We start from the raw sequence: 71,043 nt of genomic DNA, 5'->3' as shown, positions 1-71,043 counted from the left end.
GAGGTTCTCCAACTTATTTTTTGACCACTTATAAGTAGATTTACTTATTGCTACTAAAAAAACTTAGATTGATCTTTAATAAAATAAGTAAAAACAAGTTGTAAGTAACTTATAAGAAATCATAAAATAATTAGCAACCAAACCGTCTGTTAATAGAAACTTGAAAGTTTAAGACGGTTTTTCTTAGGGAAGGATTCTCTATATCCTTGATTGTAGAGAACTTCTACAATTAATTATGTGGATTAATAACATTCGCTCATTTAGTGGCCAGTGATTAAAAGAATTGTTACATAACTTATATAATAAATATCATTCATGAGGTCCATTGAGAAATTTATGATTAGTGAATTGTAAAGGTTCTCTACAATCAAGGATGTAGAGGATCTATCCCGTTTTCTCTAATTTATAAAATGTGTTTTTTCGATATTAGTCCCTCAAATCACTCCTATGTTGATATTAATCCCTCAAATCTTCATATTTTAATATTAGTCCCCCAAATTGCATAAGTATATTGATGTTAGTCCCTTTGTTACTATTTCCGTTTAAAAGCCTTAACCATGGTCAGGTTAAGACCAACCATAGTGTCGAAGCTCTGTTTGGAAACCATGGTGTTTTACTTGTTTCCATAGTGTTTTTGCTAAAAATAAAACTTGACACCATGTGTTTGAAAACCATGGTGTTTTTGAGCTAAATCATCCTCAAACCAAAAACACAATACTTATTCAAAACACCTAAAAGGTGTTTTAACTTTGGTGTTTTGGTTTTGAGTTTGAGAATGTGTTAATATAATATCTAATATAATATATTAAATATAATTAACATAGAGTTATTATCAAGATGCTTATTATACTTTGTTATACTATATTATAGTTAATCTAATATATTAGTAATATTTATTAAATAATATAAAAATATAATAAATAAAATATCTTATATAAAAATATAATAAAATATTAAATACTAGTATTTAATATGTTAACAATGTATTATATAATAATAAATAATAATAAAATATAAATAAATAAATAAATAATAAATAAAAAAGTTATTGATAATAAATAATAATATAATAATATAAACATAATATTAACATTATTAATAATATTATATTATATGAATAATAGTATAATATTATATTATATAAATAATAGTATAATATTATATTAATAATAAAATAACATTATTATAAAAATATTAATATAATATATAACAATAACAAATTGATATACGAAAATAATTAAATATATAATTATTTGAAAATAATATGTAATAATTATAATATAATATAACTCATTAAGTACGTATAATATTATAATACATTATACAATTTTGATAGTGCATTGTATTTAATACTTCTAATACTATAATAATGTAAACTGAATATTATAACATTTTATTTACAATAGATTTTATTATAATTAATATATAATATATTAATAATATGTTTAATACTAATATTGTAATGGGTCAAACTTGTGTTGATCAAAGGTGGTTTGAAAACGTTTTAAGGGAAAAACACAACACCATGGTGTTTTTTACAAAAACACAACAAAGAAAACACAATGGTATCCAAACGAAGAGTTTCTTGTGGTGACTTGGCAAAAAGGCAGATCAGTCAATGACTTCTGTCTCTATAATTAATTTATTGTTCTATGATGTTCTTGTCTTTGATTACTTGTAATTTCTATCATTTTGGGATTGTTGTATGCATGGTACTGAACTTTGATTTTGGTCATTACATTTAGGTTTGTTTTGTTCAATTTTGATGGAGAAGGATGTCGTGGGAATTGTGTTGAGGTACAATGGGTATTGGAGAAATATACCTAGGACTAGTAGAAAAAAATATGAGTGTGGAAATCAAAGAACACTAAAGGTAGATGCTAATAACACTTCACTAAATAATTTGGCTGAATTAATCTATGGATTTTTACCAGTTGTTAAGGGTAATATCATGAAGCTGTCCTATAAAATTATTGGAACTAATCCTAGAAGGTTTGCTAGAATCAAGACTGATGGGGTTTTTATGGGTGTGATAGAAAATCACTTAAACAAGAAGAAACTTGAAATGTTCTTAACAATTGAGAGCGTACCAAGCATTAGTTGGAGAATACCGGTGACTTATAAGAGAAGAAATCCACCTAGAGAGCATGTGCATAAATCAACCAAGACCGTTCATATAGATATGGATGCATTGTCTAGTGATGAAGGGGAGAATTATGGGGTTAGTGATGGCAGATTTGTGAACATGGCCACTATTGAGGATGATTTAGATAGGGATACTGTTGAAGATAATTTTGATTGGGGTATTAGTGATGATGAAGTGGATGGTGAAATTTTTAACTCTGACGCTGTTGATATTAAATGATCACATAGTCAATTATATCCGTGGTTGGATAAGGGTGAGGTTGATGAGAGACCGCTTCCTTCCCCGAATATCTGGTTTTGAGTTGGGTTGCTAAAAAACTTGCACATGTAGAAATATGCAAGAGGACAGAGACTGATTCCCCCGTGGTTCCTCCGACAATTAAGTCAGCTAGTGAGCTTGAGTGGGGAAAATAAATAACTGTGAGAATTCTTGAATGTGTGCAGTATGATTTGTAGAAGATGCTAATTTTATAGAAAAATCAGTCTCAGAGTCAGAAATCCTAATCTTACCCCCTTTATGAAGGAATAGTACCTCTTATTTATAGTAGTGCCGAAGGGGCGGAACCGTCATTCTGGCCGAGCACAGGATGGCGGTGAAGAAGCATGGATTGATGGCTGAGTCAGTTCCTGCTTTACAGCTATCGGCTGACGACTGGAGGAGAGATCATCTCGGCATTAAATGGGAAATGATCGAAGGCATGGTGGTGTTGACGTGGTCCGATGAGTCATGAAGACTATTGGGGATAGAGGCATGATGACGCCTGTCAAACATTAAATATGATGCTGACACGTTATCAGTGGGAGAGACTCGAGGTTGAAGTTGTCCTCTAGCTTCTCCGAGAAGTAACGTCTTTCGAGTCGACCTCGTGAGGCATCGAGTAGTTGGTCGAGTGGGCTCACTGTGAGTCATCTTCAACAAAAAGGGAGACAAGTACCACCTTTCGAGTCGACATGAGGAAATATCGACTCGGCGAGTCGGCTGAGTTGTCATCCTTGTTGGTCTTCGGCCACCAACTTGATTGGGGCATTGCATACGGATGTACACCTATCCGTTACTAGCAAAGGGTCTCACTTAGGTGATTGAAAACACTGTAATAAACGCTAAAGATAACACTCAAATAGAGGTTGATAACGTTGAAGATTGTGAAGATGATGCTGATGATTGTGTTTCACAAGATGAATATCATCCGCTTGCAAGTTCTGATGAAAAGAGGGATCGTGAAGATGAGTTAGGTAATTTTGGTCCTAAAGAGTGACCTATTTACAGCATGGATTTAGAGGATACTTAATTTTATGTAGGTGCAAAGTGTAATGACATGACACATTTAAAAATTTCCTTGCAACAACATAGTATTAAAAAGAATTTTAACTTTTAATATGTTAAAAATGACCATCTGAGATTGTCAGTTAAATGCAAAAGGGAGAGCTGTAAGTGGAAATTGAGAACAAAGAAATTGGATTATGGTAGAACTACAGAGGTTACAGTTCTTGGAGACCCAGATAATTGTGTTAGTGTTAATAAATTTGGTAATGAACAAGCTACTTGTCACTGGATTGCATACAAGATCTTAAAAGATGTAAAATCAAACTCTATTTTCACACCTGGTGATATTGCAAGGGGCATTTATGAGAAATATGGCTTAACTGTCAATTATAATAGAGCTTGGAGGAGAAGGAAAAGGACTGGAGAAATCCTATTTAGCAATGTAGAAACAAAATATGATTTGGTCTTAAAGTTAAAATGAACTCTTGAAGAGGAACCCTGGTAGTTATATAGATGTGCAACTTGAGTCTGATAATGCATTCAAGAGGATGTTTGTCTGTTTTAGTGCATGCATTGAAGGTTTCAGAGATGGTATTAGGCCATTTCGTAGGCCTTAATGGGTGTCACCTAAAATCAAAATACTTAGATACACTATTGACAGCCACTGCAATAGATAGGAATTATGGGTTGTTTTCTATGGCATCTGCTATTGTTGAGGATAAGAGTGGTGAGAGTTGGTATTAGTTTTTGCAAAATTTAATTGTCGCATTACATAGTTTACTTGAAAAGATAACCATTATGCGTGATCAAGAGAAGGAGCTTTTGAAGGTAGTTTCCATTCTATTACCAAATGCATAGCATAGAATATGTGTCAGACATCTATGGAAAATTTTCGAAAAGGATTTTTCAGGGGATTTTTTTTGAGAAGACATTGTGTGATGTAGCTAGGGCATACACTAGTGAATAATTTAGCATGCACATGAGGGCATTGGATGTAGTTTCACATGCAGCATATTCAAAATTGACTTAAAATCAAAACTTTATTTGGTCTAGATCAAAGTTCATTCATCCTGCTAGAAATCATTATGTAGTCAACAACTTATGTGAATCTTTCAATTCTTGGATACTAGATATTAGATTCCTTCTTGTTGTGGACCTTGTAGACAAGCTTAGATGCAAACTGATGGAGAAATCTACTAAAAGGAGAAAACAAGGGATGAGATGGAAGGGAAAGTTAGTACCTTATACATATAGGTTTTGCTGAGATTTGAGCAAGAAGTTAGGTGGACATACTGTGAGGCACACAAATGATGATGAAGCTAAGCTAGAGAATGAATATGAAAGAAAAGTAACCAACTTGGCAAGTCAAACATACAGCTGTAGGAAGTGGCAGATTACAGGGTTGCCATGTACACATGTGGCTAACTATATTGGATCCATCAGAAATACAGATTGGTCTCAATATTGTGACCATTACGTCATTGTTAATAGGTATACATTTTCATATTCTGCAATCTAAACTTTACTTTGCATATTGTCTTCATAGCATGATTGTTAAGTATCTTAACACTTGTTTGCTTCAAATGAATTACAGGTATAAGCTAGCTTATGCAGGGGTTATATGGGTTCTACCTGTTAGATTTTAGTGGCCCACGTTTTGTTTTAACCAACTTTGGTGGTCAAGTTATTTTTTCTCACGTTTTTAGTTAGTTTAAGAAACTGGTCATGTTTTATTTAATTATATAACTACTCACGTTTTTATGCCAAATTCCTATTGATCAATTAAGATAACTACTTACGTTGATGGAGTGTGAGTGATTATTCTATTTAAAGGCTTAGTCCTCTCTCTACCCAGTATGTGAAAAAATTTCTCTCCATCAAGAAAATTTCAGAAAAGCTCAAGAGGGTTAAGGGAGAGAAACTCAAGTCCTCAAGGTTGTTCATCTTGCAATCAATTTCTCTTTAAGCTTTAAATCATGGATCAATGTACGTTTTTTCTTAATTAGTTGTTCATAGTGAAAATCATTTGGTCTAAGATCTTGGTATAATGATAATCAAATCAAAATGGAAGTTTAGATTGATTTGCCTAAATATAAATTAAGGTTACATGTGGTATCAGAGCATTGATTAAAGAACTTATGATTTTCCATTATGATTCTTGTTTCTTGTCAAATAATTCCATTACTGTTAATTAAATGTTTAAAATTCGGTAATTATTTTTTTCGCTGATTATTGAGTATTATTTTGTTTGATAATTTCGTATTAAAGTAAATACATAAACAATTACTATAAATTCAGATATGTGAAATTTGAAACTAACTGTCCATTTATTATGTATACATATTTTGATTATACTAAATACTTTTGGTGTAATAGCCTAGTGGTAAGGCTTGAGGGTTTGGCCTAGAGGTTAGGTGATCAAACCCCTAGGGCTACACCATATATTAAAAGTCTAGTGATGTTTTTGCTAATTCGTTTTTATTTTGGCTGCATGTGTTGCTACCTATTTGTCTATTTTGCCTGCATGATATTTCTGTTTATGTCAATGCATTAATTATGCATGGATTGTTAATCTTCATGGACTGCTATTTGCGGGCTTGTTATAACGTTATTGTCTAGATCCTATTATACAATTTGAAATTTACAATTTTCATGGATGGTTTGTTAGTCACCAAAATGGCCATACCTTGAAGTTCCATGCTTATTAAATTGTAATAATATAATTTCAATTACTCATGATTAAGTGATGCTACTGATGAAATGACATAAACGTATATATATGTTGTCATGAGTAAATTGAGGTTTATTGATTATAAAATATTTAAGAATCGTCCAAAGGTTGATTGGTAAATTTTATAATCTATAAACATGATTGTGGTTAATTAATATATCTGATTAGATATGTTTAGAATATCCAAAGATAGCAAGCATGCCTAATTGGAGTATATATAATTTCTAATCATATGAAATAAAACTAAGCATTAACTATGTTCACTGTTGTACATTGATGGATCACCCAAAGGAGAACTTCGATGTACGTTTATTGTTTAATTTGAATGTTATCCAAATATGTATTATTAAGTTTAAGTTTATGACTCAAAGCATTAATATGTCAGTGTTCTATATATTTGCAGCACATATTTCTCTCCATTCGCAAGCCTCGTCTATTGTGAAGTTCAATGGGCTTAATTTTCATGAATGGGGTGAACAAGTTCAGTTTTACCTAGGTGTTTTGGATCTTGATTCAGCACTCCTGTATGACAAGCTCGCTGCTATTACTAAATCTAACAATGCTGATGAAAGATTTTTTTCATGATGCTTGGGAAATCAAATAGACTTAGCTTAATGTTCATGCAGATGACGATAGCAAACAACATTAAGTTCACAATTCCTAAGACTGATAAAGCATAGGAATTTTTGAAATTTGTGGAAGATCTCTCGCAATCTGTCTCTGCTGATAAGTCAATAGCAGGGATATTAATGGGTACGTTGACCACCATGAAGTTCGATGGTTCTCATACCATGCATGAGCATGTCACTGAAATGACAAATACAGGAATAAGATTGAGATCTATAGGAATAGAAGTGAGTGAAAGTTTCCTTGTGCAGTTTATCATAAACTCCTTGCCTTCTGAGTATGGTCCATTCCGAATAAACTACAATACTATAAAAGATAAGTGGAATGTGACTGAATTGCAAAATATGCTCATTCAAAAGGAAGTAAGGCTTAAGAAACAAGGAACTCACTCAATTAATCTCATGTGTCATCAAGGAGCTGGAAAGAAACCAGGAAAGTATAATGGAAAGGACAAGAAAAATGAGCACTGAAAGATAATGTGTCACCTATTCAAATCCACAAGAAGGAACGAAAGAACAATAAATATCATTTCTGCAAAAAGCCTGGACACTATCAGAAAGATTGCCTGAAACATAAGGCATGGTTCGAAAAGAAAGGTAAACCTCTTGTTTTTGTATGTTTCGAATCAAACCTAACAAAAGTTCCTTATAATACTTGATGGATTGACTCTGGTTCTACCACTCATGTTTCAAATACGATGCAGGGATTCCTTACGACCCAAACCATAAATCCAAATAAAAATTTCATCTTCATGGGAAATCGAGTCAAAGCTCCAGATGAGGCCATTGGGACCTAACCGCTTTTTTTTAGACACCGGACATCATTTAGATCTTTTTCAAACCCTTTTCCTACTGTTTCTCGCAACTTAATTTCTTTGTCTAAACTTAATGTCGCTGGATACTCTTTTAAATTTGGAAATGAATGTTTTAGTTTGTTTAAGCATAGTCATCTTATTGGTTTCGGTGTTCTCTCTGATGGTTTATACAAATTAAAGCTTGATAATCTTTTTGCTAAAACTCTGTTAACCTTGTATCATAATGTTGGAACTAAACGAAGTTTAGTAGATGAAAGTTTAGCTTATTTGTGGCATAAACATTTAGGACATATTTCCAAAGAAAGAATACAAAGATTGGTAAAGAATGAAATCCTTCCTAATTTGGATTTTATCGATCTTGGTATTTGTGTGGATTGTATTAAAAGAAAACATACAAATCATACAATTAATAAAGCCGTCACAAGAAGCACACAACTCCTTAAAATAATACACACTGATATATGTGGACCTTTTGATGCTCCATCTTTTAATAAAGAAAAATATTTTTTTCACCTTTATTAATGATTTTTCACGTTATGGATATGTCTATTTGTTGCATGAAAAATCTCAATCAGTAGATGCCCTAGAGGTATTTATTAATGAAGTTGAAAGACAATTAGACAAAAAATTGAAAATTATTAGATCTGATAGGGGTGGTGAATTTTATGAAAAATATAACGAAAGAGGACAATGCCCTGATCCATTTGCTAAATTTTTTGGAAAACGTGGCATATGCGTTCAATACACTGTGTCAAGTACACCGCAATAAAATGGTAATGCAGAAAGGCGTAACCGTACACTAATGGATATGGTTAGGAGTATGTTGAGTTATTCTTCTTTACCCTTATCATTGTGGATGTATACTTTAAAAGCCACAATGTATTTATTAAACAGGGTTCCCAATAAGGCAGTTCCAAAGACTCCTATCGAACTGTGGATGGGAAGGAAATCCAGTTTGAGACACCTTCATGTTTGGGGTTGTCCTGCGGAAATGCGAATTTATAATCCACATGAAAAGAAACTGGACTCAAGAACAACCAGTGGTTTCTTCATTAGTTATCCAAAAAATTCTAAAGGGTATAGATTTTATTATCCTAGTCATAATACGAAAATTGTTGAAACTGGAAATGTCAGGTTCATTGAGAATGATGATATTAGTGGGAGTATGGAACCACATAAAGTGGAAATCCAAGAAGTTAAAATGAATGTTCCTTTGCCTCTAACTTCTTCTCAAATTGTTGTTCCTACAGTAGTTGAACAGTTTAACAACTTTCAAGAACAACAAATAAATGATCAAACACTCCATGAAGACGTTGTTACCAATGAACCTACAATAGATATACCCCATGAAGAAGTAGCATTAAGAATGTCTCAAAGATAGAAAAAATCTGCTATTTATGATGATTATGTGGTTTATCTACAAGAGTCAGAACATGACTTTGGAATTGATGAAGATCCGGTTTCATTTTCACAGGCCATGAAAAATCACAATTCTGATAAATGGTTTGATATCATGGAAGATGAGTTGAAATCAATGGAGCATAATGAAGTTTGGGATCTTGTAGAATTGCCTAAAGGTTGTAAAAGAGTTGGGTGTAAATGGGTCTTTAAGACCAAACACGACTCAAATGGCAATATCGAACGATACAAGGCTAAACTCGTTGCCAAAGGTTTTACTCAGAAGGATGGTATTGACTATAAAGAAACATTTGCTAGAATTGTTATGGCTATGGTGGCTCATTATGACTTAGAGCTACATCAAATGGATGTGAAAACCGCTTTTCTAAATGGAAATTTAGATGAAGAAGTTTACATGGACCAACCCGAGGGTTTTTCAGTTGAAGGAAAGGAACATATGGTGTGTAAGCTTAAGAGGTCAATATACGGACTCAAACAAGCTTCCCAACAATGGTATCTTAAGTTTAATGATACTATCATATCTTTTGGATTTAAAGAAAACATCGTTGATCGATGTATATATCTAAAGATCAGTGGGAGCAAGTTTATATTTCTGGTTCTGTATGTTGATGATATTTTACTTGCTGCTAATGATCTTGGCTTGTTACACGAGACCAAGAAATTTCTCTCTAAGAACTTCGAAATGAAAGATATGGATGAAGCATCTTATGTGATTGGAATTGAAATATTCCGTGACAGATCACAAGAATTGTTAGGATTGTCTCAGAAATCATATATTAATAAAGTTCTAGAGAGATTCAAGATGGAAAAATGCTCTACATCTATTGTTCCAATTCAGAAAGGAGATAAATTTAGTCTCATGCAATGTCCAAAGAATGAATTGGAACACAAACAAATGGAACAAATTCCTTATACATTCATCGTTGGGAGCTTGATGTGCTCAGGTTTGTACAAGACCTGACATTAGTTTTGCTATCGGAATGCTGGATAGATATCAAAGTAATCTAGGATTAGATCATTGGAAAGCTACAAAGAAAGTATTGAGATACTTGCAAGGAACAAAGGATCATATGCTCACTTATAGGAGATCTGATCATCTTGAGGTGATTGGATATTCAGATTCAGATTTTGTTGGGTGTTTGGATACTAGAAAATTCACATTTGGCTATTTGTTCCTTTTAGCTAGAGGAGAGATCTCATGGAAAAGTACGAAGCAGTCTGTCATTGCTGCATCGACTATGGAGGCTGAGTTCGTGGCATGCTTTGAGGCCACTGTTCATGGATTATGACTGTGAAATTTTATTTTAGGACTTGGAATTATTAACAGTATTGTCAAGCCGTTGAAAATTTATTGTGATAATGCTGCAACAGTCTTCTTTTCTAAAAACGACAAGTATTCGAAAGATGTTAAACATATGGAATTCAAATACTTTGCCGTTAAAGAAGAAGTTCAGAAACAAAGAGTGTCAATTGAACATATTAGCACAAATCTCATGATTGTGGATCCGTTAACAAAAGGATCGCCACCAAAGACATTTACTGAACATGTCGAAAGAATGGGCATTATTGAAAATTATCATTGACTTTTATGTAAGGTTTATGTTCTTTATATGTTTGACACTTCGAGCTCATCTAAACAGTGTTTCTGATATATTAATGCATCTTGTTTATTATTGTCAGTATATACATGAATGATTATGTGAATATTAACATGATATGTCTCTGATAATGACATTATTGTTGGACCATTATGATAATTCTCATTGCAGATCATGTTTAGTTTAAAATTAATATTGTGATACATGGAAGGGACTATGTCGATTTAACTATGTACGACCGCTATGATCCTTATTAGTTTTATACTTAATGATGATTGATGGTTTGATCAATATGATGATGGAATTAGCTTACACTATACATATTATATTGTATTATTAAATCATGATGTTAAATTATGAAACATGTGCCAAGTGGGAGAATGTTAGATTTTAGTGGCCCACGTTTTGTTTTAACCAACTTTAGTAGTCAAGTTATTTTTTCTCACGTTTTTAGTTAGCTTAAGAAACTGGTCATGTTTTATTTAGTTATATAACTACTCACGTTTTTATGTCAAATTCCTATTGATCAATTAAGATAACTACTTACGTTGATGGAGTGTGAGTGATTATTCTATTTAAAGGTTTGGTCCTTTCTCTACCTAGTATGTGAAAAAATTTCTCTCCATCAAGAAAATTTCGGAAAAGCTCAAGAGGGTTAAGGGAGAGAAACTCAAGTCCTCAACGTTGTTCATCTTGCAATCAATTTCTCTTCAAGCTTTAAATCATGGATCAATGTACGTTTTTTTCTTAATTAATTGTTCATAGTGAAAATCATTTGTTCTAAGATCTTGGTATAATGATAATCAAATCAAAATGGAAGTTTAGATCGATTTGCCTAAATATAAATTAAGGTTACACTACCATCAAAAAATAATGGGAGCCATATGAGAAGGATTTCACAGTAACCCCCTTCCTCCCAACTACATACAAAGAGACCAAGGGGGAAGAAAAAGAGGATAAGAGGAAGAGATGAGGATGATATTGGTAGAAGTGGATCATCACAAGTTAGCAAGAGAGTGCACAAATATAGCAGATGCCATGGACTTGGCCATCACAAGATCTCTTGCAAACAACCTATCAATGTTACAAGTGAGAGTAGTCAAGACGCACCAAGGTAATTTTTTCCTGTATTTTTGTATACATTATTTAAGTGTATGCTAATGTTATACTTTTTTTGTAGCCATGGTGGACCAAATAACAGTAGAGGAAGGGGTAGGAACAATAGAGGAAGAGGTAGAAGGACAATTACATCAAGGCAACAAGATGCTAGAGCACAACAACAACACAGAGGACCAATTGCATCAAGGTATTGTATAATTATGTATTTGCATGTACACCAATGCATGAATACTTAAATGTATGATGTGTTGGTCGAAGCTAAATGCTATTAGAGGAATTCGAAGGGGTGGGAGGACAACTACTGCAGCACCATCCTCATCTCAGGCATCTGCGACATGGACTCCACTACCACGACTAACTTGGATGAATCCATAACTCTCACAAGTACAGCCTCCATCTCAAAATGCAACAATGTCACAATATACACACCAAGAGGCCAACTAAATAAGTCAACCATCTGAAACTGGAGCTGTTGGCCATATGAAATGGCTCTAATTTGTGTGGTTTAGTACCTACTTTTGTAATTTTCATGAATATGAGAGTATATGTGTCATTTTGCTGAACTTGTGGCTATGTTTCAAGGTGTACATAGTATTTTGTCTATTTTTCACATGCACACCTAGAAAAATTATAGTTACAGACCATGTTTTAGAGTCCAACGTGGTAATTTTGTGAACTTGTGCACTGTGTTTCAATGTGTACATGACATTTTGTCATATTTTGGACCATTTACACCAAGAAACACTTTCAACTGTGATGGATAATGTTCAAGACAATATTTCAGTTTGTTTGTGGGGTTGTTATATAATTTGGACACCTTGCACCTTGTTTCAATCCAATGAAAAATCTACTGTAAGTGTTGGTATCTTCATGAGATTGGTTTATGTTTTACATGGTGAAATGTGTATTTGTACAGGTTAATATGGTTTTATGCACAGGTTTCAAAAAATGTGTCTTGTGTAGTGGTTATTACTTGTAATTTTTAGCATCAGACTTATTTAAGGGAGCCTCAAAACTTATTTAAGCCAAGTGTTTGATCATTCCTCCTTGATCTATTTATTGTTTGTGAGTATTTGCATATACCAACCCTCTTTGTTCTTGTTTTTAGTACACATTTCTCTTTTTCCCGGTTTTATTAGCTCTCCAAAAAAAACCTTAATCCTAAAATTCCATCAATTGTTTGCTAATTTCCATTACTAAATTTGCAAAACTACAAGAAATTTCACTAAAGTTTAATTCAAATTTCGCTAAAGTTTAAATTCAAATTACATTAAATTACATCAAATTACATCAAATTGCTAAAATTTAGCAAAATAACACTTAATTTTTATTACATAATTCTTAAAAAAAAGTAATCCCAACACAACCAAAAGGATCCTCATTCAACATCAAAACTCCATCAAACTTCTTAGATAGCATGCTCAATTCCTTCCAAATTTTCACCATCAAGCTCCTACTGTCATCAACCCAAGCGAAATACCCACAACTCTTGTATGTTAAATTTCTATACTGTGGGCAAACATAGAATTGTAGACCTTTATTTTCTCCTTGCTTATAAGTGTAAGTCCACAATGCAACCCACAAAAACATCTCAAGTTAGCCCCATCAAGAGGAACTCCATTTAGTGTGTGAAGATGAACTTGAAAATTCCGTTGGAAGATGAATAGGGATTGAGATCTAGGCTAGAGAACGAGAGATGAGTAATGGAGGAGTGAAGTCGAAGAAAAATCTTATATAAGTTAAGAGGAAAAAAAGAGCTGTTATTGTTGGAAATTTATCAAAAAATAAGATTATAGTATGAAATAAATCCGAAATCAAAATAAATAAGAGATAAGAAAAATCAGGCCTGACGGGAGCAGTCGTGTATTCACTGTCCTAGAAGATTGAGAACCCGCCTATCGCCCTGGCGCAAATGGTTCTCTCCCCCCTAGCGGTAAAAGCCCCTGGAAACAGCCGACCTCCGTACTCGGGCGAGAGTACAGAGCTTCAACTCAGATGAAGAAGATTGCCCAAAAAAAATAATAACAAAATTTATAGAGGGGAAAAACAATTTTCTTTAAACCAGATGAGAGGAGAAAAACTTTATTTTCTTATGTTTTAGAATGTGAATAAGGGTGTATTTATAGGGTTGAGGGAGAGAGGATTCTTTCTAATTTTCCGATGTGGGACTAAAACACAAAGGCAAAATTATCTTTTCTTAATAAATATCCAACAGTCCCCCCCCCCAAAGGCAATATTGACTAAAAACTCAGAAATCAATAAATAAATCAAGAAATCATAAAAAAAATATAGGTTGGGCAACCTTACGTATCGTGAATTCGGAAGAGGTAGCTTTCGGCGCCTTTGAACCTTTCCTTAGTGAGTTCATCGCCACCTAAGAGACATAATGGACTAAGCCTTGAATTAGGCACATTGAATCAGGTATTGATAAAAACACACACAATATGTCTTCATCTATTGAGCAAAACGGGTTGAGCGTTAAAGGCCATGCTCACAATAAACCGACTCATGAGAGTTTCTAGGGGTCAGCCCAGCCCCCCCTAATCGCAGCCATCACGGTTCCTCTCACGTAGGTAAGTCCTCAAAGGGTACTACAGCTGTTTATTTAATACACCCCCATAATACACACGTTGGACTTATTAAGAGTAAAACTCAGCCTAGCCATCTGTATCATAAAAGCATCGTCATCATAGAGAAGGGGTAGTAGCGAAAGCTACATAGTGATATATGAATATATTTGGGTCGATGCTCCACACGAGTGTCACTAGTCCAGCTTGTTTCTACCACATTGAACCAACATTGGGACTACGTCTCCAAATAAGGGTTGGGTTGCCGCTGTCAGTGACCTCATCTATGGGCTTAACCCCATCTCCCTCGATAAATCCAGAACTAATCCCTTAGTCAAAGGGTCATCAAGATTCTTTTCACAGACTTTACAAAGTCTAGAATCATAACTTTGCCTAGCAGGCGTTGTATTTATTTATCAAGTTCTTATTTTGTAATTAGTCCATCATATTGTTTGAAATTGACATTAGGTCATGGTCTATGATCATAAAAGATTGAAATTGACATTAGGTCATGGTCTATGATCATAAAAGATCATAGTCTATGTCTGAAGATGTAAACACGTAGTATTTGTGCAGATTAGGATTTGAACTTAATATTTGAATATTTCAAACTAATGTGGAACTAAAATTCTGCAGTTATGCATATGCACATACATGAATGAAATTAATAATAGATACATGCAGAGCATTCAAGAGAATAATATATTTCATACTTCATAATTCATATGCATAAAATTTTTAAAAAATTCTTCTATTATAAGAGGTTACAAATTGGTTGCCTACAAAGGAGACCGTCCAAATTTAAATCGGTTGCCTACAAATGAGACCTTCCAAATTTAAATTGGTTGTCTACAAAAAAGACCTTCCAAATTTATGTTGTCATTTTCTAGTACCACCTCTTATACAAATAATAATAATAATATTTGTACATACGTGCTTTAAATTTTAAAAGTGCATTCTTGCATAAAACCTTATAATTAATCATGTAACAAATGCAAGTTATCTAAAAGGACATATGAACATTTATTGCAATATCCATCATAACGCAATAAAAAAGATGAACTTTACATTTGAAGATTTGAAATATAATCCACCATATAAAATAGAATTTTAAAAGATGCACCTCTTTGATTTGGTTCGCTCATGAATTGATCATTTATCATTAGGCAATATATGATGCAAGAAGCATAATTAAATAAATGCATATGAATTTTTTCTCATAATTCTGGTTCCTCTTATTCCTAACCAAAAACTCCTTAAGTGAAAAGATTAAAGTTTTACCCGGGTAGTTAGCCAGGTAAGAATAGTACTAGAGGTTGATCAAAGATCAATTAAATACATCGTTCCTTGCAGAGCGCGTTACGCAACCCCTAAATCTTGTCTTAGACACCAACTAATCCAAGAAAACTTGAATCGGTTCACTCAATGAGTTTTTGTTCCTTAACATTATATAGAAACTTTAAAATATTTCCTACAAGCATTTAATTTGCCAAGTAATTATACTGCAAACATATGTTGGATAAGGTCGAGGATGGGTTTACCTATTGATGTTCGAACCTCATGATTTTTATGTCTTGAGAGTAAAAACTCATCTGCTGCAGACAACTGCCACTTAAGTTGGGTTCGGGTCGGTTTGAAAATTTTTCAACCCGAACCGACCCGAACCGACCGAATATAGTGCAATACTACTCATTCTGATATCAAATCCTGCACAATCCATCCCTAAAGAGTCAAAGACTCAAACCCTAAACTCATTTTCTGAATCATTATGGGTTGAAAACAATATCATTATATCAGTGTTTAATACTTCATAATCTCCTACTTTGTTGATATCTTTTTTTTCTTTAACACAGTTTGTTATTTGATAAGAAGTTTGATGAAGTTAGAACCGAACAAACCGAACCGAACCGTATCGAACCGACTTGTAACAGTTCGGTTCGGTTTTGAATTATAGGCGGTTCGGTTCGGTTGTTCAAATTTTGATAAAAACCGAACGTTCGGTTTTGAATTATAGGCGGTTCGGTTCGGTTGTTCAAATTTTGATAAAAACCGAACCGAACCGACTGTTGCACACCCCTAGTCAAAACCATGTTTATGAGGCTTTCAAGAAAAAAATAAGTACACCGATACAAATTTTATAGACATGTTTCATTGAACATTACAAAAGAGTGCATATTCACTGGCACAAGGGGAGAATGGTAGGTTTTAGAGGATTCTTACATATATAAAATAGGTTTTAGAAACCAAATTATCATAGAACAGTAATTGTATTTTTATGAACAAAGAAGAATAATAATCTGATGAACCATGCTCTATGTAAGCATTAAGCAGATTTTTTTAAATAAAATGAATATTAAAAAAACTATTTTTAAATGAACAGTAATGTTTTTTTAATTGAACGGTACCGTTCTTAAAAACAAATGAACATTATAGTTTTTATTTTTAATTAACAGCAATTAAATAAATACAATAAATGTAGTATTTATCAATAATTAAAATTAAATAAATACAATAAATGTAGTATTTATCAATAATTAAAACCGTTAATTACATATTTAAAATTATTTTGGATTAACTTCAAATTAAATTTGAAATTATCAATAATTAAAACCGTTAATTACATATTTAAAATTATTTTGGATTAACTTCAAATTAAATTTGAAAAGAAATAATTAACAGCAATTAAAAGCAATTAAAAGCAATTAATTGCAGCAATAAATTAGATTAATTACTAGTTAAGAACAATTAATAGTAATTAATTTATTACAGTAACTATTTGATTATAATAATTAAATCGGATGAACAGTAACTGTCTCGGGTGAACAGTAACGATCTCGGATGAACGGTAACGGTCTCGGATGAACGGTAACACAACTGATTTTTTTTATACAATTAATAGATAAGCAAGAAATTAGCAGTAATTTTTTTAGCAGTAACTTTTTAAATGAACAGTAAATACACGATTACCATGATTTTTATGAACATAAATTTTTCGGGTGAACAGTAACCGAAAACAATATTTTTTAAGCAATGTTAACAGCAGATATATGAATAGATCTAAATCAACAGTAACAGAAAAGATGAATTTTTTTCGGGTTTAAATCAAAAGCTATAAACTTCTCAATCTTCTAGATTGTTGGAAATTTATCAAAAAAATAAGATTATAGTATGAAATAAATCCGAAATTAAAATAAATGAGAGATAAGAAAAATCAGGTCTGACGGGAGCAGTCGTGTATTCACTGTCCTAGAAGATTAAGAACTCACCTATCGTCCTGACGCAAATGGTTCTCTTTCCCCCTAGCGGTAAAAACCCCCGGAAATGGCCGGCCTCTGTACTCGGGCGAGAGTACAGAGCTTCAGCTCAGATGAAGAAGATTGCCCAAAAAAAAATTAATAACAAAATTTATAGAGGGGAAAAACAATTTTCTTTAAACCAGAGGAGAGGAGAAAAACTTTATTTTCTTACGTTTTAGAATGTGAATAAGGGTGTATTTATAGGGTTGAGGGAGAGAGGATTCTTTTCAATTTTCCGATGTGGAACTAAAACACAAAGGAAAAATTGCCTTTTCTTAATAAATATCCAACAGTTATGTCCACTAATATTAACCGTTAGAGAAGATGAATAGTGTTCGGTTCGGGTCCATCGGGTTTAATGAGCTTAAGTGGGTTTGGGTATGAGGTCTAGGGATATGACTGTCCTAACAAATCTATTTTTAACCCAGAGTAACCATAGGATTAATATCAATATATTTATGCAATTTAGGGGACTATGTCAAAATAGGAGTGATGTAAGGGACTAATCGAAAAAAAAACCCTTTATAGAAGTCTGGGAGATTTTATTTAAAACTTCCCAAAGTCCAGGGGCTTCGTTATGAAATTTGCATGCAACTTTACAATTTACAAAAACTAACAATCAGAAGGACTATTCTGCAAAAGATCGTTGATACATGTGTCCGATTTTAGCTGCTAAAAACATCCCACCGTTTCAAAAAACTTCCCCCTTTTTTGTTCTCTTCCGCCGATCCTCCGCACCTTTTAAACCCCCTAAAAAACCTACAAACCCTAGAAACCATCACCATCTTCAATCAATGGCGGAGGATCAGACGGCGAGCAGGCTGTTCCGAATCCGGCGAACTGTGATGGAGATGCTCAGAGATCGAGGGTACTTGGTTGTGGATTACGAGGTAAAGATGAGCAAAAATGAGTTCTTGAACAAGTTCGGCGAGGGCGTGAAGCGAGAGGACCTCATGATCAGCAAATCCAAGAAGAACGATCCAACCGATCAGGTCTAATTACTTAATTCTAGTTCAGTTGGCAGTAATTTTTGTTTGATTTCTTCTAATATCGTGGTAGTTAGGGTTTTGGGTAATTGCTCTGTAAGAAATGGTTCTTTTTTATTGATCGATTGGTTGAATTTAAAATTTCGGATATTAGTTATTGACTTTCAAGAAATAAATCATTGTTGTTGCTTGGTAACGTTGACTAATTCTAGGCTTGTTCGTGTTACATGTGTAAGGGAGGGTTTTGTTTGAAGGGTTTTTTTTTTTTTTTTGTGCTGGTTGATTTTTAGGAAGAAAGTTTGTGTTTTTTTTTCCCGAATAGATTTGGGTAGTTTGTGATTTTAGAGGAAAGGACGTTCTGTGACGTTGCATGTAAGAGGAATGACTTAATGTGCTTATCTTTTATTGTTTTAATGGCTGCATTTAAATTGCATGAACGTTGGTTGCATTTAAATTCAACTACCAGTAATTTTACTTTGTTTCTTTGAATTTCGAGGGAACTCGTTTTTGGGGTTGGCACTGTTGGGTAGTTTGATGTTTTGGAGAAAGGGTTGTTATTGCGGTGTTGCATGTAGGAGAAATGGCTTTGTTTGAAGGGTCTGTTTTGAATGATTTTTAGGAAGAAAGTGTTTGGCCAAACTGATATCAAGGGTCTGTTTTGAATGATTTTTAGGAAGAAAGTGTTTTGGCCAAACTGATATCGGGTTATTTTGATTTTAGAGGAAAGGTGACTTGTCACGAAGTTGCATGTGAGAGAAATCACTCAATGTGGTTTCCGTTTAAATTTCAAGACCGTTGGTTGTCTTTGGTGTTTGGTAATTACTATTTTGAAAAAAAAAACAGTGAGTTGTGCTGTTGCATGTAGGAGAAATAGGGCAATATTTGAAGTTTTGTCGTATTTGATGATTTTTAGGAAGAAAGTGTTTTTGCCAAATCGATAAAATGTCAATTTCTGTTAGAAGAAAGGTGACCTCTTGCGAGGTGGTGTGCAAGAGAAATGACTCAGTGCAGTTTCCTTTTGCTGTTTGAATGGTTGCTTTTATATTTCGAGATTTTAGCTATTGAATTTTTTGATAGAAAATCAGCGTTGTTGCTTGCTATTGTTGGGTAATTCTTCGTCTAGAGGAAAGGTGAATTCTTATGATGTTGCAAGCAGGAGAAAGGTATTGATGTAAAGTTTTTTTGTTATATTGGCTAATTTTAGAAGGAAAATCTTTTTTTAGAGGAAAGGCGATTTCTCGGGGTGTTGCATGCAAGATAAATGACCCAACGTAAAGCTTTCTGCCATACAAGATTAAATATCTAACATGATAATGCCGAAAGTCATGATTTCCTATTAAAGTAACTCGATGTAACCTAGTGTTTAGCAGCATGTCCCACGCAACATCTAACTTCCTTTATTCATTCTGTTTTAAATAGGTCTATCTAAATTTCAAGATCAGGGATCTTACTTTTGCTTTAGTTCAGTACTCTTGCCATATTGGTACCAAATAACTGCTTCTAGACAAAGGTCGAGTTTCAGAATGTTGCATGTAACTATGTAAGAGAAATGGATCTATGTAAATGTTTGTTGTTCCAAGTAGTTGATTTCGAAAAATAATTGGTTTACTCTTTATTTATATTGTTCTTATACCTGTTTTATAAAGGAAAGTCTTCAGTGTGTTGCATGTAAGAGAAATAACTCTATAATATAGTTCCTGAGATGATTAAAAAAAATCAAAAGGAACTACTAAACTTCCTATTTCATTCTATTTGACTTATCAATTCATCAAAGTGTTAAGTAGCCCCTATTTAGTGGCATGTCTGACGTGAATCAAGGCTAGATGTTCTTTGTTCGTTCTATTTGGATGAGTCTTTTTGAAAGTTCAGATATAGAATTTCATGTTTTACTTCTTGTTAGTTCTCATATCATTAGAAAGAAAGTTGCAGTCTTACCATACTGGTAGTGAACAATTATGCTTTTAGAAGAAAAGTGAATCCTCACGATATTGCATGTAAGGAGAATGAGATGCATCAAGATCCTTGTTGTGATTACGGAAAGACATTGATTTTTTTCTTGCCATAGTGATATTGAATGATTTTTTTTAGAGGAAACCTGAGTTTGTGAGTTTTTTTGGCATATGAAAGAAATGACTTTATGCTAATCCTTACCATATTAGATGATGTGTAATCTAATATAATCGTAGCGAGCTACAATGCGGGACATAAAGTCTCCTTAAGCGCACCATGCCCAAGATGATGCACACATCTCTGTGAATGAGACGCATACATTATTTTTCTAATACATATATCAAACCAAAAAGCAACATGTTTATGAACTTTGATATAAAAAAGATGCCAGAATAAATAATTTCACCTATCAAATCACAATATGAGGTCGTAATTCATAATCGTAACAATAGTTAAAAGAGAGTTAATGATACTTTAACATTGTCCTCCCTATTTCCAAAAAATTAGTCATAGCGAAAACATTTCAAAGAAATTTTTCTTTGAAATCATACATCCGGAATTACTAACATTCTAAGAAGCAGAACATCTACCATAACCTATTTAGATCCTGATTTAACAATGCTTCCTACACATAAGTCAGGACAAAGAAGACACATAATCAAATTCTAATTAATAATTATTGATGTCATAATATCTAGAATAATTATTTATGATTTCACAAGATATAGAAGAAGCAACAACAATAAAAAAAGAAAAAAAATGAAGAGATGAAGTTGAAGGACAAGAATATGGGGAAGAAGAGAAAGAGAATGGGGAAACACTGTCAAAAGAGAAGGCAAAGAGTAGGAATAAAATGATGTAATAGCAATAGTAGGAGGCAGCAAGGTGCATTGAAGCACACCAAGGCGCATCAAGGTGTGAGGGCACAATGTGGTGCGTGCTCCGCGAACACGATGTGCCCTGCATAGCCGTACCTCATGCAAGGAGCAACGCCCCAAAGTGGCCGGCAGCCAACGCTATCACTCAGTATTTTCAGGACAACACTAATTAGATAGTGCAACCAAAAAAAAAAGAAGAAGCTCCTTCCGTTGATCCAACATGCAGAATATTAAAATGCATTTAAACTAATTCGGTGTGTACCCTACAATAGTGTCTTGTTCCATGTGCACCAGTGATGAAAATCCTTGGATGTATTGCTCTGCAGAGCAATGGCATGAGATAATCCTCGGAATCAGGTCCCATGCTTGTTGCTATTTGAAGTAGTATTGGAGGTTTCTTTTGATCCCAAAAGTGTTTCTTTTTATTTTTTTAATTTAAATAATCTATTTATTGCTTGGAGTTTTAGAGAAAGAAAGGAAAAAGTGATAGATTTTAGAAAGAAAATGAGCAATTTTGCTATATTTGTATCAATCAATGTTTTTTAGTGTTGGGTCCTTGTGATGTTGTATGTACTGATAATAGCTATGTGAAAGTTCTTGCCGTAATTAGATGAAGTGATGGATAAGATATCAAAACATAAAGAGAGTACCTCTGGTTTTATTTGATCCTACATGTAGCTTGTGAAAATCATGAAACTAAGGCAATGTACCTCCTAGATAGTCTAGCAGGGATGATCATTTATTAGACGTGCTCTTATTAACTATAGAGAAAGTCGCTTGAGCATCAAGTCTCTTGTATCCCATGCATACCTGCCAAAATAATCTTAATTGTTCTTGGACAGCTTAGTTGTTTTGGGGTATTTTAGATGTAGATCATTGTTTATGTTAGTTAAGAGAAATATGGAATATTCATATTAGTTATGCACTCACAGTAGCAGTTTTGTGAAGGTGCAAGGTGCAAAGTAAGGCTCAAAGGCCTTAACATACCCAACTCACAAGGTACGGTTCAGATCTCGATTAAGTGAGATATGCGTCTCACTGAAGTGAGGCACAACCACAGCCACACATTTTTCCTTTATATCTTTAATGTAATAATGATTTAAGTAAGAGGAGCCAAAATTAATTGCATTATATGATGATTGTTAATATTGAATTTTAGGCAATTCTTTTTCATGTCGAGAATTTTTGTTCTCTAAGTAGCTTAGAGGCTATGATTCTGTAAAAATTGTCAATCAATGGGTAGAGAGCGATATTGCGTTAAGGCAAAGTAGAGAAAAGGAAGCAGAGAAGAGGATAGGACAATGAAAAAAGGACAGCGAAGAAAGATTAAGCAACCAACCACATAATGGAGAAACGAAAAATGAAAGAAGAATCATAATGAAAAAGAGGAAGAAAATTAGAAAAGGAAAATCTTAATGAGCATGCTAATAGTGAAGTAGAGAAAAGACGAAAAGCAAAATAAATAAATAAATAAAGGAACAAGAAATAGAATCTATATTATTAATAATTATTTTTATTGACGTATCTAGAATAATAGTTTGTAACTAAGTTGCATGGATACGAGTACATGTGCAGGTGCGAATACAGGTACATGACATGGCAGATTTCTAAAAGGTAGGGTATGAGGACACGGCTAAAACAAATGGGTTGTAGTTATAGTTCTGAGCTAGATATGCAAATGACCATTTGAAATCATGGTTACTCAACCAAATATCGGTTATAATGAACTCGACCCTTGTTTAACAAGTTTCAAAACTAGATGTGAAGTGTAGGATATATATCTAGGAAGTGTATGACAAGCGTTAAAATTGAAACATATATTGTATAATTGAGTATACATATAAATAAATGCATGCATATATTTAAGGAATGTCCAAGAAGTGTTAGGCATTGGTACACATACGGATACAAGACATTTCAGTTACGGGCACAACTTCGTAATAGATGTACCCATGTAACATAGGTTTGTAATTTCACATCAATGTGCTAGATATATAACAATAGCAACAATAGGAAAAAGGGTAAGAGGAGAAAGAAGAGTATACAAGAAAGGAGCAAGAGGAGAAAGAGAATAAGGAGGATATAAGAGAAATTGAAATAAGAGGAAAACAGGACAAGCAGTGACAATACCAGAATAGCATGGTGCATAGAGGCACAACAAAGCACAAAGCAAGGTGCACCGAGGCACGCATCTTGCTTACACAACGTGCTCCACACTTTATCCTTGGTCCAAAGTAAACGCATCACTTTATAGCATGTGGCGTCTAAGGCGATCATCTTGGTGCACCTGTGACAACACTTCATCCTAGTATTGAAGCGAAATAAGAGGGGAAGAAGATTAAGCAGTGACAATACCAAAATAATGAGGTGCATAGAGGCGCAGTAGAGGAAAAAGCAAAGTGCACTGAGGCACGCACCTTGCTTATACGATGTTCGCCACACTCCATGCACGGTTCAAATGCATCACTCCAAAGCACGTGGCACCCGAGGCGATTATCTTGGTGCACTTGCGTCAACACTTCATCCTAGTATTGAAAGAATATGGGTGTGGTTTTTGGATTTCTTTTCTTAGAAGATTTCCAAATAAATTTCTAATCCTTTTTCGTGTGACTTTTAGCAAACTGTATTTGTAGTGAATGGATAAGAAACACGACCACTTCAAAGCAAGCCCGTTATGTATGTCAATCACTTATCAGATATAAGATATTGTCACTTTCCCTTCACATACTATGTAGTAGTATGGAGTTAGAAAAATCATTAAAATGTTTGTCGAACTGTGTAGTAGTACGGAGTTAGAAAAACGATTAAAATGTTTACCAAACCATATCAATTTTTTCAAAAAATTACTAATCGTTGTGTTCTATGCTTGGAACCATACATTGCTTGACATGCATAAAAAGATGGTTTGATAAGTGGTTTAGTATCACACAAGAATCGAAACATCTCATAAACGTGTAATGCTTATCATAGAGATTGTCATTGATTTTTCTTACGGAAGCTCTGAATCTTTGTTTGATTTCATGACCTGATAGAAGCTATGGAATTGAACACTAAAATTTATATTTTTATATCTGTTTCTAATGAAAATGGAAGTAATTAGTAGGAGGTTGATGTTTAAGATATATGATATGTGTGTTCATATATACATATATTGTCATGTTGCATTTTCTCTATATGCTACTTAACTATTTCCATGTCGTATCTTGGGTTATGTCATACAATCCAAGAATCTCGTCATGTTTATGTTTCATGTGTAAATGGAAAAAACATTCATGTTGGACATTTATAGCTATACCATGTAGAGAGAGAGAGAGAAGACAAAGTTATTATTCCATCAAACTCTAACCTCTCTTAAATAGAGATAAGGAGGATATTACAAAATAGGTATGAGATATGGTCATATCTAATAACATCTGATAATATCAACTAATACTAATAATATATAATGTTCTCCTTCAAGTTGGAGTTTATATATTATATATGCCCAGCTTGTTACATATGGGAACATAACTTAGTTGTGAGAAGATGTCAGCACTCATAATAGAGGTCACAACCAGAGATCAGTGGAGCATAAGTAGAATAAGAACAAAGTTAGACAGAGATCACAAGCAAATACTCATTTTTGTAAGCACTAGACATTCAGCTAGCCAGAAATAGAAAATCTCAACATAGGAACCAAGCCATATCAACTCATATCAAAGCAAGAAGAAACCTTCTGCGGGGCCCATAATGTTGGTAGATGTGAGATATCCTGGAGTTATATTTAGCAATTTATGTTAGTATCTACACTTTTGTGGTGTTGGGAGTGTAGATACATATGTAATAGCCATATGCTTTTAATGGAAGGAAGATGGCTGAAGCTTCAGTTTAAAGCTTCGTCCTGTTTTCTCAACAAAAAAGGAAAAAAGAAAAAGAAAAAAAGAAACCTTATGCAGGTTGGCTAGTAGAAAACCTATGCGAGTTAGCCATGAGAAACCCTAGGCGGGTTAGCCGTTAGAAGCCCTAGGCGGGTCAGTCAATAGAAACCCCAGGTGGGGGTCAACCATTAGAAACCTTAGATGAGTCAGCTAGAAGAAGTAACAAGGTAAAAAGAAAACCTCTCGATCGATCATTGCTAGCTCACTCTTGATTTCAGCGATATTTGAAGAGAAAGATGATAACATCAAGGTACCTTGCTGACAAGAAAATATCTCCCAAGAGTTTTGATCAGAGGAAAGCTAGATGTTGAAGCTAAGCATCGGATGACAACGGAAGGATTACTGTTCAAAAATGCAAGGTTTTAAATGTCAGGTGTCGGGTTCATGTCGGACGGCTGAAATCCATGTCGGATAGCGAAAATCGGGATATATCGGGGGTCATGGACTAAATATCGGATTGTCATATCGGGTGGTGTGTATATGTATAATATCATGTCCTAAATGTAATCTAAGCATTCCTAAATTCAATATAAGCATAATTTATAAATTCTAGAGGAGGCGTCGGTGATGGGTGGATTCCGAAGTCACAGGGAAGCTGTGCCGGCGACGGGACGTCGTAGGGAGGCAGTGTCGAGGCTCTTCTTCTTCTTCGTTTGCTCGGGATCCTTCAGATAAGTCACCGACCACCCTCTTCCCTTTATTCCGGCGATGGGATACCCTGCCGCCATCGGGTTCGGTTGGGGTTCGGATTTCGGGACGCAACGGGAGATGGACGACGGGGGCCGAGATGGAGGTGTGAAGCGCTCGTCGTTCACGAAAAGAGTGATCGGTTTCCAAATCCGCTGTAGCCCTAATTTTTCTCTTTTCTTTCTATCGGGTTCATAAGAAACCCTTAAACATGAGAACGTGTCAAACGAGTTTGGGTTTCTATCACTAAACCCAAATCTAATAACAAAAAACAGATCTAAAAAAAAAGGATCATATCGGCCGATTTTTCAAAGCTGAAAAATCAGCTGATATGCGCGATATGGCCCTGATATTTCCGATTCGGTCCTGAAAACCGACATACGAATTGAAAACACCCATGTCGTGTCGTTCAAACCCTCAAACCGACATGTCGGCCGACATTTAAAACCTTGCAAAAATGTTATGCGAAAAACTTTTTAAAAGTTGCATCTAGGTCTGCACTGATCCACACACTGTTTGTTCTTAAGATTTTATGTCATATGTGCTAGTTGTATGAGACCTTTAGGAATTAGGTGTGATGTAACTTGTTTCTTTTGTAATATTGGACATTTTGGTCATTTCTCGAAAGAGGATGAAGTAAGGAGCTAGATTTGAAATACCATGGCTTCTTATAGGAGCCTAGTTTAGTATCTGAACATAATTGACTTGACATTATAACGTTTCTGGCTAGGTTAGCAAGCTAGCTTTTGGCATAGCGTCCGTTATTGAACACCAATTTTAGTATGCTCTAATAAATGACATTAATCATATGCACACAATATGTAACTATCTGGCTCTAGCCTTAAACTAAATTAATTAACAAATATATAAGAAATAATTGAACTTTTTAAGGGCTTATCTTTAAATATGGGATATTTGCCCCGTCATTCCGTTCATATATGACCGTTACGTAAAAGAGAAATGCCACTTGGACCATCAGTCTAGAGCATATTTTCCCCTGTACGCTGGATACATTAACCCAGTTTTGCTAGTTTCCTATTCTGGTCCTTTTTTGAGTCCCTGTAGCCCCCACATCCAATGGAACCCTAGAGAGCACCGTATATAAGGACATTTTGGGGGAAAAGAGGGGTGGAACTGATTGTCGGCCATTGGAGAAAAGAGAGGAATTGAGCTGATTCTTGATGGCCGACGAGGAAATGATGAGCAGGTTGTTTCGGATCTACCGAACTGTGATGGAGATGCTGAGAGATCGAGAATATGATGTGAAGGATGCTGAGTTAAAGATGAGCAAGATGGAATTCATTAACAAATTTGGAAGGGGTTTCGAAAGAGAGGCTCTCACCCTCACCAAAACCAAGGAGAATAATCCCAGTGATCAGGTTCATTCTGTTGATTTAGAATTATTTCCCTTACAATCATATGTTGTTCTTTCTAGATTTGATAACTTCTTTCAGGGGGAAAATGAGAACTCGCAACGATCTATACTATATAATGATTGTAATATTTATGAGATCCCATGTTAAATTCTAGATCTTTATCTATCCAATTATCAGCATCAGCATCAGCATCAGCATCATCAAATTGTATCTGTCATGTCAGATTGATGTTATTTCTTCTAGATTCTTAAGGAATCGAAATTTTCCTTGATTAACCCACCATAAATGTTGTTGACAACTGGATTGCAAATACACACACACACTAATGATCCGCAGAAAACTGGGAAGACACTAGCGATTTTATTATGGATTATCCATAATTTCTTTGGTTTCGTTGTGGAGAATAAATCTCCAAATATATTTGTAAAAAATGCTTCTAAAAAATGCCCCTAAAATTAATGCTTGTTCCTACATATAAATGATATAAATGCATCTGGATAAATATTTAATGCATGCATCTTTACCAAGTGCTAGGTGGAATCTTCTCAGGTTCCAGAATACTATTATGGGCCATATCACCTTCGTTTAGATTTACAAACTTACTTAGAGCAACAAGACTATATCTGCAACCATCTTTGTTCACTGCTAAAACCTTTTGTGATCATAGCAGTTCCTTTAAGACCTGCAGTTAGTTTACCTACACCATTGCAACTTAAATTGTGACAATCAAGAAGCTATCGACATTTCTAATCCTATTAATCTTCCATGTGAGAACAGTTCTATGGAATTAATTAACAATTTATGAGGGTAGTATCGCCCATGAGAGAGAGGGGATCCATTGGCTAACATTCTCTCTAAATTCATATTTGTAGTTACACAGAAACAAGTGTTTGATTAGTTATTTGATCTTTGATAATGATCTCCTAGTTTTCGTTGTTGTTATATCTCATAGTTGTCTTTTCGTCTGCGTGTGGGATTTTGTTTGCACAGAGTGCGTGTATACACAGCCCTTACTACAGTTATGATATGCTTGTGCACCTTTATATCTGCATGTGGAAGTGCGTGTATTTTTCTTTTGTGAACTTTATTTGTTTTGTGAGAGTAGACCAGTATACCATTCTGTAGATTAGCGCTCCACGGTTGAGGAATGTGGACCTTTCAGATATCACTTATCACAACAATGACCTTAGCTAATTTGTATGTCCTGTACTTGTACTAGTAATTTGCAGATATATGCTCATTCTGTTTTCTAAGTCTTCAATCATTATAAACAGTATATGTGCTAAATGAAGAGTATGCCTTCAGTCTAGATGGCTCAAACTCTAATCAGTTCTTTTTACCCCTTTTTTTGCAAGGGCATGAACTTTTTACTCTTACAAGTATCTTTATTGAAAAGAACTGACCCAAGTTCTTATTGACATTTTAAATTCAATTTATATGTGGTTCCTATTTTGGCTACACCTTGTTAACATATATATTCATGTACATCTATTGTTTTTCTCTCACATACTTTCTATTTGGAAACAGATCTACGTTTTCTTTCCTAATGATGACAAGGTTGGCATGAAACACATAAAGAAATATGTTGAGCTGATGAAGTCGGACAATGTTCCCAGAGCCATTCTAGTTGTTCAGCAGAATTTGACTCCATTTGCAAAAGCACACCTTCAAGAGCTCTCTCCAAAGTTCCATTTGGAAGTTTTCCTGGTGCGTTCATTATGTATTTTACCTAATACTTCCGTATATTAATGTTGGGAGCTGACATTGCTGAAATAAGAAAAATAGGCTTCCATCTAATTTGTTGACTCAAATATCATATATTTGTATTCTGATGTGAAGAAGCTAAATGCAGGAGGCGGAACTGTTGGTTAATATTAAGGAACATGTGCTCGTTCCTGAGCACCAAGTGCTGACAGCCGAGGAAAAGAAAACTCTGCTAGAGCGTTACACTCTAAAGGAAACCCAGGTATTCTTAATGATACATTTTCTGAGCATTAAGGCTGATGACTTATCTTTATATATAATAAACATGCCTTATCTTGAAATATCTAAATTTACCTGGAAACATAGTTAATGTAATTTTATGATATATATATATAGAGAGAGAGAGAGAGAAATATGGGTATGCTTGGTACCAAGCACAAATTTTGTGCTTGGTAGTGATTTGTCACATCCCTATCCACTCACTACCTATGTGAATTTGTTCCCACATTTGAATGAGTGGAGGGGGATTTGACACATCACTACCAAGCACAACTTTTTGTGCTTGGTACCAAGCATAGCCCGAAAAAAAAAAGAATTATTTCTTATATATATATATATATATAATATATATATATATATTATAATATATATATATGAGAGAGAGAGAGAGAGAGAGAGAGAGAGAGAGCAAAACTTGTGTCAACTTAAGTGATAGTAAAAAGTTGTCCACCAAACTTTTTAGCCACTCATATGTGTCTAGGGATCCTTGCATGATATGAATTTTTTTTATACTAATAAATGAGTGGCTAGGAATTTGGTGACATCAATTAAAGTTCATAGGAGTCTTACTCTCTCTCTCTCTCTCTGCTCCTCTCGTCTATATATATACTATATATATATATATAGAGGAGAGAGAGAGAGAATCATGGGTATGTTTGGTAGTGAGGTGGCACAATCCCCTCCCTCATTCAAATGGGGACCACCATTCACATGGGTTGAGGAGTGCATGGGGATAATACAACCATTTGAAGAGTGGAGGGGATTATTGCCACCTCACTACCAAGCAACCCATTTTCTCTCAATATATATTATATTAATATATATTATATATTTATATTATATATATATATATATTATAATATATATATACCACACAACACACACACACACACCACACACACACCATCAAAATACATGTAATTTGAAAGTTTAAATGAAATGCCTTGCACAGATGTTACATTTCAAGAGAGTATTCAACAAGTGTAAGAAGTGTCCTAAAGTATTAAAAAGTTTGCTTTTCGAAGTTAAAAATATACTATTACATTGAAAAATCTAGAAAGTTCACACCCTCAATTGAGGGCAAAATAGAGAATTGTCCGGGAACTATGCAAGGAGGATCATTACCATGCATATTTGATGTGTGTTTGGAAAAGGCTTATATATAGGACAAACTAGTATGTTACTGGACGATAAGCTGAACAACTGCATGCTATTTTTATTAACATTAAAGTGCTTCTTGCTCTACATAATCCAGTAAGTCCTTATAATCCTCCTTTTTTTTTATGTCATGGCCCCATTCTACCTTTTATTTATGAATCCTTCATGAGACAGGATGACCTGTCCATCCTGTTGTTTGTTTATGTTGTGATTGTGCTTTATTTAAAGTAACTAGTCATTATGAAGGCTTTCACTGAAAATGATACTTGGTTGTTGTATTTCATAAATCTTTCATTGTTCTTAAGAAAGTTACCATTTTTAAGTGAACCAACCAATCAGCCCCATGAATGCAAGGTTTCTTTGGTCCATAGTTCCAAAGAAGCCTTGAATAGTTTGATATATTTTACAATTGAAGCCTATATTACTATAAACATATTAGTTAATGTTTTTTCTATGACGTGTGACTGATGTTGTTTGCTTGATCTCATTAGTATTATAAGTTCACTCACATGATTGAGCCATATTGGTTTAATATGTGGAAATATCAGATATTTCTGTCTTGCTAGAAGCATCACATGTTGACGCTTAACTCAATTACTGGCTTAGCTAGTGTTATGCTTTGTAGAACTGAAAACTCTCGTTAAATTCAGTAGTGTTCTACTATTTGCTGTATTTGTGCGGAGCTAAATCATCATTCATCAGTTTGTGTCAGAATTCAGATAGCCGAGGGTTTTTTCTTTGATCAGGACCAGGAAGACTATAAACACCATTGCAGAGTTGATTTGTTCTCGAATTAGTTGCGCACAGACCCCCTATCACTGTTTTGGATCTACGACCCTGTAGTTTCATTGTTGCAGATAAGGCACTAAGGTTAACCTTTTTTTGTTCCCCTCTTCTACCCTTGTTGAAAGTCAGGCTGATAATATTCACAGGTGAAACTGGTGAGTACATCTGATGAGACTAAAAGAGTAGAAAATTTTTTCAAATCAGGGGTCTGTCTGCAACAATGAAACTTCAGAGGTATTAGTTCAAAACAGAGATACTGTCCATGTGTAATTAAATCCTTTTTCTATAAAAGATCTGTGACTTATCAGTATGCTAAGACAATTTATTTTCTGTTTTTGTGGTTTTCTCAGCTCCCGCGAATTCAAATCACAGATCCAGTTGCAAGGTACTATGGGCTCAAGCGTGGACAGGTGGTGAAGATCATCAGGCCTAGTGAGACTGCTGGAAGATATGTTACCTATCGCTATGTCGTTTAAGTTCGCAACAAAAATGCTGCTGCTCAGAGATTTTCTCATAATGTTATCTGTTCAATAGCTTCTCTAGTCAGAGAATCCGAGCAGTAGCCTTCACCCTTGTTTGCTGTCTGCTCATATTAACATGAAGTGCTGTTACCAAAACATTGCAGTGCTATAAGTTAAAAACAATGGGGCAGTGTGTAATAAAGCAGGGTGTTATGAGACCGTGGTTCTAATGTAAGCGTGTTTGGTGTGGTTAATTTGGTTTGCATTAGATTTTGGAAGATGGTTTTCAGCTGATTTTGCTTCTTTCGAGCCTGCAGGATTTAGCTCTGAAGGCCTTGCATATTAGAAAGATATTTTGCTTCTTTTGAATGTGCAGGATTTAGCTCCGAAGGCCTTATATTAGAAAAGATGATTTGGTTTATAGGTTATCTTTTCTATGGGTATCATACAGGTATAAGTACAGGTATAAATTCTTCTTCGATGTGCTCCAAACTTGGGTGCTGTTCTTCCCTCTGAGCATACATGGCTGTGTCAGTTTGGGTCTCGTTGTGACGATATCTTTTCTTTATGACCAATGTTTATTTTGCTTGGGTTATTTACACTTGAATACCCACAATGTTTACCCCCATTTTAGTTTTGATTTGATACCCCATTTACCCAAAAGTTCCCTCAGAGTTTAACAAAATCTAACTAGTTGATACAGTCGGAAGGAGATTACAAAGAGCTGTTTTGGTTGAAAATCTTATTTTTAGTTTGCGAAAAGTTGGGTCCAAGTTGAAATAATTTTTTTCTAGTTTAAATTCTAAACCTTAAAACTAAAACTTTTGCGAACCAACACTTACACGAATCAAATTCAACCTAGTTAAGAAAAAACTACTGCGCACCCTTAGTGGGACACCGAAGTTGAAAATGGGTAAACTTTGGGGTACCTTTAGTAAATAACCCTGTTTGTTTTATTGATTTCAGCTCTTCCTGTCACTACAAAAAAGAAGACAAACGAGTCGGCTGTTAAAGAACTCAAAATAGTGATTGCAAAATATATGTCATCTGGACAGTACAAGCAAATGTGCAAGTATAACTACACTGTAGTATGATTACAGCTAACAATTTTACAGACAACATACACAAACTGCTAGCTTGCGGTGAACATGCACAAAAGTATACTCAGAAACTATCAAGGAACATGAAACAGGGCGAATCTCCGTCTCCTCTTTATAGTATTCTCTTCATTCAAGGTGTTCCTTTTGCTTGCACAAACGTGATTCTGGTTCTATCAGATAAATTGGTAGCTCAAAGCCTCCATCTTCCACTTTTCACAAATTAAAGCTAAATTTCGCAACCCCAAACTTTCAAATTTTGCCACCGTAACAGTGTTGTTTCCTTGCACAATCAAAATAATGACTACTGATGGCGATGTCATTAACACCGTTAAGAGGTTCCGTTAGAAACTTTTGAAAGTTAAGGCAGATTTTGCACGACACCCCAAAGTTCAGCGTGGTTTGGTGGAAGAGAAGTTCAAAGTAAAGGGCTTTTTTGTCAATTTTACCATTGACTTAATAACTTCACATCAATCTAAACTCCAACATGCGAAAAATAAGAGATCCAATATATGCTTCAAGCTCTACTGTGTTGCTATCGCATTGTATGTGAGAACACTTGTTTGTGCGGGTTCTTTCTTTAATTGATCTGCATATATGGTAACATTCACAATATCAGAAGCATGCATTAACTTAAAAAAAGTGTTGACCAAAACCATTAAGCCAATGAATTATGAGTACTTAGTTTGCTTAATGGCATGCGAAGAACTCACCTCGAAGGAGTCAATATATACATCAATGTATCATGTTCGCCAACAAAGTCATATTTCTTGGCTCATGTCATATTCTTGGCAAAGAGAGAACGTCGGCATCTTAATTCTATGCAAGGGAGCATACCGTTCCTTCTTTAATGGTAGTAGCTTGCCAGAAAACAAACTGTTTACAATCCAGCTGGCTGGCTGTATACAAGACAACAAAGTGTTTTGATTTAAATACGAAAGGCCAATTTACAATCATATATATTCATAATAGGTTTTAGCCAAAAAAAATGCATAGCTTTGAAATCATATGATATATCTCATGATTACAATATTTCAGAACTTCCTGAATTCTATGTAGCAAAATGTGCACTAAGAACAAAAAGTGAGACCAATAGCGGACAGCTTATGTGGATTGCAAGCGCAAATTATCAGTTTATCATAATATGCAGTATCCACTCTGGTCAAAAATGAGGCCACTTTAGCTGACAGTGCAAGAACACTACTGATAATGGTTAACAGATCAATGAATTTTCAAGATATAAACTCATAGTTTCACATGTTCCAAAAAGATTACGGTGAGTAGAAATACTGACCACAGTTTGTAGACTGTTTTCTAATGCACAGTGCTTCAGGTGACGTGAGACATTGTCTTCATTCTCAACAAGAACAAACCCAACTGTATTTGTTCCATTCTTCAAGCTCTGGACCAGCCGCTGCAAAGATTTGAATACCTTCCCACCTCCATGCTGCATTTTGAGAAGTACTCTCTTAAAACAAAAATAAATACCAAAAAAGGAGAAATTTCGGGAGAAAATGTATGAAGCAGAATAGCTTCGGGGAATGGGAACAGGCTGCATGCCTGTTTATAAAGAATAGGAAGTGGATAAGTCACAATATGGATGGCAGTGAAATAGTGAGTGTCAAAAGGACACTTAAAGCAATTTGAGATTAGGCCAAGGGTAAGTTTCAGGCCTCATCTTTTACCAGTGTCAAACATTACAAAAACACAACCTACGGAAGAAAAGGTTCCCTAATGTATGGAACTACTGATAATATAGACGTAATTGATGCGATAAGAAAGATAATATATGGTGTTATATGATGAAAGGAGTTTTAAGTTGCCAATTACTACCGAGAAAACACTCAAGGACGAGGGCATGAAAACTTGTACATAAGAAGAAGATATCCATTTACTGGAAACTAAAACTAAGAACCACTAAAAGAGTTTACTACAAGAGGATTGGATTTGATAATTGATATATCATCTGGAAACATGTATCATGTAGAAAAGAGGATCTGAGCAGACGAGCACTACAATGTTTAAAATTATAAGTGGATATGGTAAAGTAATGCAGGTTAACACAACAAATGAATACACCAAGTCACACCATTTGACGACAAAGTAATGGAGAATCCAAGTAAGATGGCCTTAAATGCAATGAAAAAATTAGAGAAGCCCTGGTAAAGGAGATAGAACATATATGGAGAAGTCAGAAACAGAAGGAAACTTAACCTAAGATGATGGCAACCCTAAGTAAAAAATTGAAGAGTCGAAAGAGACCTTATTGGCAGAGGCTTCATTGACGAACCCAAACTGCTAAAAGAAAGCAGTTAACGGTTGTGCTTATTAAGGACATCGATCACACTTTTGCAATTTCTCATACCTTTTTGTGGTGAACTCATGAAGTACTAATTGTAAGCATTTTTCAGAAAATCTTAACACCAAATTAATTTCATGGTTTGTTTATTTGATAATGAATACAGAATACTTGTTCCCCTCTCCCTATGACACTAATTCTGGTCAAACTTAAAGAACGAGAATGAGCTACACGGAATAGAGACGTCCATATAAGGAAAGTGTCCCCAAAGGTATAAGATGAAAGTTCACACTTTATGTGCATTGCAAAGAGGAAAGAAAGGACAAATGAAAGCCAAAAAGGATAATACAGTTGGAATAGGAATTACCTTTATAATTTTGGAAAACTTGGTACAAAAGCTAACTTTGCCATTAAGCATGAATCCCACTCTTTCAAAGATGAATACATGGCTATTTAAACAAAACGGCTCTCCAATCCTCAATTGGTGAGATTCACATCCCTTGAACGATCGAGTCATAAACCTGGCAAACGCAGACCAAAACAGTTAACCTTCCTTATCACCTAAAGATTAAAAGCATGAGACAATCAAGCACTACTTAAATTAATCACATGGACAAATATGCATAAAAAACTAAAATATTTATGATGTAAAACCAGAATGATTGAACCTCACAGATGATACCAATTTATTATGGATATGTATATTGTATAAGCAGTTAGAATAAGAAAACACCTATAAGCAACTGTGTTTCATAGACATGATATGTTATAGACCTGATGAATACGTAAGTCTGTTATGTGGCCATGATGTACATTGTTCAGTTCAGTGAAATAAGTGGCTGAAGGTTGCACAACTTACTTTCCAGGTGGCAATAAAGAACCAGCATGAATTGAGTCCACAAGCCAGTGAGCATTTAGCATCCAAGTGTTAGTTGCACAACCATATAGGAACTTGCTTGTTTGCACCTACATGAACAAAAGAAGAAGAATTAAGTTTGTGAGTGTAAGGAAAAGAAATCAGTTTGTGGCAACTAGCATAGAATCTACATGCAACTTTAATCTTGCACATCTAGCAACTGATGTCAAATCAGATTAAAGAACAAAATGTCATATGAAAGATCAAAACCATCTTTAAGCTTAATCTCTACTGAAGATTGATCATAGCATAGAGACCAATTCGATGGAAACACTAGACTATTTTGTATCCAGCACAGATTAAAGTTTATCTGTGTAGGTTTAGATTTAAAATAGTGTGTAGAATGGATGCAAAAAAAAAATGCTAGGTGATAGAGTGACTTGAGAAGCTGTCCAATGGTTTGTAATAATTCCAACTCAAAAATAAAAGTCAGTCTCTTAGGTCCTGGGCCTAGCCAATTTTATAAACCCATATGATCCCAACACGAATTAAGATCACACAGGAACATATCAATAATATTGCTAACCATGTGAGATGCAACCATCTCTCTTTGCATAAACAAGTTAACTGTCTGTCCCATGCTCTTGAACAATGTCTGTCCCATGCTCTTGAACAATGTCGATCCAAATGCAGAAACCACCTTTTTAGACAACTAATACAGTAATACTACCCTCAAAATTAAACGAAAATGACAAAATGTTAATAGAAGATGTGTATTTACTAATTTATCAATGTGATGCGTACACAAACTAACGTCCCTCAGACAACATGCAATTCCTATTTGCTTCAGGAAACAGTTATAAACTTGTAGGGATAACAGAAAGTTAACCTTCGAAACAGTTATAGACTTGTAGGGATAACGAAAGTTAACCTTCAGATTTCATCCCATCAATTCTCTGCGGGCTCCAGCTTGTGAACCAGTTTACATAATCCATCAATATTTATTAAGTTACACTGGCACAAAAAAGCATATGTTGAACAAACAAAAGCCCGGAATATACTTTTACAAAATCACGTTGCCTCAGCTTTTGGAGGAAAGTAGACTAACAAGTCAGTCAATGTCAATGTCTGATAACCATTATATTCATTAAGCAGTACCACACTTGCTCTGAAATTCTAAGTCATTCATCTATTTTTCCTTGAAGCGTTCGTAACATAAAATCCAGAAAAGCTATTTTAATGGCTTCAGTAATGAACTTGAGTGTTAAAATGCTAAAACTACTATCTATAAACCCCTTGATATATGTCATTTTAGAATGATTAAAACAAACCTTCTTTGGTGACAGAACAATGGGCAACTTGAACTGTGCTAACTCTGCTCGCCGCTTATTCCTTACATCTGAAGTTTCGGGTGGTATATTCATAAGAATGTACCCTCCATATTGTCTGATTAATGCTTCAAGTTCCTTTTCCTTCTGACGTGAAAACCCAGTCAATAAAAATTCTAAACCTTGAAAGACCATTCCTTTCTCACCCACAATATGCTGAAATGTCAAATGGTTATAATTTTCTTTTCTGGATATACACTTGTTTGACAGGATGGATTCTTTCACCCTTTTACTGGATCTGTGACGTGCGCCTGCAGAATTTTAGATAACAAGGATTGAGACAAACAACTCAGATATCACACAAAACAAAGAATCCTTAAAAACAAGGGGAAAAAATGATGTCATATGAAATTATGAATTAAAAACAATTACCATGAGTTTGGTGTTCAGGTTGCAACCTGTTACTGCTCTTAACTCTATCAATACTAGTTCTGACTTCTGAAAACTTAACTTTCTTGCTTTTTAGGCTTTGTTTATTAGGAGAGTGGTTGCGTAAACTTGACTTTCTAGAATTTTGTTCTTTGCATTTCCTAATCTTTAAAGATGATTTCTCTGAAATCTCTTCTTCAACATCACAATTTAAGATTTCTTTACACGCCCTAAGGCGACGCTTCTTATTATTCAGTATAATAGGTGCCCCTATATCTTCATGGTCGTGAATGAAATCATCATCATTAACCTCACCAACATCAGGAGATCCACTAGCTTCATATTGATCCTTCCTTCTATTAACCGGGTTATCTTTTGATCCATTCACATCCATACATTCCATGCTGTTCAAAGAAATTTCAGCATCTGGTTCATTAGATGTGAAGCAAGTATTGTTTCTTTCATCAGAAGAAAACTGCAGAAATTGTTTGACTTTGCTCTGTGACGGTGATTTATAGTTGTTTCCATCAGGCATTACTGTGCTGTACTTTCTGAGTGAATTCAACTGCTTCCGGCTGGGTGCAACAGGAACGTCAACACTATTTTTAGAAAGAATCAGTGGTCTTTCAGTTAATGCCTTCAAAGGGGTCTCCTGCACATCTGATAATGTAATTTTTTCATTCAGCTCTTGTGTACTAACAACTCCTTTAGGTTCAGCATCACCAGAAATAGGCACATTTTCTGAAGGAATACTACACGGTACTAGAGAACAAAAAGGATCAAAACTAGAAGATCTAACAAGATCTTGTGAGAGAATATGTCCTTCAGGAATGCTTCTCTCACTCTCCCTGTGAAGACATCTATATGAATGTTGAGATGGTATGCTTGAAGAAGCAACCAACTCAGGTTCTGCTTCTGCTATTTGCTTGCTGGGTCTTTCATTCATCTCGTCCATTGATTCTGAAATAAAGCTAGTCTCCTTGTTAAATACTCCCATGTTTTTCCTCATAGTTGCATTCCCCAGTTGAGAGGCTTTCCCATCCTTCAAGAAAAAGAAAAATGGATTAAATAAATGTACATGATTAAAGAAATGCACTTGATACACATTTTGCTAGCCTATTTCTCACCTTATGATTTTCTCGGTCTTCTAAGGGGCCTGTTTGCTTTCGGGCATCCGTTTTTTGTTGCAAATTCCACACATCAACTATTGGCTGGCTCTTTAAACAAGACTTTATGCAATCAAGAGGTATAAATGCAGACCTCTTGATCTGTTGTAGAGGAAGAGGATATAATGCCAAGTACTTGGATTTTGAACCCATGGAAACTCCATCGTCCTTCATCTTGTTACCTTGTGTTTCTTCCTCGAATACAAAATGACTTTCTGAAATCTGTTCCTCCATGTCATGAGATGAATTGGGTTGGAGAGGCTTTTCACTGTAATGTGAATCATCAGGAGTTTCCACAATTTGAGTAAGTGATATACCAACATCATCAAATGCTTCTGCCATAATGTTGTCATCCAAATCAGAAAGCAGATCATCATCGATATGCTTGTTGCCCAAAAAGGAAGAAACACCCTCCAAGGTGTCCAAGCAGAATTTCTCCCGCGCTTGCTTTAAGCGAAGGGAGATTTCCAATATTGCCGCAGCTGGAAAATTTTCAGACTTAAAGCTACTTGCAACCATATCAGAAATGACCACTGCTTCAGAAGCAGCAATAGAAAGTTCAACTGCATCATTTATGTCTGCATCGCAGATGTTCCCAGCATCAGGCTTTTCATGAAGTCTTGTCTGATTTTGTTGGTCAGCTTTGATTAGCTGGCGTGATATTTGTTTTGGGGGAATAGTTGATTTGTTTCTCATGGATGAATCCGATGGAGAGGCTTCAGCTTCCACTTTATGCTGGCAGATTGAGTCATCCTTAATATCTGGGATTTTGTGGATATTTTTCACCTGCAAATCTTGATTTGTTTTATGACTTCCTGTGTGAGATGTTCCATTAAGCTGACTTGCGGAAAGCTGAGAATCGCCAAGGGAGGATAGATGGAGATGAAACTGTGGTTCCTGTTAAAAGAAGAATAAAATGCATAAAAAGCACAGTCACAAAAGACAGTGTAAATGCAGTGTAATGGATTGAGAACAGAGTATGCATACGCATTAAACATAAACCCGTGACATTGGAAAATAAACTGAAAATAAAAAAAATTTAAAGAGCTCTTTACCTAAAAATTTTAGATGCTTCTAGTAAAAGGAATCAAAGGGAAAAGACAAATTGATCTTGTCCAACGGTTGGAGCTTCCAATTTTTCTAGTTCAGTGTGTTAAAAGTCATGGATTTAACTATAATTACATTCCAAAAATCAAATAGATGTCATTAGTATGATCCCAAAATACAAAGAAACTTAGAGCAAGGACATTTATCAATGTTGCTGCATTTGCAAACAGTGCAAGAGGAACCTTAGGAAACAACTGCATAGGTGTTCAAACTCGAAAAGAAGTTATCATAATGAGCCAAGAGAGAGCAGCTCAATATAATGATACTATCAAATACACAGAAATTTATTAAGATTGCCTAGAGTTGCATGATAGTTATATTAAGTACAAGGTAGCAACAAATAGTTCATCCTACAGAAATTAAGCAATTCTTATAGTATTGCTACTATTCTCAATAAAGCTTACCAAGTTAATTATTCTAAGCATGTGACCATGTCACTTACTCACCTTCAAATATCTCATTTTCGTTCAGATATACATGTTAAATTTAGTAATAGACAAGTTGGAGATATAAGAGATTCTGAGAACAACTATCATCCAACATTGACTCAACATGTCCTTAGTATGGCAAAGTATATGGTCCTACATGGATTCAATCTATTGGTGTAGTTCCCTAAGGTGACAGATGGAAACAACAATAACATGAAATTTCAACATGTCGCTTAGCATGGCAAAGTACATGGTCCAAAAGCAAAGATTATGAGCATGCTAGAAGTGTGTTTGAAAGAGAGGCTATGAATATAATCCCCATTAAAAAAGACATACATTCCAAAATTTCTGTCTATAATAATTGAAAATCAGTAAGATCTGCTGCTAAAACAATACATGTGTTACAATGACCTCAAGTAATAAATAAATCTAGAATTTTGACTATTCGTATGCATGAAGCAATAACATATTCAGAGTAATTCCAGTTAAAAAGTAATAGAAACATACTTCTGAAGAAGACAGAACAGTTCCAGCTGAGGAATTCCCATCTCCGGACAAATACAGATGGAAACCACTATATTTACCATCATCTCTTGTAAAAAAGTGCTTTGCTTGTCCATCTGTTGTATGTTTTGGTAATGATACCAATTTCTGACGGTAGCAAAACGAAAAGTTGCTTTGCTTGTCCATCTGTTGTATGTTTTGGTAATGATACCAATTTCTGACGGTAGCAAAACGAAAAGTGTCAATGAAGTACAAATGTAATGATACCAATTTCTGACGGTAGCAAAACGAAAAGTGTCAATGAAGTACAAATGGAGGACGACGAACATGCTAGACTCTGAAAGGCAACAGAAACAATAGTGGGGTAATGCATACCTTGCTAGAGATCTGAGAAATGGTATGCTCATCTTTAGCACCATCTCCCAAAGCCGGTAATTGATATGGCTGAAGCCATGCTGGAAGCCAAGCTACGTCCTGGCACCAAAGTTTCAATAACAAATTATAAACTTGTCACTAGAATTGATAGAACAAGGGAACAAAACTATGCTCACCTATTATCTAAACAAAGGGAACTTCAACATAGCTATTTGGGATTTTGGATAAAACCACATTTTCATCCAAAAAATTTATAAAAAGTATGCAAAGAATCTCATTAACCAGTACCGATAAAATACTCCCATTTCATTTAAGATACATCAACAAAAATAACAATTAACTTCAAGCCTACGGAACTAACAATAGTGGTTCATGACAATATTTAAAAACCGATTATATGTGAACGATAACAGGGAAAAAAAACTTTCTTTGTGATCAATCAGCATGACACTTTACTGATGATCGATCAGAGTACTAGAATACAATAAACAGAAAACAAAACAACCAATTGCGATAAGCAAATTTACCCTTCAATCTACATGAAGTAATTCACTGAAAGCCTCAACCAGTAGGCTCTATGAATGCAAATATATAAAAACACCAAATTGATGATTAAAAAAAAGTAGAACAATGCATTTAGTAATCCATCAAAATGTAAACTCCTAAAAATGGGGTTTCGCACAAATTTCACACAAAGAACGCAAACTTATCAAATTTACCATCAAAGACTCCAACTTTATCATCTAACTGTACATATTAACGCGAAAGTTTACAGAAAACAGAATACCCATTTGGATATAGGACCAAAATCAATGAAAAATGGAAGTATCCGGCCGATGGCAGTTTGGTAATTTGGAGTAATGGAGAAACCTGACCTCTGAGAACTGAGGAGAGTGATAGCCGCAGCTCTCCATGGTCGACGACGACGGAGGGGAAGAACGCGTCGAAATTTTTTTTAGGCCGGAAATAGGGAAGAAAAAGCGCCAGGGGCTTTTTACCGCCTATCCGATGAGGGCAAATTTGCAGAAAAGGACCGGTTGATAATTTGTTTGCGGCTTTTCGGAAACTGGACTGGGATGGGGCTAAAGCCCAGTACACGGATGGGCCAGCGCATTGTTGTGGGCCTTGTGGCTAGCTACCTATTTTTTTAGAGGAAAAAAAAGATATCATACACAAGACATTGCGTTGGAAAATCATACAGGAAAATAGCAGGTGACACCTTTTTCCCTACTAATTTTAGATAGTACAAAAAGTACATAAAATCAGTGTAAACACTAAAAATTAGGACAAACAGCAAAAATTGGCTACTACTTGTTTTTTGAAACCTTGTAAGTTACTTCTTATTTTCAAAACTTGCTATAAAAAGGTTAAAAAAATGTGTGCGGTAAAAACCTTAACTTATAAGGATATAAGTATTTATGTTTTTGGTAAATTAATAACTTATAAGGTTATGACAATTGTCAAATAACTAAAAAGGGCATCTTGTTGAATCTCATATTATAGCTAACTAATTAATTATACATTTGGTAGATAACTGCTATTAGTAAATTATTAATTAACTAAGTAAATAACAAAAATAAATTATTTCACACTAGTTATGGTTATTAATTATTAATATTTGAAGTTATTAGTAAAACTATTAGTTAGTTAATTAAAAATTAACTATTCATAATAAGAAATATATACTATTAAAATATTTTATATGGTACATTAATTTTGGTTATTAATTACCAATATTTATATTAATTACTTAATGGAATTTTAATTAAATAATAATTATAAATAATTTTATTTATAAACTAAGTAAAGTAATTAACAATAATAATTATAATTATTTATTAAAATAAAATTATAAATAATTAATTGAATAGTGGTTATTAATAAATTTAATTAATAATTAACTAATAAATTCATAATAAAATTATTTATTTTTAATAAAAATATAAGCAATTAATAGAATAGTGCTCAATGGTAAATTAATTTATTAACTAACTAATTTTAATAACAATATTTAGATATAATAATAAAATATTAATTATAATATATTTTATATATCAGATTGTTTATTGTTACTAGGACAAATTTTTGAAAACAACCTTATTTCATAATTAATGAGCAAAATCGACCATTTTCATCTCAGTTGAGATGAAAAGGGTTGATTTTGCTACAGATAAGTTTTCGAACTACACAGGACTACTAGTCCCGTGTAGTGTAGTTAAGACATGATTAGCATGCCAAACCAAATGAACGGGACTACTAGTCTCATCCATTTGGTAATCACCCGTGACCCACTCCCTTTAAACAGATCGTGATGTCCCTTCCCCTCACCAGCGAACACATCACCATCTCCACTCTTCATGTACCCATACAAGACCGCATTATAGCAAATGATGTCAGGAGTCAACCTTTTCGATTCGACCATTTCATTGAGCAGGACAGTTTTCGTGTCCCCTTTAAAGCACAAGGCCTTAAGATAAAGGATGTAAGCTACGATGTTGGGCTCAATTCCGGTGGACTTGGGCAGGGTTTCGAACTTCTCGATAGCAAGGTCGTATTTCTTGTCGTTGAGGAGGGAGGTGAGGAGGGCGCAAAAGGAGAGCTGGGTGGGGTTGGGGATCTGGTGGAAAAGGCGGACATCGTCGTCGAGGAGGCCAGAGGAGGCGTAGTGGAAGAGGATCCGGGTGAAGAAGCCCTCGTATTTGGGGGACTTGGGGTCAAAGATCTGGGACCGGAGGACGCGCCGGATGAGATCGGGGAGGCGGAGCGGACGAGGCCCGCGGAGGGCCGAGGGGTGTGAGGGCGTGGTTCAGAGCTGACGAAAGATGGGGGAGGTGAGAAGGAGGACTAAAGGTGGTCGGACGATGCGGTCTGGGGCGTTGGGCACAGACTTGATGGCGGCAGTGAGGCGCGGAGAGGGGTTTAGGATTGAGAGCTAAAGGGCTTTGGGGTTGGGTTTTGGGTTGGGTGAGGGTGGGAGGGGTCGAAGGGCGGGGCGGAGGACGGAGGATGCCAGGCGGCGGGGGCCTTTCGCAGAGCAGCCGGCAGCGAGGGCCGGCGCATTGGAGAGCGAGAGATGAGGAATGGGGCAAGCACGATCTGGTTTAAGGATAGTTGGTGTGATTACTAAATGGACTAGACTAGTAGTTTCGTCCATTTGGTTTAGTCCATTTGGTTTGGCATGCTAATCTTAGATTAGCATGACTTAACTACACGGGACTAGTAGTGCCGTGTAGTTCGAAAACTTACTCGCAGCAAAATCGATCATTTTCATCTCAATTGAGATGAAAAGAGTCGATTTTACTGTTTTTTTGTGAAATGGACAATTTTGTTCATTAATTATGAAATAGTGTTGTTTACAAAAATTTGTCCTTGTTATTAATTACTAATATTGACATAATTAATTAATTTTTATTAATTAAATAATAATTTAAAATTATTATTTAATTAAATAAATTATTATTTCATAAATTAATTAAATAACTAATTAAATAAGTAATTAATTAATCATGACACTAATTAATTAATTATTTTCTTACTAATTAAGTATTACTTGATAAAATTACTAATTAATTAATTAATTTTATTATTTAATAAAATTAATTAATTTATTTAAGGTGATATTATTTAATTAATATCTTACTTCTAGATCTACTGTAGATTGATAAAGGGGGTTTGACGGTATTTTGGTCTTTTGGTCTAAGTAAGGAAAATTCTTTATAAGTAAGCAAAAAATAAGTTGGGGAATCTCAATCTATTTTCCCTACTTGTAAATAAGAAACAAGTAAAAATATTAAGCCTCAACAAACAGAGGATTAGTATCTTATAAGTAAAAAATATACTTATACGTAAAATAAGTTACTTGTAAGTAAGTTGAAAAACATGCTCATAGTCACTAGCTTTAAAATTGATGCCGTGAGTAGAACATGTAACATGACCTACATATGAGTTCCATACTATTTGATATCTGAATCTGCTTTAATATCTTACAATTGTATGAAAATACTATTGAACTAATAATAAAAATTTCTATCAACAAATAAAGGGTATCAATTTCCTATCCGAAAAGCCATTTCTAATGTAGTCCGAAGATTTCTCAGAAAACACTTTTTTTTATTTTAACTTCACCCTCAAAAGACCGGCGGAATTTGGTTTCCATGAGAGCTCATGGTCAGGCCAACGCTTAAAAATAGTAATTCATAGTTGTAGCTTTTTAGGAGAGAGGAAGACATCGATCAAGCAAAATGGTGCATCGTTAACCACACCTCCTATTTTTTTAAAACAAAGAAATAAGTTTTTTCTTTGCTGACCTTTTTCTTTGACATTTGCTTGTCCCAATCCAGAAGAAAATAGGAGGGTCATGTTAGGTGGCCGACAGCCGGTGTAAAATATAGTCGGATCCACATATAAAATAAATTCTATTATATACTCGTTGAGGCGCCCCCTCCGCAACATGTTGCATCGATCTCACCCCGATGCAAATGATAAGTAAGCAATGGTGGTTTGCTAGGGCGTCCTCCGGAAGCGACGCATTACATCAATGTCATCTCGGTGTAATGACAAGTAAGTAAGGATGTTCTAAGAACATGCAATCCTCTAATATTATACCTAATAGTATTAGGCATAGACTAGAACAATCTAAGAGGAAAAATGGTAGGAGACTTTTACAAGAAAACAGAATTTGATTAGCTACTTGGAATATACATACACTTACCGGAAAGACAATGGAATTAGTGGATGTCGTGATTAGAAGAAAGATTAACATAATTTGTTTACAATAAACTAAATAGATAGGTAAAAAATCTAGAGAAATTGAAAAGACTAGATATAAATTTTGGTATACAGGAAAAGAGAAGAATATGAATGGAGTGGGAGTTCTTGTAGATAATAATATAATAAAAAAACGTGTTGTGGATGTAAGAAGAGTTGGAAATAGAATAATACCAATAAAAGTTGTCTTAGTGCAGAGGTTATTAATATTATTAGTACTTACGTACCACTGTTTGTGGGAAAATTTGCAGTAAAAGAAACAAAGGAAAATTAATTTGTATTCCTTTAATCTCAGTTACAATTGGATTTCCTGATTACAAAAGAGAAGAGAATGATCTGGATTCTCCCCTTTGTTTAAATCTGGGTTCTTCACGGTGGCGATGAGATGCCTCTCTCGAATGCTCACGTCGAGTTTGCTTCTCGTTGACGATCCGATGTCTTGTTTCACTGGAACGTGTTCTTCTCCTCACGATTTGACGTTGTGGAGAACTCTGAACGAGTTTAAAACTCTATGAAAGAGAGTTGATTTAACCGAAAGTCGGTTATAAGCCAAGGATGAAGAAGATCTTGTTGCCGATCTCCAAAGCTCCAACCGAAGGATGAAGGATCCTCTTTTCGCTGCCAAGAAGTTCCAACAGACCGCACCCGAAAGATCCAGCCCTGAACTGAATTGATTTTCAGTTATTTATAGGGGATTTAAGGGGTGTAACCACCTCCTTAATTCGCTCCTAAGTGGGGCTAATGCGATGTAACCGCCCCTTAAATCACTCCTGAGTGGAGTTGTGATCCCCTCAGATCGTGGGAAACGGTTTTGAAACCGTTCAGCTCGTGTTTGAACGAGTCAAACGCAGATCCTGCATTCTGGCATGAATTCTGTGTCCAAACGCAGTATCTGGAAGCTTGAACGCAGTGATTGGAAGCTGCGTTTGCAGCGGATGAAAGCTGCGTTTGGCAGCGGTATTGAGCTGCGTCGGGCAGCGATGTTGAGCTGCGTTGGGCAGCGATGTCAAGCTGCGTCGGGCAGCGAATAGAGCTGCGTCCAGTGGCGATTTAAGCTGCGTTTGTAACTTTTGGAGCTGCATTTGAGCTGCGTTCGTGGCTATGAACGCGGCGCATCTTGATGCTGGTACGCGGGGAGGACTTCCACGTCTTGGTTTGAAGAGACCATTGATTTGTAGTCTCTTTCTGTCGAAGCGTTGCAAAGATCATCATTTTGTAATCTTTACTTTAGCTCTTTGATATGCAAGAGTCGTCAGATTGTAACTCTCGATGTTGATTGTGAAGGCTGTTGAACTAGAGCTCTCATCGGTTGTCGTAAAGGTCGTCAGATTGTAACCTTCAGCGATCTACGTGAAAGTCTTCAAATTGTAGCCTTCTGGAAGTTGTCAGATTGTAACTTCCATCATCGGTGTTTGATGGGGATCAGCTATCTATTGTGATTTTTAGACAGCCTACAAATAGGCTTGCCCGAGAGTACTAAAAGGGAATTTTGTGATAGATTAGATGAATTAGTATAAGAAATCTCATTTGGAGAGAATTAATTATAGGAGGGGATCTTAACGGGCATGTTGGTAATGATAATAATGGATATGAGAGGATACATGGAGATTTCGGGTATGAAAATAAGAACGATATGGGTAGATCAATTCTAGAGTTTGCAATATCGTATGATTTTGATAATAGCAAATACACTTTTTAAAAAAGGGATAAACACTTAATAACTTTTAAAAGTGGTTTTAATAATTGTCAAATAAACTTTTTTCTTACTAGAATGACAGATAGGTTTGTTAGACCCTAGAGGGGGGTGATTAGGATCTTATGCTAATCTAATCCGATTTTATACCAATTAAAACTAATTAACAAGTTATCCTATTAAGTATAAAATACAACAAGATATGTGAGCTAGGATAAGTGATATACACAAAGATAAACAAAATAAACAAGATAGTGGATGATATAAATAATGAGCAATGGACAATGGCGACAAGAAATATAAACATAAGAGTAAGTGCGCCATGTTGGTCTTCTTGTTTTGATGATGTTTAACAAACAATTTACCACTAATGTTGTTTGTCTAGTATTTGTGTTTTCCTATGTATTGTAGACAAACAACGTTGTTGGAGGATGGATGGAATAGAGCTTCAACGATCATATCCAAAGGAGGTTGGCGGAATGTCAGTGAAGCCTTGCAATTCAAAGTTAAAGATCAAGTTCAAGCTTCATCCGCGAGATTACCAAGTAGAGCTTATTGAAGACCAATCAAGCTTGGGTATATTTAGTTTAGGTTTTATATTATGTGTGTTAATACTTTAAGCTCAATCATATACACACATACACGCTTTGATTTTGGTTTTGTATATATACAGTTATATATATATATATATATATGAATTATAAATTATATATTCATTTCCTTCATGCATATATTTCTTTTTGTAAATTGTTTGTCATCATCAAAAAGGGGGAGATTGTTGGCCTTCTTGTTTTGATGATGTTTAACAAACAATTTACCACTAATGTTGTTTGTCTAGTATTTGTGTTTTCGTATTTATTGTAGACAAACAATGTTGTTGGAGGATGGATGGAATAGAGCTTCAACGATCATATCCAAAGGAGGTTGGCGGAATGTCGGTGAAGCCTTGCTATTCAAAGTTCAAGATCCAAGTTCAAGCTTCATCCGCGAGATTACCAAGTCAAGCTTATTGAAGACCAATCAAGCTTGGGTAAATTAGTTTTAGGTTTTATATTATGTGTGTTAGTACTTTAAGCTCAATCATATACACACATACACGTTTTGGATTTTGTATATATATAGTTATATATACACATATATGTTTTTGGTTTAATAATCTTCGAGTTTATATATGAAACAAATGAATAGAATTGGAAAATAATATTTTGTTTCATGTTTATATGCCTATATATGATTTCACCTTTAACAAGCTTATATTTAATGAAATCATATTTAGTGTTTTTGAATATATTGCATAGAATATGTAATTTTATGAAAATATTGTATTTCTAGGTTATAGACTTCATAACAACATGTTATATCTTTTATCAAGTCTATACAATCATTTCATAATGTTTCAAAATGTTGTTTAAGTCAAAATATCAAAATATCAATTTTCAGGTTTTCATGTTTTTGAACTATTTTGTAAAATGATGATATTTTTCATTTGGGAGGTCCTTTCTGAAAACCAGTTGCTGTAGCATGTTTATTATCATGTCTACAATCATTCCCCAAAGTTTTATATTTTTTTGGAATTTATTTGATATTTTTAAACAGCGTTTTAAAATCAGCAAATTAGTTTTCTGCATATCAGTTTTCGGTCGACCGATCCGGTCGACCGCTCAAGTTCTTTTTTGCTTACTGGGCGACAGAGAGTCTGTCGGTCAACCGGTCCGGTCGACCGATAAAATTTCCGGTCGACCGATGAATTTTCCGGTCGACCGACGAGAGCTTTTTCAGCTTCCAACGGCTAGTTTTCTTACCGTTGCTTGGGGCTGTTTTTTTGTCTTTTGCTTGGGTTTTTGGCTGAGTTCTTGGGAGGCTATATATACCCCCATTGCATTCAATTCTAGACCATAACAAGAGAATGGGTTAAACAGTGCAAGACAAGGAAAAGACGATAAATGTTATTATCCAAGTAAAAGGAATTCGTCCAAAATCAGCAAGGCGACGAAGCGTACGCAAAACAAAGAAGCTGGAAGAATCACGAAACATTGCTTAGAAGCTTGAACAGTGCCGAGTCACCAAATGCTGACTCGCACAGTTCCGAGTCACCAGAAGCTGACTCGCACAGTTCCGAGTCACCAAATGCTGACTCGCACAGTTCCGAGTCACCAGAATCTGACTCGCACAGTTCCGAGTCACCAGAAGCTGACTCGCACAGTTCCGAGTCACCAGAAGCTGACTCGCACAGTTCCGAGTCACCAGAAGCTGACTCGCACAGTTCCGAGTCACCAGAAGCTGACTCGCACAGTTCCGAGTCACCAGAAGCTGACTCGCACAGTTCCGAGTCACCAAATGCTGACTCGCACAGTTCCGAGTCACCAAAAGCTGACTCGCACATTTCCGAGTCACCAGGACTCTTGTTGGATACAAAACCTCCCCAAACACGGATTTCGATGATTTTTAAGGATTCTTTCGTCCCAGAACCTCTCCAACTGCTCTGAGGTTATCCATAAACACGTTTAGACAGTTATAAACCGCAGATAACGTTTAAACATCAATTCCTACTAGGAGACACATCTCAAAAAGCCTATAAATAGAAGCCTAAGGTCTTCTTTCAAGAGGATCGGAGATCTGAGATTAAGAAGGCGAGGTGCTGTCAAATTGACCAGTCAACCACGAATTTCAGAGGAGAATCATCAGAGCTTGGCGAACACTTTCATAAAGAAAGCCCCTTCGAAAGGTTTGTGATTCTTTTCCCTTCTTTCCTCCGGATTAAACTTGGTTTTAATCTCGAGAAGAGCCACAATCTCGCTTGGTCGTGATTGTCGCTTCCGTAATTGTTTCCCTCGTGAAACAAGAGCGTAATTATATTGTCGATCGGCTTTGGTCTGCGGTGGTCCACGGACTAACGCGTCCCCGGCACAGGCAAAGATCCCACGCAAAGCAGCGGGAGATAAACTACTGCTGCGTTTTGTTTGATAAAGTTGTAATCTTTATTTTTCGTTGTAAGAAGATCTTATAAAAAGATCAACTCTCTTTTCAGTTTGAACTTGTAATCGATAAACGGTGTAACAGGTTTGAAAACAATGGAAAAGGCAACTTTTGACACAAACACGAATCTCGATACAAATCTCAACTACTTCCGTCCAACATCAATCTACACACGCTCCTAAACGACGCAGCAGATTCAAGTTACAGTCTAACTTAGCTCAGATCTCAAATTTCAGTACCCAAAACACACAATAATAATAATAATAATAATAATAATAATAATAACAGTAACCGCTCGCCTTGGGCTACGGGTAGAAGTTCGAGATTCTGTTGAACCCTCACGCGCGCGAAGGCGAGTTTTCAAACGAGCGACTCTTGAAAATAATGACAGAGCGATATGCCCTCAAAGAGAGCTTTATTCGTCAGAAGAAGACGATGATAGAATAAGAGGGTTATGCCAACACAAGATAGGTGGCTCCGATAATAATATCGATGAGCTGTACTATCAGACTGGGGGTATGAGTAAATCTCGGAAGAGAAACTCCCGAGAAAGGGATTCTCGTTGTCCTTGTACTAAACTCATCAAGGCAGTATTAGCAGAATGTAACTGTTCCAAGACTGCCTCGCAAAGGATTTCAGTGTTTGAAAGACTTTCTACAGAAACGGAGAGAAACAAATCAAGACATTTCCGTAAAAGAAAGCCACCCGTTCGGGAACGTGAACTCTCGGAATTCACGATTAATATGGCAGAAAAAGGAAAGTCCACGCGGCGCTACAACCCTGAGCCCTTTTCACAAATGTCCAAACGGTTAACTCGGCTGCAAACCGGGGCTATAAGGCCTAGGGATTACAATTACAACAGGATCCAGAGAAGACAGTCCTCAGACGAAGAAGCATCGGAGGCTAACTCAGCGATTGCTTCAGATGCTACTGTATCCAGTACAGGACAGTCTCGAGAGTCGTTCATGATCACCACAGAACAGATGGCTCAACTTCTTCAAGAAGCTTTGGCCAAGCAAAAAGAGGATTTCAAAATTGAAATGGAGATGGCTGTACAACGTGTTAAAGATTTACACGCACAACAACTCCAACAGCTGACAAACCAGCGCGGTGAATCTAGTCGTCGTCCGACCGCTAATCAGATAGATAGCGACTCAGAGGTAGAAGAAAATCTTAACATCGAGACTCCCCGCGAGAACAGGAATACGGAAGACGTTCCCCCAAAATCGCCAGAAGAGTGAGGTAGGCGAAGATCTTAAGATGAAAGACTTGGAAAGCAAAATCAATGCTTTGATGTCTGCCCAAGAAGTAAAAAAGACTGGCATTCCGTGTCCCTACCTGAGGGAGTGGGACTCCATTCCATACCCACCGAAGTTCAATTTGATCAACTTCACACCATTCGATGGAAGGGGCTCCCCTACCCAACACTTGATTTATTTCAAGTCTCACCTGGGGATCATTTCAGGTAACGAACCTCTGATGGTACGATCGTTCGTAGGAACCCTTCGCGCTGCTGCATTTGATTGGTACTGCCGGCTTAAACCGGGAAGTATCACTACATGGGACGATATGGAAAGCATGTTTCTCGCTAATTTCTTCGACGATGACACGGAGGTGTCAATCGGGACGCTCTTTGAAGAAAAGCAGAAAGATGGAGAACTCGTGGAAAACTTTGTTAAACGCTTCCGGAACAAGGCAATGAACTGCCGAGATCCGGTCACGGAGGAGTTCATACTCCAGACGTGCCATAATAATCTTTCCATAGATGTATTAGAAGCTATGGGAACCGCACCATCCAAGACATGGAAGGAATTGAAGGTACGAGGAGAGCAAGCTGAGCGATTCCTCCGAAGGAAGAAAGTCGAGAGGGGTCAATCAACAACTAAACCTACGAATTCTAACTTCGCCTCCCGTGGTAAGGGCAAGACACCCATAGCGGCTGTTGATGCTAATCAAACGTCACAACAACAATCCCGGAGACAGCAGAAGGCTTCGGGTCCAAAAGTCCAAAAGGAGTACTCTTTTAAGAACGAAGATGTTCCAGCCATCTTCGAATCCCTCCTTGGAAGCAACAAGATCAAGCTACCACCTATCACGAATCAGGAGGAAGCTGACAACACGACGGATCCAAAGTACTGTGCATACCACAGGAGGGTCCTTCATCCCACCAAGGATTGCTTTACTCTCAAGAATAGCATTCAGACCTTGGTTGAAGCCGGCGTTATAACGCTAAGGTAAGCCAATTGAGAACGGCAAAACTCCAAAGAGTATACGAGTATAAACTGTTTCTTAATCCTCCAACAAGTGCATGAGGTTAAACTGCTTCCTTACATACTCCAACAGGTATATGAGTCTAAACTGTTTCCTTTGTTTCACGGGAAGTTCCTGGAGAATACCATGCTCGATATTCTTAAGGATAACTCGGACACCCAACTGAGTACAATACCATACCCAGTTTTGCAAAGGAAGCTGGGGGTGGATGATTCATGTAACGGGATGTTCCCAAAAGAAATTCATATAGTGTATTCTTAGGGATAATCTGGTCACCTCATCAAGATGATGAATAAGAAACTCCCTTTCAAATTCTCACCGCGTCTGTGCACTCAACACTCTCCCCCTCTCGATTCCCCCAATGAACGAGAGGTCCACAAATCGAGCGATCAAACCTTCCTACAGTTAGGATCGTCTCAAATCTCCCAATTGGTCAAACCTTCCTACAGTTAGGACCACAGCCAAAATCCCCTCTCGATTCCTCCAATGAACGAGAGGTCCACTTTCAAATCGAGTGATCAAACCTTCCTACAGTTAGGGTCACCTCAAACTCCTGTTTGGCCAAACCTTCCTACAGTTAGGGTCAAAACTATAATTCGTTCTCGATAAACGAGAAATTCATCTTTAGTTCGGTAATCAAACCTTCCGACAGTTAGGGTTATCTGAATCTTTTCAATTCTTGGAGTGGAGATCCCATTCTTAGTTTCACCTTTCCGGATTCTAGGGGTGGAGATCCCACCTCGAGTCTCCTTTCTAGCTGGAGATAGAATATAAAATTCTTCTTCTTCAGTGTCGGGAGATAGAATATAAAATTCTTCCTCTCCCGCATCGGGTTTGTTTCTGCCCCAAGAGAAGACACCACATTTATCAAACTCCCAAAATCTGTGCCTCACAGGTACAGGGAATTTTATCCCGAATCCTAAGCAGGGATAAGTCTGCGCCTAACACGCGCTGCCGATTTAGTCTTTTTTCGTAGAAAAAAGACACCAGAGTTCGATTCTGGGGTATTCTATCCTAAAACCTAAGCAGGGATAAGTATGCGCTTAACCTGCGCTGCCGGTTAGTTCTTAACCGTTAAAAAGAACACCCGTTCACATATTCAACATTGTGACAGGTTGTTATTAATAACACCATAATCCATGCCTTACACACATGGGGAATTTCATCCTGAATCCTAAGAAAGGATATGCCGATGCCTAACACGCGTCGCCGGTTTAGTCTTTCTCCGAAGAAAAAGACACCAGAGTTCGATTCTGGGGAATTTTATCCCGAAGCCTAAGAAGGGATAAGTCAGCGTCTAAAACACGTTGCTGGGTAGCCTATCCCCATAACAATGGCGAAGTCTACATATTCGAAGTTGTAGCATCAAGTCGAAGGGAGTTCATTCCTTTAGCACAACGTCACATGCGGAACGGATTTAGACAATCCGCATGTAAGCCCGACTCAAACGGTAGTCGGTAAAGGCTAATCAAACCAGTTAAAGGCTGGGGGTTAGCCAAAAATCCTAAAGCCAACGCCTAACACGCGTCGCCGGGTAGTCTATTCCCGTGAGAAAGACGAAGTCTACGTATTCAATATCGTAGCACTAAAAGAGTTAACTCTTTTAGCATAACGTCACATGCGGAACGGACTTAAACAATCCGCATGCTAGCCCGACTCAAACGGTAGTCGGTAAAGGCTTATCAAACCCGTTGATGGCTGAGGGTTTGCCAAAAATCCTATAAATACGAGAGTCACTGACGCATCAGCTTCATTAGTTGGTCTCGTGACTTGAGCATCGAACGACATTCGAAACCCTAAGGTCAACGCCGGACAACGCGTAGCCCTAGGTCAACGCCGATCAATGCGTTGCAATGAAAGAATTAATACTCCGAAAAGTATACGAGTATAAACTGCTTCTTAAAACTTTCAGAACTCCAATGGGTATACGAGTTTAAACTGTTTCCCACCATCGACGGGAAGTTCCTAGAGAATATCGTATACAATATTCTTAAGGATAACCCGTCGACCTCCGATAAGTATATGAGGCTAAACTAACTTTCAGAACTCCCAAGAGTATACAAGTATAAACTGGTACTCTCTGCTTCAAATGCATGACTTTTGGTCAACGTCTGTCAAGGTGTCACCAGATGGGAATTTCCCAACAACGATGGCCAACTCAACGTCAAATCAACGACGCCGTTTAGTTTCAAGATTTTAACAGCGGTCAGACGATAAACGCAGAGCCGTAAAAACTTCATCTGTTCGACAGAACTCTGAATAGATTGAAGGCTGAAAGAGTCAAGAAATGAAACCCATGACAGGTCCTTTTGCAAGTATAGCCTATCATATCCAAAGTATTTCAGGCTCCTCTATAAAAGAAACGAGACGGAAACACTTTGGAGGGGGTATCTGTAGGCGTTAAAAATTGCCCATAGGTCCTCAAACACAGTGCAAGACAAGGAAAAGACGATAAATGTTATTATCCAAGTCAAAGGAATTCATCCAAAATCAGCAAGGCGACGAAGCGTACGCAAAACAAAGAAGCTGGAAGAATCACGAAACATTGCTTAGAAGCTTGAACAGTGCCGAGTCACCAAAAGCTGACTCGCACAGTTCCGAGTCACCAAAGGATTCTTTCGTCCCAAAACCTCTCCAACTGCTCTGAGGTTATCCATAAACACGTTTAGACAGTTATAAACCGCAGATAACGTTTAAACATCAATTCCTACTAGGAGACACATCTCAAAAAGCCTATAAATAGAAGCCTAAGGTCTTCTTTCAAGGGGATCGGAGATCTGAGATTAAGAAGGCGAGGTGCTGTCAAATTGACCAGTCAACCACGAATTTCAGAGGAGAATCATCAGAGCTTGGCGAACACTTTCATAAAGAAAGCCCCTTCGAAAGGTTTGTGATTCTTTTCCCTTCTTTCCTCCGGATTAAACTTGGTTTTAATCTCGAGAAGAGCCACAATCTCGCTTGGTCGTGATTGTCGCTTCCGCAATTGTTTCCTTCGTGAAACAAGAGCGTAATTATATTGTCTATCGGTTTGGTCTGCGGTGGTCCACGGACTAACGTGTCCCCGGCACAGGCAAAGATCCCACGCAAAGCAGCGGGAGATAAACTACTGCTGCGTTTTGTTTGATAAAGTCGTAATCTTTATTTTTTTTTCGTTGTAAGAAGATCTTATAAAAAGATCAACTCTCTTTTCAATTTGAACTTGTAATCGATAAACGGTGTAACAGGTTTGAAAGCAATGGAAAAGGCAACTTTTGACACAAACACATTTACCTCTCCCTCTCTAACAAGAGAATGGTTTAAAAGATTTTAACAAGGGTTTAAACTTGTTTAGTGTTTGTTTAAGTTTGTTTTAAGAAGCTTTTAAGCATTTGAGTGTTTCGGTTTTGTGATTCAATCCTACAAGAGCTTGAGGAGATCATCTATTGGTGTTTAGGCATTCAACTATTCTCCCTCAAACTCTTGATATATTGAGAAGTTTTCTAAACTCTATTTCTAGCTATTTTATATATTTGATTATCATTGTTATTTAGCTAGAACTACATTGAGTTTAGTTTTGATTTATATCTCTTTGTTCACACACAACCTTTTGAGCTTATTGTATTTACATTCATAGTATAATTTGGGGTTGTGGATTTGTGACTAAGAGTTGTGCTTAATTGAGTTCTCACCTTGTTTTGAGAACAATCATTTGTTATATTTGTGCTTATTGTGATAATCACTTTGTAATACACTTGTACACCGAGTGAGGAGTGTGTGGTGAGAGTCGGGGATCGTCCCAAGAGGAGTGGCGTCGGTTGACGTGCCTAGAGAGAGGTTGTAACCGAGCACTTGAGGGAGACACGGCTAGGTCCAACACTTAGTGGGTGTAGAGTGTGATTGCAAGAGTGTGAGTTGTAGAGTTTTCGGTTAGCTAGAAAACCGAGTGTGTAGAAGAAGTTCCGGCTTCCAAACCGGATTGTGTTAGTGGATTTCGGAGCGGAGACGTAGGACGGAAGGTCCAAACTCCGTGATCATATTGCTTGTTTGAGTGTGCTTTGGCGTCCATTCATATTTATGTTCATATCTTATATCGCTATTGTGCATTGCTCATTTCTATATCATCTACTATCTTGTTTAGATTGTTTATCCTTGTGTAGTTTATATATCCTTGCATATATATTTTCATCATATAGGTTTATCCTTGTGTAGTTTATATATCCTTGCATATATATTTTCATCATATAGGATATATCTCTTTGTTGTTCATATTGCTTATCCTAGCTTACATATCTTGTTATATTTCACTCTTGTTAGGATAACTCATTAATTAAATTTAATTAGCATTTAATCAGATTAGATTAGCATAAGACCCTAATCACCCCCCCTCTAGGGTCTAACACGCCAAAGCAAACTTAAACACACGAAATGATCACGGAGTTCGGACCTTCCGTCCTACGTCTCCACTCCCCACTCCCGGGAGAAATTCACTATCATAACTGGGTTTTCTACGCTCACCCGAATAACATTTACACCTCATAATTTTATTCATAGAGTTCGGTCCCCACGACCTACGTCTCCGCACCTCACCTCGAGGAGATCTCCACTTTACACTCAGTTTTCTAGCTAACCAAAAACTTTACAATCTCACAATATAACAAATAATTTGTTCTCTATAATAGATGAGAACTCAATGTAGGCTCACACTTAATTGTTACAACACTCACCAACCCAATTATACTATGTATGAAAATACAATAAGCTCAATGTGGGTGTGTGTAACAATAAGATTTATCAAATCTAAACTCAATATAAAAATTAGCTTTAAAGAAAGATAATCAAACAAATATGCAAATGTAAAGCTAGAAATAGAGTTTAGAAAATTTCTCAATAGATCAAGAGGTAGAGGTAGGAGAGTTGGATGCTCAAATACCAATAGATGATTTCCTCAAGCTCTTGTAAACTTGTTTTCATAAAACAAACTCTCAATTGCTTAAAAGCTTTTTAAACAAACTTAAACAATACTTAAACCCTTGTTAAAACTTTATTAAAACATTTCTTGGGTTGTCATGAAAGATGACAACAATGGGGTATTTATACCCTCTCAAAACATCAGCAAAACCCCCAAAAAAAGACCAAAAATCCCTTAAAAATCTCACCTGGAACTAGCCGTTAGAGTCTAAAAGACAGTTCGGCGGTCGACCATACTGTAGCACGGTCGACCGTACTGTTCACGGATAGTTTCTGATTTTGACAGATTCTAGAAATTTGCGTATCTGACTTTGTAAAATTAATTAAAAATAGTAAATCAACTCCAAAAATCATAAAATTTTGAGTAAAAGTTCTAGACATGTAGATAAACATGTTAGAGAAATAATTTCTGAAATATCATTTATCAGTTGATAGAAATAACTATTTGAACACAGATATACAGTTTCTAAAAAAAACTGCTGAAAACTTAGTTTTGTAAATTCAATTGAAAATAACAAAACAACTCCAAAATTAGTAAAACTTGGCAAAATGTTTGTATATATGAAGATAAACATAAGAATGAATAAAATTTTTAAATCACATTTTCCAATTGTGAAAACGTATCTGTTTTGCAAAAACATGCACGAACATGTGCACGAACATGAGCTTATTAAAAACTTGATTTTGTAAATTCAAATAATCATAACAAATTAATTCTAAAATTGATAAAAACTTTGGAAAACATTTATAAACATGAAATTAAACATGTTATAAAAAGTATTTCTCAAATTGAATTTTCTATTTGTGAAAACTCATGTATTTTGCAAGTGTGTCCAAAACAAAAAAATGTGATATACATGAAATTTGATGTTTTGACATAAATAATATTTTGAAACCCTATGAGATGATTTTATAGACTTAATAAAATATGTATATAATGATTGTTAAATCTATAAATCAAAACTTGTGTATATATATAACTATATATATATATATATATATTTGGTACACTTGCGGATGAAGCTAGAACTTGGATCTTCAATTTGAATTGCATAGGCTTCACTCCATAATTACGTCAACCTCTATTGGATATGATCGTAAATGCGCAATTCCATCCATCCTCCAACTTGTTGTTTATCTTCAATAAATAAATAAACACAAATACTAAATAAACAACATTAGTGGTAAATTGTTTGTTAAACATCATCAAAACAAAGAGACCAACAAGGTTAATATGCAAGGATTGTTCGATTATATTAGGAGAGAGATTAAGTCTATTAAAAAATAGAGTAGAAAAACTAACATGAACAAAAGACTAAGAACTAAATGGTAAAATCTAAAATGAGAGAATTGAATATATTTTAAAGATAAGATAATGAAAGAAGATATATGGAACATAGATAATGAGACTAACATTATGTGGAATATCATGTCTTTTTGTATTAGAAAAGTGGCTAAAGATATACTAGGAGAATCTAAAGGTTATATATAGATTAGATGGTAATAAGAGTTGGTGATGAAATGAGAGTGTGTAAAAGGTTATTAGAGAGAAGAAAATTTTATATAAAGAGTGGCAAAAGTATAGGAGTAGTGAAAACTTAGAAAAATATAAACTAATAAGAAAGGAAGCAAAGAGCGGTTAGTGAGAATAAATACAAAGCTTATGAAATTTTTTATAAGAAGTTAGAATATAAGGAGTGAGATGAAGATATATATATATAAGCTTACTAAGATTAGAGAAAGGAAGAACAGAGATTTGGGTAATATTAGGTGTATTAAAAGTGAGGATCAAAGAGTTCTAGTGACCGACAGGGAAATAAAAGATAAATGAAGGGGTTACTTTTATCATTTGTTTAATGATAACCAAACAAGTAGGCAAAATAGACATTTTGACCATATAGTAAATGATAAGAACTATAGATATTGTCATAAAATTAGGATTAGCGATGTTAAAGATGCTCTAAAGAAAATAAAAAGTAAAAGAACCGTAGGACTGGACGATATCCCTATTGAAGTTTAGAAATATCTTGGAGATGTAGGTTTAGGATGGTTAATTAAACTATTTAATAAGATTATCGAGACGAAAAGAATATTGGATGAGTGGAGGATTAGTATTTTGATACCAATATATAAGAATAAAAGGGGTATACAAAGTTGTCTAAATTATCAATGTATAAAACTCATGAGTCATACTATGAAACATTGAGAGAGAGTAATTGAGCAAAGACTAAGAAAAGAGATATGTATATCTGAAAATCAATTTAGTTTTATACCTGCGAGGTCAACTATGGAACCCATACATATTTTGAGACGGTTGATGGAGAGATATAGAGAGAAGAGAAATGATCTACATATGGTTTTTATTGATCTAGAAAAAGTTTATGATAGAGTATCTAGAGAGGTAATGTGGTGGGTGTTAGAAAAAAACATGTATCTAATATATATTGATGTTATTAAAGATGTGTATGGTCAAGTAACAACTAGATTAAGAACTAATGAATGAGAGACTAAATCATTTTCTATTACCATAGGTTTACACCAATGATCAGCTTTAAGTTCTTATCTTTTTGCATTAGTTATGTACCAACTTACTAAGCACATTCAGGATAAAATCTCATTGTATATGTTATTTGCTGATGATATATTATTAGTTGATGAAACTAGAAAAGATATTATTTCTAAAGTAGAAAGATAAAGACAAGCTTTTGAGTCTAAAGATTTTAGAATTAGTAGAACAAAACAGAATATATGGAATGTATTTTTAGTAAAAATAGAAAAGAAAGAGAACCTATGGTACATATTGATGGCCAAGAAATTTCTAAATCTAATCATTTTCTCTATTTAGGATCTATCATTAGGCATGATGGAGAGATAGAATATGATATTGTGCATCGAATCATATCGGGATGGTTAAAATGGAGGAGTGCTTCAGGAGTCTTATGTGATCGTAGAATACCAATGAAACCTAAAGAGAAAATTATATAGGACGATTATAAGATCAACTATGCTTTTATGGGTCAGAATGTTGGGCAATTTAAAAAAATAACATGTTCAAAAAATGAGTCTAGCAGAAATGAGAATGTTGTGATGGTCTTGTGAGTATGCATTAAAAGATAGGATAAGAAATGAGTGCATCCGTAGTAAATTAGTGGTTGCGCCTATTGAGAATAAAATGAGAGAGAATAGATTTAGACGGTTTGATTATGTACAAAGGAGACCCCTTAGTTCACTGATTAGGAAAAAGTGATAATATTAAAGTTAATGTGACTAGGAGATCTAGATTTCGACCTAGAACGACTTAGTCAAAAGCTATTAAGAATGATATAATTAAGACTAATGTAACAGAGAAAATGACCCACAAAAAAATAGAATGAAAAAATAAGATTCGTGTAGCCGACCACAAATACTTGGGATAAACGCTTGGTTGTTATTGTTGTGTATTTTTGCTAAAAAAAGATTACAAATGAGTTTAGAGAAATTGGTTTCTCAGATGATTAGATGATATCTTATCATTTTCTTGCAATTTCCAAGCAAACCAAACAGCCCACACGCCACTGACTAGGACCCATGACTCATAATTTCTTGCTGAACTGCCAACAATGATTTGTGCATAATAAATCCACTTGCCACTCTATACTTTTTAACCAACCTACATACATGACCCAATAAATCATGATTACCATGTTCATTCCAAAAACCAATTGATAAAACTTGAAACCAATTGGTTATAATGTTAATGATAAAATTGGACCATATTTGTGTTAGGAATAATAGGCTGTTTAGACAAAGATTAACACGAATTAAGTTTTAAACAGTTAATAGAAATTAGATAAAAACAGATAACTGTTATAGCTCAGAAATAAAATTCAAATGAAAGTAAATAAAAGTTAGAAATACGGCCTGATGGTCGAGGCGTGCAAGCAATGTCCCAAGAATCTAATTGCTCCCTCTCGTACAGGGCTACGTGGCAAAAGTTCCTGGAGATACAACGACCCTCGGTCAGACGACCTCCTTCTCGTCGGCACAAGCTTCAAGAAGGCTTTGCGAACTCTTCTAGACTTTCAGAGAACCATCAGAATATAGTAGCAAGTATAGAGTAGAGAAGAAGAAGAGGTTTTGTGTTTTTCACACTGTGTAAAACTCTTCGGGTTTTGGTCCTTTTATAGGGTTAAAACAGCCATTATTCATAAACCCGTAGTTAATACATTTTTAATCATGATAATAAATTTTACCCGTTACAAAATCAAAATATTTTTGTTACGTAATAAATTCGCAAAATATTTATCACGTTTTTAATCACGTTAATAAATCTTAGCCGTTACAAAATATTTCCGTTACAAAATAAATTCATTAATCACATTTTTAAACTATTCCAATTAGCAAAAATAAAAAAAATAAAAATATAGCAGATTAAGGGCCCATTAATCCGGAGCTGCATTCGTGTCCGCAGGTCGTGTGCGCGCACCACCCGACCCCAGCCTGGCCGGCGCGCGCGCGTGTGGTGTAGAGCATAACCTTTGTTTTCTTCTAGGCATAGGAGAGAAAATGAAGGCTTATAAAAAGCCTATCTTTCCATCTCTTTTCTAATGTGGGACTAAAGTTTTCCTCTTTTCCTCTACAAACCCAAGTTTTAAGTTTCAACTCCAACAATCCCCCACATAACTTAAAACTTAAAACAATTCAGAAATAATAGTAAAATAAAAAACAAATAAATAAGATTGCTGGTTCCCTTATACTATGTAATAGGTGGAGGTACCTTTCGGTTTGAACCTTCACTTAGTGACAATTGTATAGATCCGTGAGAGCTTGGTGGACTTCGCCTTGAACCAGTCCTATTTATCGGATTTCACCAGTCCTATTTATCGGATTTCTACAGAAAGCACACATAGTACAGTTTTGAAGAATTCTAAACGGGTTACACTATTATCGGCCTTGCGTAGGTATCTTTCATTTGTGTTACTAGGGAGCAGCCCTGATCCCATAGTCGCGGCCTCGCAACTACACACATATAGGTGAATCCTAATAAGGATACGAGCAAATAAGCATCATGCCTCATGGGTCTTGCATTCATTAAGAGTTAGATTCAACCTTTCACTTGCTTTTTATGAGCACTGATCATCCTAGGGATGGGAGCAAATAAATTTAGTGCTCCTCACAATTAATCACTCATTCAGTTTGTTTCTACCTATTGAACCTCTGCGAGGTTGGGTGTCACTGCAGTGATTTTTCTTATGGGCTTAACCCCATCCCTCTCGATGATTCTAGGACCACTGTCCTAGATAAGCCTTTAGTTAAGTGATCTGCAAGATTTTTCTCTGATCTTACAAAGTCTAAGGCTATTATATGATTTTTCATCTTATATCTCAAGGATTTGTGTCGCACTTTCAAGTGTTGATTCATTTTCACATCTGCATTCTCTTGATGAGAAATAGCTGGTAATGGTTTTTGGATTAGTGGAATTTTAGTTAGTAAATCTTTCAACCATTCAGCTTCTATACTAGTAGTATCAAGGGCTATCATTTCTGATTTCATTGTACTTCTAGCCATTACAGTTTGTTTAGTAGATTTCCATGAAACGACTCCTCCTCCTAAAAGGAACACAAATCCTATGGTGGATTTTTCATCTACTGAGTCACTAATCCAATTTGCATCTGAATAACCTTCAAGTACAGATGGATAACCTTTATACTTTAAACCATAATTCATAGTTCCTTTTAGGTATCTCAAAACTCTTTCTAGAGCATCCCAATGACTCTTATCAGGATTTGATGTATATCTACTAAGTCTATTTACTGCATAAGCAATGTAAGGTCTTGTGTAGTTTGTTAGGAATCCTAATGATCCAATTATTTGTGCATATTCTCTTTGTAATTGAGGATAACCTGTATTTTTCTTTAGATGTACATTAGGATCAAATGGAGTAGAAACAGGTTTACAGTTTGGATCATAAAAGTTCTTGAGAATTTTCACTATATAATGTGATTGTGATAGCACATATTCATTCTCATCCTTCAAGATTTTAGTATTAAGAATTAAATCAGCTCGACCTAAATCTTTCATGTCAAAATTTTGTGATAAAAAGTGTTTGATATCATTTATGATTTGTATGTCAGAACCAAAAATAAGAATGTCATCAACATATAAGCATAATATCACAATTTTGTTGTTATTATCTATTTTATGATATACACACTCATCTGTTTGATTAATTACAAATCCATAAGATAGTATAATTTCATTAAATTTCATATGCCATTGTTTTGGGGCTTGTTTGAGACCATTTGTGATCTAATAAGCTTGCATACTTTCTTTTCTTGTCCAGAAGCAACAAATCCCTCGGGTTGATCCATATAAATTTCTTCATCTAAGTCTCCATTTAAAAATACAGTTTTAACATCCATTTGATGTATTATTAATTTGTGAATGGATGCTAGAGCTATGAGGACTCTAATGGTAGTAATCCTAGCTACTGGAGAATAGACATCAAAATAATCAATACCAGACTTTTGGGTATATCCTTTAGCTACTAATCTGGCTTTATATTTATCTATTGTTCCATCAGGTCTAAGTTTCTTCTTAAACACCCATTTACATCCTATGGTTTTACATCCTGAAGGAAGATCAGTTAGTTCTCAAGTATGATTTTGAACTATAGATTGTATCTCATTATTTATAGTTTCCTTCCAAAATGGAGCATCTACTGATTTTATTGCAGCTTCAAATGTAATTGGAGAATATTCTACAAGTAATGCATAAAAATCTTCATAGACCTTTTCTATTCTAGTTCTTTTACTTCTCCTAGGCTCCTCTGGACTTTCTAGTTGTCTAATTCGTTTAGAACTAGTTTCACCTTGGTTAGAATTAGGATCTGAATTACTAAAGTTAGGGTCTGTGTTGTTTACTCTGGTCTTGTAAGGAAAAATATTTTCAAAGTAATGTGTATCTCTAGCTTCAATTATGGTGTTGTTGGCTATCTCATTAATGTCAGAGTTGATTATTAAAAATCTATTTGCATTACTATCAGAAGCATAGCCAATAAAAATTCTATCTACAGTTTTAGGTCAAATCTTCTTTCTCTTATTCTCAGGTATTTTAACTTTTGCTAAGCACCCACACACTTTCAGGTGATCCAAATTAGGGTTTCTATTCTTCCAAATTGTGTAAGGGGTTTTATTAGATTTCTTGAATGGAATTCTATTTAGTATATGACAGGCAGTCATGAGAGCTTCTCCCCACAAATTTTCTGGCACACCAGAATTAATTAACATTGAGTTTACCATGTCCATTAGTGTTCTATTCTTTCTCTCAGCTACTCCATTAGATTGAGGTGTATATGGAGCAGTTATTTCATGAATAATTCCATTCTCTTCACAGAATTGTTTTAATTCATTAGAAGTGTACTCACCACCTCTATCTGATCTTAGTATTTTAATTTTCCTATCCAACTGATTTTCAACTTCTGCTTTATATATTTTGAATTTGTTTATGATTTAATCTTTGGTCTTAATTAAGTAGAGGTAACAATATTTAGAGCAATCGTCTATAAAAGTTGCAAAATATTTGTTACCTCCTCTAGTTGTTCTTCCTGAATCACAAACATCACTATGGATGAGTTCTAATATCTCAGAATCTCTATCAATAGTTTTAAATGGTTTCTTAGGAAGTTTGGCTTCTACACATATTTCACATTTTTCAACATCTTTTATATTAAGCTTTGGAATTATATTGAGATGCATCAATCTTTTAATTGAATTATAATTCACATGTCCTAATCTTTGGTGCCAAGTGATAGAAGGTTCGATATTCAAAGCTATTGGAGATGCAAGAGTAGAATTCTTAACATTCAATTTAAAAAGACCATCACATAAAAAACCTTTACCAATGAAGTTCAATCCCTTAGTTATTACAACTTTATTTGATTCAAAAACAAGTTTGTAGCCTTGTTGCACTAATAAAGATCCGCTAATTAGATTTCTCCTAATATCTGGTACATGATGGACATCCTGCAGGATCAAAGTCTTATCCGAAGTCAGCTTTAGGTTGATCCGACCTATTCCAGATACGGGAGCCACATTATTATTTCCCATTGTCACAGTTCCTCTACTTGAGACCTGATAGGTGGAAAACAAAGATTGATTAGAGCAAACGTGAATATTAGCTCCAGTGTCAATCCACCAATCATTTGCTTGAAAGGTCATGTTTACTTCAGGGGTGAAGAGAACAGACCTAAAAGCAGTCTCAGCTGAACTGGAAGTCACCATGTTTACTTGTGACTTATTAGGTGGAGGTCCTCCCTTCCTAGGCTTGGGTGGTTCTGTCTTCTTGTAAAAGCAGTCCTTAGCAAGGTGGTTGGTTCGTCCACAAACGAAACAGGCTCGACATTCAGCTCCTTCCTTCTTTTGAAAGTGGACAAGGTTCTTATTTTAATGAAAGGATTTCTTCTTAAATGTTTTATTTTGATTTTGGTGGAAGAGACGTTTCTTGTGTTGAGGAAAGGGTTTGGTTTCAACATTGTTTACTTTGGGTTCTTTGGGTTCGGATTTTGTCATATTTTTCTTCCTGAGTCTATGTTGCTCTTCAATTCTAATGGAATTCAATACTTGTTCTAGGGTAAGATCTTCTTGAGTATAGTTAAGGTTTTTGGCAAAATCTGACCATGACTCGGGAAGTTTGTCTATAAGACAGACTATTTGAAACATTTCATCTAAGATAGACCCATTCACTTTTAATTGGTGAACTATATGTTCAAATTCATGAATTTGCTCATTCATTGGTTTAGAATCTACCATTTTAAATTTGTTAAAATCAGAAGCTTTAAATCTTTTAATTCTCATATCATCTAAACCATACTTTTTCTCTAGGGTTTCCCACAGAACTTTAGCATCATCTAAACCATACTTTTTCTCTAGGGTTTCCCACAGAACTTTAGCATTAGTGATAGTATAATATATCATATAACCTATCAGATAAAGCTCCTAAGATTATATGTAGGCAATGATACTCTATTTCTTAAGGTGTTCTCGGGATAGGAATGGAATCTGTGGAGGAAGATGAGGAAGATTGCCTAGTAACTGGTCTAGATGAAGATGAGTTGTCTGGTTCTATGGCTGTTATTAGATGTAGAGTTGTTAACCAAAATCTCATTTGGTTTTGCCAACGACAGAAATTGTTCCCATCAAACTTCTCTGGTTTAGCTGACATAATTTCATTTGTAGCCATAATCTGATAATGAATGAATAGTTTTGTTATTATAATGCAACAAAAATATATAAAACATTTATACAACAGAATTATCATGCAGTGTAACATTCCATTTTTAAGAGTTGCAGACAGCATTAACATAAAAACTAGAATATTAATCATGTTACTATTCTAAACAACACGCAATTAGATTCTTGGATTGTTAGGAATAATAGGCTGTTTAGACAAAGATTAACACGAATTAAGTTTTAAACAGTTAATAGAAATTAAATAAAAACAAATAACTGTTATAGCTCAGAAATAAAATTCAAATGAAAGTAAATAAAAGTTAGAAATACGGCCTGATGGTCGAGGCGTGCAAGCACCGTCCCAAGAATCTAATTGCCCCCTCTCGTATAGGGCTACGTGGCAAAAGTTCCTGGAGATACAACGATCCTCGGTCAGACGACCTCCTTCTCGTCGGCACGAGCTTCAAGAAGGCTTTGCGAACTCTTCTAGACTTTCAGGGAAGCAGCAGAATATAGTAGCAAGTATAGAGTAGAGAAGAAGAAGAGGTTTTGTGTTTTTCACACTATGTAAAACTCTTCGGGTTTTGGTCCTTTTATAGGGTTAAAACAGTCGTTATTCATAAACCCGTAGTTAATACATTTTTAATCACGATAATAAATTTTACCCGTTACAAAATCAAAATATTTCCGTTACGTAATATATTCGCAAAATATTTATCACGTTTTTAATCACTTTAATAAATTTCAGCCGTTACAAAATATTTTCGTTACAAAATAAATTCATTAATCACATTTTTAAACTGTTCCAATTAGCAAAAATAAAAAAAATAAAAATGTAGCAGATTAAGGGCCCATTAATCTGGAGCTACATTCGTGTCCGCAGGTCGTGTGCGCGCGCCACCCGACCCGACCCCGAGCCCGAGCCCGACGCGCGCGTGTGTGGTGTGGAGCATAACCTTTGTTTTCTTCTAGGCATAGGAGAGAAATGGAAGACTTATAAAGAGCCTATCTTCCCATCTCTTTTTCAATGTGGGACTAAAGTTTTCCTCTTTTCCTCTACAAACCCAAGTTTTAAGTTACAACTCCAACAATTTGTTCCTTAAACTAGTTTGGGTAGAACTGGATTAATTGCGGCCCCACTCCTTTTTAGTCCACAACTAAACCGGTTTAGAGGTAAAAAAAAAAGAACTAAAGTAAACTAGTTCACTTCTGTATCGGTGTTTACCAATCAACAAAACAACCTAAAACTGGACCAATTCAAATTAGCCTAGTTTTAGAGAGTTGTCAAACACGTCCTAAGATATTGAAATAGAATCAAATTGATCCAAACAAAGAAAACACTTTCAAACTAACATTTAAAACGACTAATCCTAATGGCATCATCTTCATACATGTCCTTAATTTTGTCCATAATTTCAACTAATACAATTAGAGATATGGTTAGATAATTGAATAATGATAATGTCACAACCACCAAATGTGTTTTCCGCCTCGCATGCTTCAAGTTTAAGGGCATGTTTAGTTGACATGAAGCATCAAAAGTAAGAAGTAAATCAAATCTATTACTTCTAAATAGAAGTAGCCAAAGTACTTTTTTTCCTTTATAAATTTTTGGAAGAAAAAATAGTGTTTCTTCCACTTCATTCACTTTTTTGTTTGGTACCAATTATAGATATTGTTAGGAAGAGAGCAAGATGAGGTTTTAATTAGACATAGAGAAGATCCATGCAATAAAAAAATAATTTTATTTTTAAATTGACTCAATTTTAACTACTTCTGAGATACTTTTGAACCTTAATGGGAGGAAAGAGTTTTGAGAACTATATCAAACACGCCTTCATGTCTAAAATTTAGATACCTATTAATATCTCTTAACACCTCCTAATTTCGTTATTTCTTTAGAGGCAAAACTTTCTTGAGAATAATTTTATATATGAAATAATCTCGAAAAAGTTGGGAAATGTTAGCCTTCCAAACTTTTTGAAAGGTTTTGTGAAATTTACTGTTCGTTTCACAAGTCGAATAGGCATGCGATGAAAGAGATGATCCACAGTGGACAAGTGTTCTAAGAGAGAGAAAAGATTCTAAACACTTTATAAGACAACAAAGGAAGGAGAACATAATGATTAAAAAAAGGAAATGGAAAAATGATAGCCACAAATGTGGTCCATTCTCCTTCGAACGGAACCCAAGATGCAATGATTCTCCAAACTCGAATCATAAAATAGCCACCCTCAACAAATAAACAGTTGTAGTCTTAATCAAACTTTTAAACTTTATATTTAGGGGCTGTTTGGTTCCTTGTTTTTAAGGGAAAATTTCTCTTGAAAACCTGTTAAAAGTGTCAAAAGTGTCACTTTTTGACAGGTTTTCAGTCAAAATCTTCTTTTTTAGAAGTGATTTGGGCTGAAAGTCTGCTAAAAAGTGACACTTTGGCAGGCTTTCAAGAGAAAAAAAATTGTAACCAAACAGCCCCTATTGTTTTCTACGCATAAACTTGATTAGTTGCTGACACGTGTAAAGTGTGCCGGCCATCTATTAATTTCTCCCTTAATTTGCAAAGAATCTTAATTTTAAAACACGCTCAATTTAAATCCAAACCCCAATCATAAACGAATAACACCTTAAATCAAAATCTAATAAAAAGTCTAAATTCAAAATAACCGCCTCCCCAAACAAAAGAACGTTTATATTCTATTAATTGGTTCGTTATACATACACTTCTAAATCACCTGTATTTGCATATTTTAATTACTTCTAAATCTATATATTGCTAGTTTGCCTTTAGTGGAAATATCAAAATAACCCATTTCTTCCATTTCCATCCCTAAAACTCACCCACAACATCCAATAAAATATTATTTTCATCCAACAACTTATCCACATCATCTAATAAAATATTATTTTCATCTAACCACTCATCCACCACATCTAATAAAATATTATTTTCATCTAACAACTCATCCATCACATCTAATAAAATATTATTTTCATCCAAACATCACTCAACTCATCTCTTTTTATTATTTCAAATCACTCACATCATCGAATAAAATATTATAACAATTCACCTCATCTCATTAACATTTCATTTCTTCCATTTCATCCCAAAAAGTTGTGAAAACACATTTCTTAATCTTTCTTCACATCAACCAATAATACAATGACAACTCATCTCATCTCATTTCATTTCTTATTTTTAAGAATGAACCGAACAAAAGAAAACAAGAAAACTACAGGAAATAGGTTTCTTATAATTCATTTCCTTATTTTTTTCGCCAACCGAACAACATCAAAACTAGTTTTCTTAAAAAATCACTCACATCATCCAATAATAATGTGACAACTCATCTCATCTCATCTCCATTTCTTTGATTTCCTTTTTTTTTAGCCAACCGAACACTCCAAAACAATTCTTCATTTTCCATTTCTTTGATTTCCCATTTTTTTAAGGCAAACGAACAGGTGGTTAGTTTTGAATTTTAGAAGAGGGAAATTTCAGAAGAGGTGGTTAGTTTTGAAATACCTTACAAACTTTAGGTGGTTAGTTTTGAATTTTAGAAGAGGGAAATTTCAGCTAACAGAAAGATGATGGGTGTCGTCTGGGGAATATCCCTTAACCTAACTTTTGTGGGAAATATTAGCACAATGAAATAGACTTTAGAGAAGATTAGAAATTATTTGGATTTGGAGGTTAAATTTGCAAATATAAATTGTTTAGTTTTGGGGAACGTATTAGCACCGCTACCAGATAGTGCCTTGTTTTTAGGCGTGTCCATCCGGGTCGGCCCGGCCCGGCCCCGGCAAAATAGGAGCCCGGACTCGGACC

At 35.3% G+C, this 71,043-nt stretch overlaps 2 protein-coding genes across 3 annotated transcripts; one reads left to right on the top strand and one right to left on the bottom strand.

Annotated features, from left to right (window-relative positions):
* LOC109831692 (DNA-directed RNA polymerases II and IV subunit 5A) lies at positions 18,258–32,035 on the top strand. The gene is made up of 4 exons (XM_020399074.1): positions 18,258–18,572; positions 28,902–29,081; positions 29,227–29,340; positions 31,652–32,035. Exons 1-4 carry the CDS (start codon positions 18,375–18,377, stop codon positions 31,775–31,777), a joined length of 618 nt encoding a protein of 205 aa, XP_020254663.1. The 5' UTR covers positions 18,258–18,374; the 3' UTR covers positions 31,778–32,035.
* LOC109831691 lies at positions 32,766–42,302 on the bottom strand. 2 transcript variants are annotated; one of them, XM_020399071.1, is made up of 11 exons: positions 42,227–42,302; positions 41,352–41,450; positions 40,980–41,123; positions 38,899–39,834; positions 37,775–38,813; positions 37,346–37,653; positions 36,018–36,124; positions 35,526–35,679; positions 34,154–34,306; positions 33,573–33,758; positions 32,766–33,448 (listed from the first exon to the last, which is right to left on the bottom strand). In XM_020399071.1, the coding sequence occupies exons 1-10, from the start codon at positions 42,263–42,265 to the stop codon at positions 33,621–33,623; spliced, it is 3,117 nt and encodes a 1,038-aa protein (XP_020254660.1). In that variant the 5' UTR covers positions 42,266–42,302; the 3' UTR covers positions 32,766–33,448; positions 33,573–33,620. The 2 variants fall into 2 exon arrangements, with proteins under 2 accessions (XP_020254660.1, XP_020254661.1); XM_020399072.1 differs by having other exon boundaries at positions 38,087–38,813.

This window comes from Asparagus officinalis, chromosome 2 (genome assembly GCF_001876935.1).
Source record: "Asparagus officinalis chromosome 2, Aspof.V1, whole genome shotgun sequence".
In the NCBI taxonomy this organism is placed as follows: Eukaryota; Viridiplantae; Streptophyta; class Magnoliopsida; order Asparagales; family Asparagaceae; genus Asparagus; species Asparagus officinalis.
This window is presented reverse-complemented; position numbering and strand designations above follow the sequence as displayed.

Bases quoted from the DNA above. Each gene is read 5' to 3' on its own strand.
- LOC109831692 (XM_020399074.1), top strand. From the start codon at position 18,375: ATGGCGGAGGATCAGACGGCGAGCAGGCTGTTCCGAATCCGGCGAACT. The intron at 18,573-28,901 runs GTCTAATTACTT...ATTTGGAAACAG, and splicing joins AGAACGATCCAACCGATCAG to ATCTACGTTTTCTTTCCTAA. The intron at 29,341-31,651 runs GTATTCTTAATG...TGGTTTTCTCAG, and splicing joins ACACTCTAAAGGAAACCCAG to CTCCCGCGAATTCAAATCAC.
- LOC109831691 (XM_020399071.1), bottom strand. From the start codon at position 42,265: ATGGAGAGCTGCGGCTATCACTCTCCTCAGTTCTCAGAG. The intron at 41,124-41,351 runs GTATGCATTACC...TGCTACCGTCAG, and splicing joins TTTCTCAGATCTCTAGCAAG to AAATTGGTATCATTACCAAA. The intron at 39,835-40,979 runs GTATGTTTCTAT...TTCTTTTAACAG, and splicing joins CTGTTCTGTCTTCTTCAGAA to GAACCACAGTTTCATCTCCA.